This window comes from Populus nigra, chromosome 1 (genome assembly GCF_951802175.1).
Source record: "Populus nigra chromosome 1, ddPopNigr1.1, whole genome shotgun sequence".
NCBI lineage: Eukaryota > Viridiplantae > Streptophyta > Magnoliopsida > Malpighiales > Salicaceae > Populus > Populus nigra.
This window is the reverse complement of record NC_084852.1, coordinates 40,008,669-40,079,186: the sequence shown is the minus strand read 5'-3', so window position 1 is coordinate 40,079,186 and position 70,518 is coordinate 40,008,669. Positions and strand designations below refer to the sequence as shown.

Below are 70,518 nucleotides of genomic sequence, written 5' to 3'. Positions count from 1 at the left end.
CACTGCCATGGGGCATCCGAATTGCCGATCAGTGGGTGATTTGATGCGGATCAGTCACTGTTTTATTACTGGGAAAATATGTCGGCTTAGGTTGATAACTTTGATTTTATCTTCAATAAGGCTTCCTTGTTGTTAATTTTGTGGTAGAAGATTATTCTTAGATTCGTGAGATACAAAGAGAAACTTGAAAAAAGAAAGGCTCAAATAAGTTAATTGGAAGTCCGAGAAATGGAAAGAAGTAGATGCTGTCTGAGAAATTAATATGGATTGTTCAACATCTTCAGTGTTTTTAAAGTAGATAGGCTCGATTTCATATATCTGTTTTTCATTGTGTTATAGATTTTGTAATTAGCAATAACAACTATTGTTGTCATTGGAAGTAAAATATTTTTTTTTAAATTCATTTTCTTATTTTAATATTGGATTTATTAAAAATTTGACTTTGTTGTTTATTTCGGCTTTCATTATACAGAGTTATCATGATCTTAAAAAACTTTCTCGGCGATAAGTTGGTGCTCAGTTTTAAAATCGTTTATTTTTTTATCATATTATTAAATAAAAGATTATTCTATAAAAAAACATAATTACTGAGAATTAGACTTCATGATTTATTTCAATTTATTTTTATAGAGTTATTGTTATATCATAAAAATATTCCGGTATTAAATTGGTATTTGATTTTAAAAGTATCTATTTTTTTCATTATATAATTAAATAAAAATAGTTTTTTTAAAAAAATTATTAAACTCAATGGAATTCATAACCCAACCTAAGTTAACCTGAGTTGATCCATTGTATCGCTATCTTAATTATTTTTTTTTCTAAAAAAAGAATCTCTTGAAAATATTTTTAAAATAAATCTAAATTTTTACTAGATCTAAATTTTTTTAACTCATTAAGTCGACCGGATAACGCCAAAGCAATTTCTATACAATATAATTTGAAACTTAGGCTAGATAAAAAATATGACTCGAGTTGATCCATTATATTGCTATCTTAATGTTTTTTTTCTAAAAAAAATATCTCTTAAAAATAATTTTAAAATAAACCTATATTTTTACTAATCATCTAAATTTTTTTCATCCACCAGAGCAACTTCTATACAAACATATCAAGAGATTTTACATTCAACCCGCTGAGTTGAGTTAAATGACCGTCACCCACCATAGAATAGTGCGGGGAATTATGTAGCGTATTTGGATTTTTTAGCATTGATGAAAGCATGTATTTTATTTTTGGATTGTCTATTTTTTCGAAGAAGAAGAAGGAGAGAGAGAAAAAAGAAAAGGAAAGAACATGTATAGTGATGTGATAATTAGCATGTCAATATGCTAACTTGGTAGTGAACATTGCGGGGCAACATGTTGCTCATTGATCTCCTTATGTTTCAAAAAGTATACTATTTCCGACATTTCATTTCAGACAAATTTCTAACAGAGTTACATTCGAATACCAAGCATCATTTATTTGGGGGAAGGAGGGAAACACAAGGAGATTGAAGGAAAAATGCCCAAGACTATCCTTTTCATTTATTCCATGAAGCGGAGATCTTCTCAGATATGAACTAGAAAGCTTTATACATTTGGGGGAGGCCAAATCTTGGCAAATAACTCCTCAACTCGCTTTGCTTGATTAACATAACCATCCAATCCAGCAGCCAGAAGCCCCACAGATGCAGGCCCCATTGCTGATGCAAGGCTTAATTGATCCCATTTAATAAGCTGAGCAGAAAGGGAAGATGAGTAAGAAAATCATTTAGCAGTAACTGATATAGCGGGCTCACTAAGATGAAGAAAACTGCTATAATTCATTTAAATGTTTTTTTTTTTTTCCTCATCCAAGCTAAATGTCTGGGATACAACTGAGGGGGGCATTTGTTTCTGGAAAATAAATATTTTCCCGGTTGGAAAAGTTGATAAGCGGAAAATAACTTATAGTCAAACTCGAAACACCTTTTCGGAAATCAAAATCTGAGCGGGAGAAATTCCTTTTTGATGGCAACCTTGAGTACCTTTAAACTTTAGAAAATGACTTACGGTTCTCAAGAGAGGAAAACATTTTACATTGGATCCACATAAATAAACAAGTTAAAAAATACTGTACAACCATCACATGCTAACACTCAATTGGGATCCACATCAATAAATAAGTTATAAAACTCTATTTGGCAAAAAGTTTTCGGCTCTTCGCATAAATGATCTTCATTTAAAACACCCAAACATCGGAAAATAATTTATTTTCTATAATAATGTTGTCACCTGTAAAATATTTCCCTAAATGCAGATTGGTTTCTGCAAAACAAACACCCTCTAAATGAACAGATTTCTTTTGTGACCAAATCTTACTCCTTTGGTCATGGTTTTCTAAAACCCTACAGAAAACAAATGTTGATAAATAAACCAAAAAAAAATCTGTGACTCAATCTCAAACAGGATGCAGATAGTTGCAAGCATAGGTTTATGTACATAAAATGGAAAGCACGTGCGTCTATTGTGTTAATGGAGACAAGAATGGATACAAGAATAATGGTAGCAATGTGACTCATTGGTTGTTCTAGCATACTGGTGATGCATGATGATTATGACCTAGATATAACAGTAGCATATTAGAAGAATACTATTATATTGATAGGTTCAGTAAGCACTGCATGATCCAACAGCACTACGAGATGCAACATGCACGTGAAACCTAAAATCATAGCTTTGTTCCCTCTTTGACAATTCTTCATGTGGTTTTCAAGAAATGCATTTTGCTTCACTCTGCTATGCTGCCTTAATTTAACATTGGAATTTGTGCATCTACAAGGAAAGAAACGAGAAGATGGAAATAAAGCAGACCTCTTCTTCACTGAAACTGTAAGCAGCAGCAGAATGTGGTGATAACCTCCGAACAAAAGAGTACTTCTCATCAGGAGTGGTTATAGACTCTTTCAGAGATTGCATTACTTTCAATGGTGCAATGATATAGTCAACCCTGAAAAGGAGGCGGAACTCATAAAGATAAAATACTGATCTTGATGTCTAGCTGCCCAATCCAATTTTCCAGCTAAATATGATAGGAAAAAGTGAGGTGTGTTACCCCAAGAGACTGAATAAATCTTGTTTGTTGCGAACTGCAGCAGCCATCAACTTCGATTTATACCCATATTTGTGGATGTAATTGTAAGCCTTTGTCACCTAAAATGAGTAACTATAGTATGTAAAAAGTCTTTCTTTTTTTCTTCAAAGAATAACTTTAAATTCTCTAGCTACTAAGATCTTGGGGATGCAGTAAAAAGCAATGGTGGTGTTAATTTATAAGTTGATCATCATCATTCATATTTGTATTAAAGCATCAATAGACTAGGTACGTGAAAATCAATAAGCTAAAACTTTAGTGCAAATTAAGAAATCAGTAAATTAGAGATAACTATTGTTTGACTAACCAGTGCCAACCCAGGATCCTCTCCTCTTTTCAGAGCAGCTTCAATCTCAGGGTCACCAGAATGGTTCCGTGACCAATCCTAGAAGATATAAAAATGCACTTTCACAATAAACTAATGTTTCAGCAGAAAATATTGGCATCTCTCAGTAGAAAGGAATGCTTACCCTAAGGCGTCCCACAAAAATCTGAATAACAGAAGCACCAGCTTGAGCGGCAGCGGCGGCTTGAACAAAGCTGAGAAACATGAGAAAACATCAATGTTCAGGAAACTTAAAAATGTATTGTCATCCTATGAGATATTGAATATCAGGACTCTGACTACAGCATTCATCTAAATAAGTTACTTTTGCAAAAACATTACAGAAAGTGACTGAGAGACAAGATGTAATGAAAAAAAAAAATGAAAACATCCAATGCCAAAAATAAGCAGGTAATCCACAAAGCATTAAAAAAAAAAAAACCTACTCATACAATGAGAATGAAAATCTAGTAATTTAGCTGTGCATTCAAATTAAGTCAGACAATAAAATATCCAAATCTAAAACAACAGATCAAACTCTATTAGGAAATAAAATTGCAGCTTGAGCAAATCATTCAGCAAATTAACACATGTACAAAGTCTCATCTACTCCTTTGAAGTTCTCAAAGCACAAAGTACAAGATTTGTATGGGGAAAAAATGAGGAAATGAAATGCATCCTCAAATGTCATAACTTCCAGACAATGTCATCAAAATCCTAAAACATTGCTGGATTGAAACAGTATGCACACTCGCCTTGGTGCACATGTAAGTTTATCCCAATAGATAAAATAAATCACACTTGCTAATTTGACATCAATGACTTATCAGTATTTTGCTAGTTCAATATAATTTCATTGCGGATTTTTGCATAGATCTACTTGAGCGAACAACAAGTACCTGTAAACAAAAGTCAAATGCGTCTGTATGCCCTCAGACTCCAACAATCTCGAGGCTTCTATTCCCTGCGAGAAGACAAAGTAATAGGGGAAGAAAGGGATAAAAAGAGTCATCAAAGTTATTGTTTCAAATGTGAAAAATTCTTAAGATTGCTAGTAAATATATTATTCTCAGATACCCACTTGCCAAGTTGCTGGAATTTTGAATAACAATCGCTCAGGAGGAACATCAATTTCACCGTATGACTTCAACAAGTCATGCACCTACATATGATATGTATACAACCACTATCACATAACACATCATGTCATCCGTTACACAAAAGTTGATATTTCTCGAGCATGCTCATAATCCACAAGCTATGTAAAACCAAAACACACGATCAGAAATAGAAATAAGATTTTATAAGACAATTACTAAAACCAACAGCCGAATTGGTGTTTGATCATTTTCTATAAAAGTTAAAAGGTGTTACCTTTCTAATAATGCCATGGGTGTCATAAGCCAACCGCGCATCCACTTCAGTTGAAACTCGGCCGGGTACCAATTTAGATAAATCACCTCCAACATTCACCAAAGCCTATAACAACACCAGCAACCCACGTCATCAATCCAACAAACAAAGTTCACATTACATGTATTTCCTAACAAGCAATCATAAAAATCCAACAAAACAAACCTTGTTAGCGAAACAAGACAATCTCAGCACATCGTTTTCAAGAGAAGAACACCCTGAATCAGCCAATGCGGTGTCCACAGCACTCTACAATTAAACCAAATTTCTAAAATCTATTTCTCACACTAGCATCGATCAAAATGAAAACAAGAATCCAAAATTCGATACTAAATGTTTGCTTACTCTGAATATTGTATCGGGCAGGCTACAGATACCCAAAAGAAGTGAAGAGCTAACAGTAGCAGCAGTTGGAGGAAACCTGTATATACATAAAACAACCAACATTAGCGGGGGGTGTCAATAAAAGCAACCCAGTTAAAGAAAGGGAAAAAAAAACAACAAATATACTTCTGGAAATCATCGAAAACGACAGTATCAGGCACGATCTCACTCAAGCTAGACACAGCATCCAATTCAGTGCTAGCACCTATAAAAAAGGGGGGATCCAAAATCAGTAAAGAGTTGCAGTTTAATAAAACGGGATATGGAGCGAGAGAGACCAGCATCAAGAGAAGAAGCACGAATTTGAGGAAATGAAGGGTTATGGAGCTTGAAAAAAATAGCATTTGAAGATAGTGATCCACTGAGTAACCTCAGTCTCCCTCCTCCTCCTCCTCCTCCTCCTCCTTTCTGTTTTCAAAACAAAGATCAGATAAATGAATGATGAAGCTATAAATAAATGCATTAATTACACAATAGTGATTACCTGGAGGATGGAGGATTTGGAGGATAGAGCAGAAGAGAGCGGAGATTGCAAGGAGAGTGACATTTTCTTTTTGTTTTGTTTCTTTAATGTTCTGTTCGAGAATAGAGATTGTATATATAGTATTGTACTTCTTTCTTCCTTCTTTGTTCTCCTAAAACGTGGATGAGATAGAGATACTGTGTGACATGTTTAAAAAGGGTAAAAATTATAATTAAAAGTATATTTTTAGTTTTGAAATGTATTAAAATAATATTTTTTATTTTTTAAATTTATTTTTTTATTAGCATATTAAAATTATTTAAAAAATATTAAAATTTTAATTTTAAAAATTTTAGAAATAATAAAACAATGGTTTAGATGCAATGAAAAACAGGCATATGTTGATTTATAATAATGTTTCTAGATTTTTATAATTTATTTTTAATACCTTTATTTTTGTTAAAATCTGGTTTGGCTTAGACCCCAGTTCATCCATGTCATAGATTAAATCACCAAGTTGGTTGGGTTTTAAAACAGTGATTTTTTAGATAAAAAAAATGATGTCAACCAATATTAATTTTTCAAATTCATGACATGAATTATTAGACTAGAAGCACTTTATCTGGAAAAACCACAAATCTCAATTCTTAACCAGTTAAATGTTATATAATTAACATGGAAAAAAATATCAATTACATAAAAGAATCCCAAACAAAAAAAAAGACAATTAAAACAATAAGGATTAAAATTTAAATACAAAATAAAATTCATTTTTGAATGAAAGGTGAAATTAAAAAGAAAATTAATTGAACAAAAGGACCCAAAAAAAAAGAATTAGGATCAAAGTAAAAAAAATAAAAATAATTCTTTTATTAAAGGGTAAAATTAAAAAGAACAATCAATTTAACAAAAGACTTAAAAAGAAAAATAATCAAAAGAATAAGAAAAAAAGTGGTTAAAATAACATATCACAAATTGAGATTGAAGGATGTCATTAAAAACAATTCAAAATTTTACAAAAGGACCAAGAATAAAAATTAAAAATCAAAAGAATAATGATCGAAGTTGATATCCTCATAAATCAAAGGACAATTCTAAAACTTTCCATTGGTAACACGGTTTCTAAGGTGAGGAGAGAGAGAAGTGAGAGAAGAAGAAACAAAGGTCATCGACATCGATGTGTCAACCCAACGCCGCCATGTGCTACCTTAATAGGAAGAGGATGACGCGACGCTTTGAATAACATAGTGAAAGCTTATTTTTTGTCACCATGAAGTGTCGCATACGCCTCTTGAAGGGCACAAGTGCCTCCTAAATGCCAGCATTTACATCACACACGTTAGCTACTTTTATTTTTTAATATGTTTTATATTTACTCAAAGACCAAATTACCCCTTACCTAATTTGATTGCTATCAAAATCCTGTATGAAAAGACATAAGTGCCATTGGACTCTATCTTTAAATTTTTTGCATCCAATGGTATTTTAATTTATATCCAATTATATTTTAATCATTTCATTATACTTTTAAAATGTAACAACGCCAACTCACCCCCTAAACAACTAGATAATAACTAAATGGGATTTGTATTATGACCATCATGCACTATTAGTTCAAGGATTTTTTATGAGAAGAGAAAATCCACCATTATATTGTTTTAATGAACAGTGTGTATGAGTTTACATGAACAATAGTTTTTCAATCCTTATTAGCTTTATTAATAAGTTTAACAAAATTTCAGTATCATGATATCTTATCTATCAGAGCAAATAAAAAGGATCATTATCTCTTAAATTAAAAAGACTATGGTAAAACCCTAACTCTTTCATTTTTCACCTTAAAGTCAAATTACCATTCATTTCCTCTATCTTATTTTTTTTACTTTGGTTTCCTATCTTTCAATCTTACTCTCCCTTAATAAATTAATCAGAATTGGCCTACAATTCAGTCCAATAAAGGCTAAATAAAAAAAAACTAAAAAAAAGTGTGAACCATCCACGGTGTTTTGTAAGGGAATTCATAATGCATTTTGCATAGTAGATTTCCCTTATCTTTTAAATGTACTTACTAGTTTTGTACCCGCAATTCCTTATAGGTCAACATTTTATTCCAGTAAAAAAATAAACATGCAAGCTTTTCAATGTATTTTTGGATATAAAAAATTCTTAATTATAAATTAAAATGCTTATACACCTATCTAACTAATTAAATCGATGTTTGATTAAGAAATAACTAAAATTAAAATATTTGATCTCGCAACATAGGTCATGTACTAAGTTTTGTTCAATAACTATGTTTCTTATAATATATTTTTTATTTAATCAAACGATTTATTTGTGTGAATAAAAGGTAAAAAGAGTCTCAAACAAAAGTAAATTGAACCAAATTATGAAATTCAACTATAAAACAACTTAACGTTAAATGGTGAAACTAAAAAAATAATTAAAAAAATATGGGTTAACCCACTTTAACCCGATAACCCTGCTATGTTAAGCACATGATTGAGATAACTCAAGAGAAAGAAAAGTGAAAAAAAAGCACGAAGACCAACTCTTAAAAAAAATGTTGATGAATGAAATTGAAAAAAAAATTAAATTTCAAAAAGGACATAAAAAAGACCGTAGCCAACCAGTGTTAACCTTCGAAACTCATGAGCGAGGTCATGAGTCAGAGATTGACTGCGCAGAAGGTAAACACAAAAAAACAACAAAGCAAAATTCTCAATAAAAAAATATTGAGGCATGAAACTGTAAAAAAATTAATTAAAAATCAACAATAAAAACTCTAAATCAACCCAAGTTAACACATTAGCACCGTGACCATGGGCATGGAATGTGTATAATTCTATGGAAAGGAAAGCAAAAAAAAACATGAAAACAAATTCCATAAAAATCAAATATTGAACGACAAAATTGAAAGAAAAAAAACACTATAAAAGACTTTAATGAATACTAAAGTCAACCCATGTTAACTTTTAAAAATCATGGCTTAAAAAAAAATACAGAGGGATAAAATTGAAAAAATACCATAAAAAGATCCAAAACAAAATAATTATCTAAAAAAAATAGAGGTAAAATCCGATATAAAAAAAATTAAAATTAAATGATGAGGAATGAAATTGAAATAATATTTAATTAGTGAAAGAATTAAAAAAATATCAAAATAATGAGGATAACATTTGATATAAAAATCAAATACAATATAATGACTAGGGATGAAATTGAAGGAATAAAATAAAGATAAAAAAATAAAATAAATAGTAATAAAAAAATAAAATTGTATATGAAATATAAACTGTACCACACTCTTATACTTTACCCAACCACTTTTTATTTTTATTAATATTTTATATTTATAAAAAATCAAATTACCAATAAATACAAAGAAGAAAAACGCCTTGGAAGGGACCAATAAATACAAAATAATAATATTTTAGTTTATTGGTTAATTAAGTACTGTTTATAAAGAAAGTAAATAATGGTTTTGTCCCTAATCAATGTTGCAAATGAGTAATGTGTCCTTGTAAAAAATCAAATTACCTCTTAGTGGCTTTTTTGCATGGACAAAGTGGAGAAAGGACTGTTCATATCTACAGTACTTTCTCCGCAGGACTTAGATTCTGTTAATAATAATAATTAGCCATGACAGCGAGTCAATTGCAACAACACTATTAACAGGAAATTGGAGGCTCACAGATGCAGCCACCCCAAAAGTATCAAAGTAGCCAGCAGCCAAATACCCTGTTATCAGCTGTCAGCAAAAAGAGGTCATCATTCCCTAACAGCAAGCATCCCCAAGAACATTCATTGCAGCAGGAAATAATATCCAGTTTTCTTGATTAGTAGAGCACGAATAGGAATCGATTGTCAATGGCAGTGAGCTCCTGCGCTTGCTCCTGCTGTTGACTCAAGGTAAGAACTCATTTTACCTTCAGACAACAACAGTTTTCTGATACAGAGCAACCATTTTACCATAAAGTCAAGACCATAAATAGAAAACCAGTGGGAATAGGAGAGCGGCGATCGAAACAGATGGGGAGTTTGCATAGCATGCATGTAGACAAGTCCAAAACCACCAAAAATTGCAGTATAGTAACTGCTCACAGTGACCGCAGCTAAGATTCCAGTAGCAAGACTAATAAAGACTGTAATTCATAGCATCTTTCAGAAACAGCTGCTTTGAGCTCAACCTTAACATCTCTGATATTTTAAATAAAGAATCAACTGGATAAATAGACCTTTAAGCTTAAACTTAAAAGCAAAAATGGCTTTACAAGTTGAAACGAGGTAAGGGGGGTAAATTGACAGTAATTTAAAACCACAGCTCTAAATTACTGGTCCAAAATGCAAAATAATCAACACTAGCACCAGCAGCCTCTTTATTATGCAAAATATCTATAAAATATTCAAAATCATATTTCTAAATTATCTCTGCATGTCATCAGATGGTCCTCCTATTATTCAGGATGCATCCACCTTCTTCCACGTCACCAGGGAATTGAGAAATTTCATCACCTGAAGTATTGTCAAGTTTCCACCATAAGATTTGGCAAGAAAAGCGAAAGGAGATTGAGATAAAGATGGAAAATTTATGGAAGACAAATGATAAAAATTTGAACCTCCGATGGATCTCTGAGAGAGTAAACTGCATTTGTTTCTTTGGGTCTAGATGACACCAAAATTCCACAACCTCGATTCCCCTCCCGGAGCACCTGGTTTTAGACCAAATTATCACATAGAATTAAACACAAATCTTTCCCCCTGCATGAAAATTAAAATCTTGTCAAGATTAAATGATCTTTCAATACCTTGAATGCATCTTCATCTGTCAGATCATCACCAATATAAATTGGGAGTACATCATCTCTATTACTTAGACCTGCGCCTCAGTATATGAGGTACAAATGGTTAATAACCTAAGGAAAAACAAATCTATATCACCTAGGATGTTTAGAATCAGCAATCTCACCTAGAGATTCAAGCAAAAATTCAACTGCTTTTCCTTTATTCCAGTCAATCATTGGACGGACCTCTAAAACCTGAATACACAGCAAAGCGAGTGCAAAATCATATTTTCAAGAAAGCAGTATATAGATAAAATCATATCACCAAAATCAGTATCTAGCAAACAATCAGAATACCTTCCGTCCATGAGTTTTTCGCAAACGAGGATACTTATCTAAAATATCCTGAACACATTGTGCAATAGATTGCCAGTTCTGAAGTCAAGTAGAAGCAGGACACATCTTAGAACTTGGCCAAACGAAAAGTCATATAATGGTAGATGTCTCAATGACAAGGATATTTCATCCATAGAACAACAGTGTCTTACCTTCTCATCTACATTACGGAAATGTACAGAGACGCAAAATTTATGATTCTCAACTTTTGCACCTTTGATCCCCTTAGTATCCTCGACAAGGGTTCTAAATACCTGGGTGAAATTCAAGGTAGTCAGTTTACCCTCTGAAACAATGATGAGAATTTTATGTTTTATACATGAAACGCAACACTGTGCACCTCATCGATCATAGGTATAAATTCTCTAGCAGGCTGAAACAGATTCACCTCCTTGCCCTATGAAACTCGAACAGAAAGTACAACAATTTATTTAGTTTGTAAAAAGAAGGTTCAACAGAATATAAAACCCCTGGAGTCTAATTTTGCTGGAAACATGAGGAGAAATACATACACAAAGAGCCAGTAATCTGATACCTGTTGGTCAGTAGTTGATTCATTACAGTTTGGATGGTCATTGGACACCGCTTTTCGTACAGGGCCCAAGATGTCCATCCCATGACTACCAGCATAATACAATTCTGTTAGTCCTACAAGCTGATAAACCTGGAAAAATAGAATAGCTTAGCACAATGGCAACAAGTTACAATTTTACTAGAAAATAAATAGAACATGTGCATAATGGGGAATTCTCCTCCAACCTTGTCACGACTTCTTCCACTAATAATCGCCGTTGGGAAATATTTTGCGAAGTTTCTTACTGCAAAACGCATCTGAAAACAATTTTCAATTTAAAGATGCAAACACCAAATGGTAAAAGATAAAAAAGAAAGAACATGTTGAACATCCAGCAAATTATGAGCAATTCTTACATCATCAGACATAAGGGCATTATCCGGGTCATCTACTATTGGAGAGAGAGTACCATCGTAGTCTAGAAACATTGCTATCTTTTTGTTTTTGGCAAAATTTGCAATTTCCTCAAATGAGTTGAGTGCTGATGGATGCTTGAGCTACACAATCAGAAAACAAAGAAAAGAAATGACACACAAGCAGAACATAAACCACCCATCATACATACTTTGAAGAGCGCAACTGTGGCCTAGAAAAATTCTGATTTTTTAAGCATATTGCCAAACGAATTGGCCAACAATGAAGCAAGCATTACCATCCAGGTGCCGTAAGCTGTGTCAGCACCATCCTTAATGAGCTTCTTGCGAGGGGGTGATGAGGATTTCATGGCATCCAGACATGCGTTCGAGCAGACTTCATCAAGTTTCCCAGGCTTTTTTCTAGGAATGTTTCTATACTTGCTAGAGGATAGTGATCCTCCCGATGGTGCGTAAGACAACAAATTAGAATGGATGCCGAGCCTTGACTTGTTTATTGGAGCAGGATCAGTGAGAACAGGAGAAGAATGGTTTGACTCGATATCCATGGTAGCCAAATTACTTGGTAGTACTTGTGAAGAATGAATTATGTTACCAACAAACACTTGACCAAACAATAATTTGTGCACGTTATAAAAAATGCCTTTTACCCAACCCTTTTATCAATGAAAAACCACCTCTTCAATGTTTTCTTGTCGCTGCTACTAGGAAAGCTGTTCATCAAGCAAGCACTTCCTGAGAACTGGCCATCACAGCAAAGAATTAAATTTCAATGAAAATTTACATCAAAATATGAATGTATGCCTAAACAGAATCTAAATTCATACCTTGTCATCTCCAAAGCTACACAACATTTGATGGGTGGCAGAACATTATTAGCACTAGGATTTTCAAGAAATAAAAGAATGGTTCCAGCAAAATGCACCAGAAATATCTGTTCAAAAGATCAATGAAAGAGGCATGTTTAGTCTTGGGAACTTTGCTTGCTGCACAAACGCGTCTGGAATCTTTACACAGATTGAAACTGCCCGCATTCAAATAAAATGGACTCGATTTGTCTTCAAGAAATGCAAAACTTGACCGTACCAAAGTTCAGATATTGACCACCATTAATGGTAGAAGCTAAGAGAATAGCTTGTCCACATCGATATCAAAGTCAGCTATCCTGATACCGACATTGATATTAGAATTTTCGAGTCTTAAATGTACACAACATTTTATTTAAAAAAGATGTCAAGATCATAGGCCTAACACATCATATAATACCCTGACAAGTTCTTAAAGCTGAATTCCAATGGACATTATCTATTTTGCCCTGCAAAAAGGACAGGTATGTAAAGAAAATAAAATGAAAGAGACAGCAACCTATTACTTTAACATTTTATCATATATATCAGCTTAAATATATGAATTTTCTTGCTGGAGCAAATAATGCAAACGAAAAGCAACTACGCAACAAAACAAAACAAATATGAAACCAATTCCTATTAAGTAAAATCCCCATCACCTAAAAATCAAAACTTGAGTAAAACGTGATATACAGGCCAAAACACATCCAGTTTGCTTAGGTGGGGAAAATCAAGCTTCATTATTGCAACAACCAAAAACGTTAACCTTATTTTTACGTTCTTCACGACCTCTAAGTGACTAACATTGTTAACCAAAAAAAACATTACAGTAACGATGATACTCGACAGCACAATACTCGCTACAGACACGATAATAATTATAAAATCCCAGAACCAAGTATATAATTGATAATTTGCTAATATAATTTAAATTATCTCTAAAAATTCTCCACCTCTTCCACTTCGATGATTTGTTCATCTAGATTCACTCGAGCATCAAGAAGATAAAGATGACAAATAATTCTGGGATTTTCCAATTTGATGATGATACAATGATATCTGTGTGGCCAATGAGCATGTAGCTCGAGATCTCTCAATAAAAAAAATGGTCTTGTACGTATACGTGTATATGACACAAAGGCGAGACTACGTGGGCCATTCCACATGTAGATCTAATATACATCATTTTCAATGTCCATAGTTCTTCAATAAATCAAATCAATTAATGTACAGATTGCAAAACGAAAATTTCATTTTTCTGCAACGATCAACTACCAGAAGACCATACAATCCGACCCCACAGCGAAATACGTAGTAAAAACTTTCAGCTAATGTTTTCTTTTAATTTATTACCTTTCTCTCGTATTAGCCCCCTCCAAATCGACGTGTTCAATTTTGTTGTTTTTGGGTTTTCTTTTATGTGTGAAACACCGGTGGGAGACTTTATCAATCCCGAATATGTAATTAACAAAATCTGTCATTATCGCACAACTATTACCAGGCGAAAACAACTTCACAGCATCGAAAAGAAATCTAAACTGTGTAAACAGCATACAGAGCTTTCTTTTCCCATTACAGGGTCATTGTATCACATCAAGAAAAGCGATTAATTAGCACACGTTTTGAAACCTCAACGAACTAAGTTTCCTTAATCATAACAACCGACAAAAAAAGAAATTTATGGTAAAATGAAGAAACGAGCAGCTTGGCTTTCAAGATCACCTGCTATAGAGATCAATAAACTAATACAAAACACATATCCAAGAGATCCAATAGTAAGGAAACATTATTTCACCAAAAACCAACCATAGGCATTCAAAAGTCATACACTTATCTCCCAAGATTTAAGGTTTAAGAAAAATAAAAAAAGATTAAAAAGATCGCATCCTTAATAGATCATCGGGATTGCTTGTCTAACCAGAAAGAGATGACAGCCAAGCCAGATCTCACAAAAAGGATTCATACTTGTCAATATTGTTGACACAAAGTTAAAACAACAATGCACATGAAAACATGAAAATATCTTCAGATTCTACAATAAATATATATAAAAAACAACAGAAGTCGTACCTAATCCACGTGTTAACAAAAGTGCTTGCCTGTTTTTTTTTTCTGTTCTTTTATTTTTTTCTTATCAAACAACGACTGATCTCTATAATGCAGTTCTCAGATCAAAAACCGAAAACCTGAAGATCCCACAAAGAGAGGGGGGGAAAAGAGCTGAGAGAATTAAATAGGCAAAAATAAAATCATGTATGGGAGTGAAACCGAGAGAGAGAGAGAGAGCTGACTAGTATATATACATACATAAAATGGAAAGGGAAGAAAACAATCACCTCTCTGATAATTAAGAAAGTTGCAGAGGAGAGAGAGAAAGTAGAGGAAAGAAGGGAAGGGAAGAGAACGAAGGCGAAAAGAATGGGTATTTATAGAGTTTCATATGCCATAGAAGACGTGCTTAACAAGGTAAACCCTAAACAACCAGGTTGTTGAATCAGGAAACACCGCTCTAGTTTCCCCTTTTTAAACGTAAACCCTTAATGAAGAATCTGTTTAAATTGAATATTAATAAATTAATTAGTATAATAATAAAATAACTTCCCATTAATAAAACAACCTTCAATATATATATATATATATATATATATATATATATATATATATATATATATATATATGTCGTAATCCCTCACAAATTCACTGGTCCCTTCATAAATGTTGGGGCCATTTAATTAATTTTTTTTTATATGAAATACGAACTCATACTATATGGACCAAATTTGTAATATATTAATTTTGAGTAATATAGATTAATTGGTCAGGTTTTAAATTTATTTTTTAGAAGTCATTAGTTTACTATAAATTTTAATATCATTAGAAATTTATATAATTATTAATTTTAGAATTCGTAAAATTAATTAAGATACGTGTAAGCAGATTGAAATACTCATATTAATAAATAATAATAATAATAATTTGTTATATATAGTATTTATTACAGCATCTGTTAATGAATTATATATAAGTTACATGTACGCACAATTTTAGTTGGTATGAATAATAGGTTGATCTAATAAATAAAATTGCTAAACATTAAAAAAAACCTTCGAAATATTGGATGGAATAATGAATGAATTTTAATGATTTGTGTTTTTTTAATTTTTTTCTTGTTATATTTTTATATATAAAGTAAACTCGTCTTGGTTTGAGTAATGGAATTCACAATAAAATGAAAAGAAAAAAGAAAACTGCTAATTTTACTTAAATAACTTCATCTATGAAAAACAGGATCTGCGCGTAAATTAATTGTCGAGATCTTTAGGATTCTAAAGGTAATTCCGTAATAATAGCATTATTAATAAAAAAAATAAAAAATAAAAAGTACGAGAGGGTTAATTGGTTGATTAACAGGAGTAATTTAAAATAGGAAGCAGCGGTAGCAGTGGAAGAGGAGGGTTGATGTTTCTGGGCCTGTTTTTGCATTATTGTTGAATCGTAGTTTCAGTATTTTTTAAATTTATTTTTTTACTTTAAATTATTTATTTAATGTTTTTGTATAAAAAATAAATTTTTAAAAATAAAAAATATTATTTTAATATATTAAAAAAAACAGCAATATCTAAGACACTATTGAACATAATCTCATTTACACAGTTGCATTGCATAGAAAACAGTAATATCTGGAGGTTAGAGAAAGAGGGACAGGTCACAGGAGTATTAAAATGGTGGCATCTGAGAAAACAGGAGGAACGAAGAGGCCACATGTCAGTTTTTTGGGGGTCCATGTTGCAAAACACGGCCAGATTTAGCGCTCCCGTCTATTTCATGCACCGGTGGCATTTTTAGAGCCCTGTTTTTTTCACTTGCTAGCTAAATTCCACTTTCTCCATCTTTACGATCTCCTTGCTTCAATCCGATTTCAGGTGGAGGTTTAATGGCGGTCTTGGTCACTTGCGCTGTTTGAAAGGAGTTCATCAACTCCATTATCTTAGGATATATAGGGCTTAGACTACATGAATTTATTAATTAATTATCATATCAGAATTGACACGATTTAATCTTTTTTTAAGTAAGAACATTATAAAAAAATGAAATTATAAGTCATGTGAATTTCATGTAAAATATAAAATTGTATATGATATTTAATTTAAATGAATAAAATACCGAGCAAATCAATAAGATCTTGAGTGATGGATACTTCCATATTAATTAATTATATTTAAACATAAAAATAAAAATGTGTGGTAGAAAGCCCTTTCATCCTACTCATTTTGATTGCTTTTGGTGACATAAACAAAATAAATATAAACATGTTTAATTGAGTTGATATATATATATATATATATATATATATATATATATATATATATATATATATATATATATATATATAAACTATCCTCATTTCTTTTCCACAGTAACAAAATACTATCCAAAACTCATGCTAGAAAAATATGATTACATAAGAACTTCATAAAGAAAAGAATTTTAAAACATAATTATATATATAAAACACTATCATCATTGATATGTGCAATAAAAAAATTATTAAAAACTTGTCATTTTAATTAAAATGAAAGTAGACCCTACAATAAGCACTTAAAAATAGAGGGTACCCTGCTTTGTTTCAAAAGCAAAATAGTTTTAGAGTTAATAATTTGTTAAACATTATTATTCTTTAATAAAAATATTTTAACATGTAATATTAATTTATTTAAAAAAAATTATATAAATGAATGGGAAATCAATATTTGATGATTCTTAGTTGATATATGTTGTAAGCCATACGCCCAATCACTTGGTTTGGAAAGATATTATCACTCCTTAAATATCCTATCTAAGATAGGTTGCATTGCTAATTTAATCTTAAATTGTTAAGGGTTTGTTTTATTATGCTTTTGATGATCTTTCTATAATATTCCTGATTCTAGTGTCAATGAATATTCAACTACAAGTATTTTCAACTTTGGTGATGGTAAATATTACAAAAAGGGTATGTATTCCTGACTTTGATGTTAGTGAATATTGAGGTTCAGGATAATTTTTAATTTTTACCGTCAATAATTCTAACTTTGACGTTAGCGAACAACAAAGGTATTCCTAATTCTAACATTAGTGAATACGAATATTTCTGACTCTGGTGCCAGTGAATAAATAAGTAAAATTTTGAATTTAAAAGCAAAGCATATCTTTTTACTTTTTTTTTTAAAGAAAAAAAAAAGACAAATATGTATCATATACTAAATTCACATTTCACAGTATAATTCTATAACTCAATACTTAGTAAAGTCATCAAAACAAAATGTGAGGAACCCATAAATAAATCAAAAAAGGTTCTTGAGTTTTTTTCAGAATTTTATGATATCTAAAAATACTTGTTTAGCTAGATATATAAAAAAAAGTTAATTTATTCTATAAATAGCTTCTAAATAATATCACTCTAAGCATAATCAAAGAAATATTTTAATGATTTTCTCGTTCATATTTCTATTCGGTTTGAGTTGCGGGTTTGGCAACGTAGCTTGAGTTGATCTAAGTCAATTGAAAATATTGTTGTCTCGATTGATTTTTTTTTACTTAATATACATTAAATTTTGAGTTCTAAATTAAAATTTTACTTGGAAATAGAAAATATATTAACAATATTTGTATATATATTTTTTTACATTTTAAAAATTTATATATTTTGATGTGTAGCGAAGCAAGGACCAATTATATAGTTTTTCTATATATATAGCATGATTTGGGGGCTTTTAAAATCAATCATGCTATATTAGTAACCCAAAACTAGGATAGAAAAACTCTTCCAAAATGCGATCGTTCTTGTTAAGAATGTTGACTGACATAATGGTCAGGTTTGATTTTTTTTTTGTTTGTTTATAGAATTATATTTTTTTTAACAAAAGTGTGGAATATATATATATATATATATATATATATATATATATATATATATATATGAACACGACGAAAAGAAAGGTAGGAATATATATATATACCAATAACCATAGCCATTTCATGAAAAGGATAAGGTAGGGATAAGTTTAATTTCAAAATAAGTGAAAGATAAGTAAGTTTTATCGAATAATATCATCATGTTTTTAAACAAAATTATACAAAAAAGATATTAGAAATAAAATTTAAAAAACCTTAGAAAACCCGGCATAAATGCAAAAAATCCGAAGAGGCGATAAAAGCCGGTTTCCTTTCACAGCTAGAGAAGCACGAATCTCGTGGATACTCACGCGCCCCATCATCTATTCATTTCAGGCTTTCAGCTGGTTAAGTAACATTTCAGGAGTGATTTTACAGTGGTAAGAGTTATTTTTTAAAATATTTTTTTATTTAAAAAATATGTTTTTTTATTTTTAAAATTTATTTTTGATATTAGTATATTAATTAAAATAATTTAAAAATATCAAAAAATAATTTAAAGTAAAAACAATTCATAAATTAATAAAATGATGGTTTAACCATTGTGTCAAATGAGGCCTTAGTTACTGGACTCGGAAAATCTCTATAAAGTGTTACTTGATTATTTAAAGGCAATGTTTATATTTGCCTTTGAAATTATGTTTTGTTCCATATTAAAAGTGTGTTTTGAAAAAGTATTAAATTGATTTTTTAGTATTTTTTATGGTTTTAATGTGCAGATATTAAAAACTAAAAACAAATACGAGAAAACTTATTTTAATGCATTCTCAAGTAAGAAAACACATTTAAAAAATATCATGCACCACAATATCAAACATATACTCCATACATTTTGTCACCATATCGTATAGTGGAGTTTTTTTAACAACTAGCAAAATTATCAAAATAAAATTAATAAGATAAAATATTTTAAAAAATAATTATAAAAATAGCATAGATAGAGAGGTCGTGCTACTAGGAGTAGCGCAATCTTCACAATTTTCTCAAACAATTGTTGATGTACCAAAAAATATATTTGAGTTGTTTGGGCCTCGACCCAAACAACCCTAGTTACCCTATGTCTAGCTTGGGTTATACAACCCGTGTTAAATAGTTTAATTCTCAATCAAAAAATTATACAATAAGAGGAAATTTTTTATGACTAGGGATAAGTTCCTCCCCTATAGACATGCAATACGAGTAACATGCCCAATATATTCAAAAAACAATAAGTAATTAAATAATTTTAGAATTAATATATGTTAAATGATGTGTTTTATTTATAAATATTTTAATTTAACATTAATGTTTTATTAATATTAGCTTGACTTGTTGCTACAGGAGGGTTGATAAACTGTTTTTGTGCTTCTTAATATTGGAGAAGAACACGAAGGACACATATATGCATTTTGATGGTTCAATGTTTACCGCAATATGCTTGACAACTTTGGAGGGATGTTAGCTCTTGATGATGTCATGGTAGATAATGAAGACTGAGAGGCCGGAGCCTGAGCAAGATGCAATTATGTTATTGAAGAGTCCGAATCGTCTAATAGACGATATATTAATATATTTTTGGATTTTAATTAGTAAAATATTGTATTATTTAAGTATTTCATATATTTTTTATATGTGTATGTATGCATCCATGTTTATTTATTTTCCTTCGTCTCATGAAAACATTCTCATATAAATCTAAAGTTTATAAATATAATGATGAAAATAATTAAAATTTGTGTTTTGAATGGTAAGCACAAGACTACTTGTGATTATAAAATGTGAGAATTTATTGTATTTGATTATTGTAGTTATTTACATATATTTTTAAGGGGGGAATTTTAGGTAGACTTTCTAAATAGAGGAATTTTTGCTAACATATTATTAAGATTGGAAAATTTCATACTCTAAAATCATTAACTAAATTAAAATGTAAGATTAACAAACTAAATAATTATTGAAATTATAGTTGTTAATTTAATAATAAATCTCATAAAAATCCTTCTTGTTACATTTAGATGTAGAAAAAATTTGTTATGGGATTTTTATAGGATGATCTACGGTGACTACTAAACAGTGATATTTAATTATTGTCATGATCCATGAGCATAAACATCATATTCAATGGCGATTATATTTCACAATTAAAATATCAATTAAATTTTATATTTTATAACTGTGATATTTTAAAACTATGTTACTTCAGGTAAAAAAAATTCTGGCTGCTGTTTTAATTCACCAAATCATCTTCCATTGTATGCTAACAGCACAAAATGGCCATTGTGAAAGTGCACGCATCACTAAGAAAAAGAAAGAGTGTGAAATGACCATGTAGACCAAATAAAAGAGGCGGTTGACAAGCGACCTTTGATTGATTATAAATGAGAGAGTGCAGCCACGCAAGATACACGAGGCGAGACCTTGTCTTCAGCCTAAAAGACAACACGAAATATGGGCCCCGCATCCACAAAACATACACACGGCTGGCGGAGGGTCGTCGACGTTACGTGATGACGTGTCAACGTACTTTAGATGGGGACTCACAGAGGTTCCCCATTCCATGGCTCAATAATAATAATAATAATCACATACTCAGGAAGGGACCCACAATTTTCAAGCAAACATTATGAGAGAGAAAAATTGTCTGATGACGTGGAAATGACGTCATGAACTGGGACGTGACTTGTCGCTGACTCGGACCTTTTTCCCTTCTAACTAAATTTGGAGGGGGCAGAGCAAAAGGAGGGGGCTTGACTGACGGTGGCTTTGAGGGAGTGAGAATGGTCATTTTCAGATAAAAGAAAGGAAAGAAAGCGAAGAAGAAGAAGGACGAGTGACGTGGATTCACCAGGTATATTTAGAGACGCAGTCAAAACTGTATTTTTTCAAATTTTAATTTTATTTAAAATAATTTTTTATATATATTTTCAATCATTTTAATATATTGATATTAAAAATAATTTTTTAAAAATAAAATTTTTTATTTTAATATATTTTTAACCAAAAAATACTTTAAACTATCATTAAAACCTCGACTCATCTCATGTTAGATGAGTTAGGGTTTTTTTAATGTTTTTATGTTTTGTAAGCTTTTTTATTTTTGTTTTTTATTTTAAAAAAAAGTGTTTTTTTTATGGTGGGTGTAAGGCATTCTCATTTAAATTTTGTCAAATATATATATCAGTGAAAATATGAATATATAAAGAAAAAAACAATGTAAAAAAAGCTATGAAATAATACTTTTTTCTAATAGTGTTTTTTTTCCTCACTCTGGTACAATAACAAAACAAACATGGTTTGATAAGTCGCATGTCATCTTTATAACTCGTTAAAACATATCATCATGATAATTTTTCAATCTCTCAACTCTTGCAAAACAAAAACCAACTTGATAATTCAAAATTCATAAACACGTTTTATAATTCATTAAATTCACAATTTAAAATTAAACACAAATAAAGTTCACACACATTTGATTAAATTTAAACTAGATTCAATTTTTATAACATTATAGCATATACTCTAACTATATCTAAAAGTTACCCTAACAGATGAAAGAGCTTATACAACCATAACTCATCTAACTTGAGAACATACATGTAGCACCTTTATAATGACCAACACCAAAATCACCTAAGCTTATAGAAAGTCTTGAAATACTCTTAGATGGACTTACCTTTCTAAATATATGTCCTTGCTCATGATAAGTGATCTCATTTTTTGCTAAAGCTATTTTGAGACATTTAGCCTTCCTAACCTTCTAAAGTCCACTATGACATATTGAGTGTATTGTTGGCAACATAGTTTTCAAACCCGATCCAGTCCAAGGCTCGGGTTTCGATCGAGTCATCAGGTCGCCCGGGTCAATTATTATTTTTTAAATCAAAACGACGTTGTTTTAGGAAAAAAACAAAAATCAACGGGTTGCAACCAAGTTTTTAACCGGGTCTTGCCAGGTCAGTCGGGTTTCAAAACTATGGTTGGCAAGGGCACATTTCATCTCATCTAATCTTTAACATATGACAACTGATGTTCTTCAATCCTCCCATTATAAATAATGCACCTAATAAATACATTAAAAAAATAATAAGCACTCGTAATCTATAATAACATTAATAATATTTAATAAATGCTATGTAAATAAAAATATTGCATATCAATCAATTCTGTCTCAGATACCGGGGCTCATAATGCATCAAATTACTTAAACATTTCAGAAACACATGACCATGTTGGTGTAATAAATTGACATGTTATGAAAAATATATCATTTCATGTAGCTTTTTAAATCAATTGTCAGATACTACTCCATAAATATTTAATCTCTCTTATCAACCAAAAGATCTGGGTAAGCTGCATAAATCACTAGCTAATTTCTGGACCTGTACGACCTTAACTCATCCAACTTAAGGGTGGGTCTATAGCACCCTTATAGGGGTTAACACCAAAATCTTCCTAGCTTATAAACAGACTTCAAACACTCGTGGATAGACCTGCCTCCTTAACTATATATCCTTATTCATGATAAGTGATTTCATTTTTTTTATGGTCGCATCAAGACGCTTAGCCTCCCCTAACCTCTTAAAGTCCACCATGACACAAATTAAGCATATTGTTGGTCAAGGCCTATCCCATCCCATTAACTCCTTCACAGTTAGCGACTGCTACTTTTCAAGCCTCATGTTATAAGTAATACGCCAAATAAATACATTAAAGAATAATTAACAATTATCATATATAATAACATTAACAATATTTAATAAATACTATATAGATAAAAATATTGCATATCAAACGATTATGTCTCCAATATAAAAGCTTGTAATTGCATTGAATTACATTATCATCTCGGGAAACACAACTATATTGGTATAATAAATCAACATCTTATGGGAAAATGCCATACCATGTAGCTTTTTAGATTAATTATCAAATGTCACTCCATAAATATATGATCTCTCCTGGCATCCCAAAGACCCAGACAAGCTGCATGAATCACTAGTCAATTCTTTTCTCCTGGCATCTCGGGAAACACGACTATATTGGTATAATAAATCAACATCTTATGGGAAAATGCCATACCATGTAGCCTTTTAGATTAATTATCAAATGTCACTCCATAAATATATGATCTCTTATGGCATCCCAAAGACCCAGGTAAGCTGCATGAATCACTAGTCAATTCTTTTCTCGTTTACCTTGACGATTAATACCATACTACTCATCACATGTATCAACATAATATGGGATGTATTAAGACATGCCAAACTAATGCATCATTATTGACATTACATTGTAGTTAAAAATGGCTTAAAAGTTCTCAAGCAATGTTGGGAGGAATATTGACATTACATTGCCTACAACATTGTGGATTCAAGGCCCTCAATATAGTATAAATACTTGAGCATTCATAACCAATCGATCCTTCATATCTACAATTGAGTATAACTTGGCATCCAAGTAAACTCCATACTAGAAAACTTTTTTTATTTAGATATATTATTCAAGTAGAGCTCTAAAATATGCAACTCATTATTGGTAAACCCAAACATGTAATTCACACTTCCATCAATATAAATGGATACACCGATATAACAAGTTAGACTAACCTTATTTTGCATCCTCTAAGTAATTTCAGCTTTAATTTCAAACAGATTACAGTCAAGTCGGTCACATAACATTCTTGATAACTCAATAAAAAAAATATATATAATATAACAATTAGAAACTCATTACTTTCTCCATTGTAAATGATACAATTGTCGATATAAACAATGATACTATCATATAAACATATTATTTCAATACTATGAAATTTTTCAAAAACAACACAACAAAACTCAAGCCTAATTTATTAATATCATATGATTAATCAATGCACATAATTTTAATAAAAGTTTATTCAACAAAACTCTAACATAATATAAAAAACAAAAACCCATTCATTTAACACAAACCTACAATCCAACTCAGCCTAAACAGTCAAAGAAACAAAGATCGATTCCTCCAAAAACCTCAGCCAAATAGATATTGGGTAAGCAACCAAGGAAAAGAATGAATGCAGTTAGATTTCCATTGAGAGAAACACACAAAATCTACAATGTGAAACTTACACCATCCATTTTCAACACCAGAACCACCACAAAAAAACAATCCATTAAGAGAAAAAAAGAATCCAATAAGAGAAAAAAAAAAAAACTTATAAGACTATGTGTGTAAACCTTGGAAAACAGTGAGCTGGTCTGCTGAAGAGAGTCATGAATATTCAACCCAGCCAAGCATTCCCTCTAAAGCTAGGGATCCAAAACTTGAGAAAACCAACTGAAATCCCAAAAAAAAAAAGAAGAAGCAAAGCGTAAGCAGGCTTCCAAAGAATAGAAAATCCAACAACCCAAAATAAATAGGAGCTGGAATGAAAATTTCAGAAGAAAACTACAAAGAAAGCACAAAATTACGAAGTTGAAAAGCGCGAGGAGCAAAAACAGAGGTTTAGAGGATTGAACTATCTAGTAAGAGGAAAACCAAATGTAAAAAACCCTCTCACAGAGATGGCAACTCAATCCCAAGACAGAACAAAAAATAAAAACGCACAGTAGCCAAAGCTCTTCAACGTCCCAATCAATCCCACCCAAGAAACTGACGTGAAAAGCCCAGGAACCAGCAATTGCAATATGAAACTAAAAACAAACGAAATCAAAGAAAGAGACACTTATCTTGTAGCTTGCCAACGAAACTAGCACAGTGGCAAGAGAGAAAAGGCAGAACGAAGGTCACGCAGCTTGTCCGCAAGCAACCATGAATGAAATCCAATTATACCAATCCCCATTTTTCTAGTGGACAGGGGACAACCTAGTACATCACAAGTGGGGTGTTCAGTGTTTATAAACATGGCAGCGAAGTATTTTTTATTAAATTTACTTTTAACCTTGTAATTTAAATACATTAAAAAATATTAATTTAAAATAAAAACTTTTAAATAAAAAATTAAATAAATTAAAACTCAATTTCAAACACCTTTAATTCACAATGAGGGCACACCCCCATTCGATGAAGAGGAAGGCTCAAGCCATCCGAACCCAGCCCCGCCAAAAAAAATAAAATCAAACGCGACAACTTCAGGAACCCAAAGCTACCACCCCCTGAATAAAGTTCTTGGCACGCCTTAACACGAACCTAAACCAAACAAAGCCGCCGGAAAGACGTCAAGAAGCCTTGCGGGGCCGAGAAGCATGGCTGGAAACTCTCTCATTTGCGTGAAAAAACATGCGAGAATTAGACAGTGGTAACGAAAAACACTGCTTGAATCCACGGTAGAATATTCACTCATAGGTCACAGTGTTTCTTATAACTTTTTTTTTTTTGGACTTGAAGCTGGCGGCCACTTTGTTAATTAGTCTGCCACCGTATACTCTCATCATGTGACAAAAATGCTACTGTAAAATTATTAATGGAAGGATCTAACCAAATGGTTTCAAGCTCTCGTGAAACATGTTCTTAGCTTTCTTATTTAATAATAATTAGACTAGGAGTGACAGATATTACCGATTTTTTTAGAAAAGTTTAGGCATCACGACGGAGTCCCATTATACACTGTAGCTAGAGTCGAGGGCAAAAACTAACAAAGCAAGTCCTTGGCCCTTGGTGATAGTTAATGGATTGATTTGAAGACTTTCCTTGATCAGTTCTGGTTTGTGTTTGAAAAAAATATTTAACAATTTGTGAGGAACTCTGTCACACTGAGTCACACACACGTACCAAAGAAAGAAAAATCCTTTAGAGAGAGAGGAGATGAGAGGAAGCCATCCTGTAAGGACAACTAGAAGATCAGCTGTAAGCAATTTTATTTTGGTTGACAGAATAGAATATAAGCAATTTGGTTAAAGGATAAGTTATTAAAGAGAAGGAAGACAACATCTGAACTGTCTTAATTCCCTAAACAAATTCATTGCACAGTAGTAGTATCTATTTTGTGTGTGCGCGCGCGCGCGCGTGGGAGAGAGAGAGAGATGAAACAAGAAGAAAGCATGGTCAGTATGGATGAAGGATAACAAGTTAAAAGGAATGAGAGGACTACTTCTGAACCCTGTTGAGAACCCTGAGCAAAGCATGACTGTAACCCTTAACTGAGAAGTTGCTACTTCCTGTATGTATTGTTAAACACTTAACAACTGAATATTGGTTTTAAAAAGATCCATTTTATTTTCTTTATATAAAATCAAAGATTACTAACTATAGTTGAGGTTGCCCACTTGATGATGCTTCAACAGATTATTTTGTGATCAACTTGCTGTCTATGAACTGATTTCATAGACAGTAGCACATGTTGCTTTGCGAGCAGCCCTAAAGAACCTTTTAACTTGCTCCCCCAACTCGCCATAAGAGATAATCTCTAAAGATCGGACACGGATGCATGCAAGAATTTGGAACAAGAATGATAATTTTAAATAATCACTCACATGATTTTCAACTGCTGAAATCCATTAAGATGGACTCAGGCACGTTAATTATATATGCAACTTGGTCTTTAATCAAATCAAAGACAACATACTGTACATGGAGTATACATACATACACATATATAGAGAGAGAGTCACTGCAGATTAGTACGCGGCAGGGTACGCTCAATAAAGCTCCATTTGTTTTTCTTTTTCGGTGCATCACAGTTTTGCACGGATTCTGGAAACTCTGTTTTGAAATCATTGAAAGAGCTATAATTTGTAGCTTTTTTTAAAATAGTAACTGCAAAAACTAACACGGTTGCTGACTAACTAGCATCCAAACCAGGGTCGACCAGAATTCTGAATGGCTGTGTGTTCAGATAATCGGGGTTACCAATCTAGGCATTCGAAGTTGTTTATCGAAAGAAATGTTCTTGTGTTCACAAAATGACACTGCAGATACACAGCAAGGAATACAAGTACATGCTATTACTGTATTACGTACCTCTTTCGGATTTTGATAATGGAGAGAGAGAGTCAGAAATGACACAGGATTCCTGATTTGTACTTTCGGAACGGTTGTTTTAGATAGGGAGAGCTTCACTTACATGATTAAAATATTCTGTTCGAGTTAATCCTGTTTTAGCTCAGAACTTCTCTGGGACCTGAGATTATCTTCTCCCAGCCAGCAACAAATAAATTAATGCATAGTTGCAGTGTAGCAATATACATATCAAAGCAAGTGCCCAAAGCATTTTTATTAGTCACATGTAGCTTCACACAATATTCAGGTGATAACTTTAAATATTTTTCACTAATAAAGAACTACTCTTGAAACAATACCCCTACTAGTTTACATAAGAGCTCCCCTTTAAACACTCATTAGCAGTCTTATTAGGATTAGAAGAGATGAATTTCCTTTCAACTCATGCTAGGGAAAGATGCGGCAAAACTTCTGCAAATTTCTTTTGTTTTTTTTTTACTATCTTCGCTGTCAAGATTCATCAAAGTTATCAAAGAAATAATAATAATAATAAAAAAAAGAAAATCCGTCAAAATCTCCTTCTAGCCTTGGATTTTGGTGGCCTATCTCCTGCAATAACAGCCCTTTCCCCCTGTTTTCTTGAAAAGTGATTGCAATTTTCCTATCAATACAAAGCTGTTAAATTGTATTCCATGGACATAATCAATTCCCATCTTCTTAGCCATTGTCATAAAAGATTAGGATAATTGCTAGAGTGAACATGAACTGATGTCTTGCTTCCATTTTTTGCCATGGTTTAAATGCTAGTGATGCTTCTATAACTTAGAAGAGACCCAACAAAATCTATCACAAGTTCATTTCATACTGTTGATTAACTAGTAACTAGTTCACTAAACAAAGCAGAAAAAGAAACAGGAATGTTGACTATGTGGGCTAACAACTTGGAGGAACATCCAGATTAAGATTGAAAATCAATCGGGCTTTATTTGCTATAAGTTAGCCTATAGGACACCTTTGTGTAACCCTGTAAGGCCAGCATGTATATTGTAAAAGAGGGCGTAAGAAAACAGCCCAAAACCTGATTATGGCCATTATTTGAAACAAAGGAAATCTTAAATTAAACACAGAAAAAATATTGCAGTAGCAGAGAACGCTGATCACTTCAATTTCTCTAGCCTTAAGAAATGGCTAATACATTGAGGTTTATCTACTGGCAGCTAGTCCATCTTTTGTTTTCTAACTCTAAATCCCCTGTCAGGAAGGGGCTTGAAAAAAGGAAATTGCCTTCAAACTTTCTCATAGAGACAATCAGGTTTTGGGGCAACAGAGACATACACAAGAATTTCAAAACCTCAACACGCCACGCAGTAGAAACAGTGCTGAAATTTCTTCTGCATGCCATTCACAACTTCAATTCATAAAATAGTCCAAATATTACATGAACAGATTCAATTTTTAATTCCGTATAGAAATCATGATATTTGTTTTCATCATTCATCGAATGTCTATCTTCTTACATCACAAATGAATCACGATTCCAACAGTTTTTACCAAATTCAAGAGAAGAAAAATTGAATGAATCACTCACTAGAAATAGAATCTAACAGAAAAGTCATGCTCACTCCCGTTAAAGAATTACAACTGGTACTCAAGCTTCTCGGCAATGCCCTGCCAACAATATATATAGATTTTATCAGGAGCAATAACAACAGAAAAACAATACCCAACAAAGATTTAGTCTCAAATCCCAAGAATTTAAAAGAAATTGAACTGAACTAATAATCTTACCATGGAGTTCCAAAGAGGCAGAGTCTTTCAATACTCGCACACATTGCAGACCAGGAAAAGATTTTAAGATAAATTAGTCAGAGGCCAACTCTTTCACTGATAGGAGTCTTGCATCTTTCGAATTCACGGAGCAAATTCTTGTCCTGAAACCCAACAAGAAATTGGGCTAATCCTTCAAGAAACAAAGCCCCCTGATAAACATTCAGTGCAGCAACAATATCTGATATCACACTTCTTCTTAACCTATTAGCATGCAAAAACACAGTCACTAACTCCTCCATTTCAGCCTTCATTGCCTCACTAACATCCATTTTCTCCTTTCTCTCACAATTCACCCATTCTTCTGCAATCTTCCCTGCAAATCCTGACTGTGCTGTTTTCACTCTATCAAGAAGTGCAGGTACCATTAACCTTAGTCCACGCTCAATTTGCTCAATCTTGATCATCAAATGCTTTGAAGGGTCTTTCCATGCCCTCACCACATGACAAGGCCTATCAAAGCCTAAAACTTTACGGTCATTTTCGGTGTCTTCATCACTGTCTGCTTCATCAAGAAATGACCTGAGGAGGTTAGTGAATACGTAAGGGTGAAGATCACCAAGAAACAAGAAGGGTGTTTCAAGGGGGTTTCTCCAAGAAGGGTAAAGAAGGTAAGGAAGATTCTTGGTATTGGTGGTGGCAGCAAGGTCAAGAGACTCGTAGTAAGAGAGGAGGTGGTGGAGGATGAGGTGGAGGTGAGAGGAGAGGAGAGTGGGAGAGGAAGGAGAGCTGGAAAGGGAATGATGGAGGAGAGGGAGGAGTGTGTTCTTGAGAGTGTTGAACCAGTTTGTGTAGTAGTCTTTGAATGGGATAGGTGCTTGTTTGGTGTTGTTGCTGCGAGAAAATATAGAGAAGGGGCTTGGCATCTTGGAGAAGAAGATGAGAGTGAATCTTGATGAGCTTTCTTGGAGAGAATAATGGAATGGTTAGAAAGGTCCTCTTGGTGGGTAGTTATTTTTCAAGTGTGGCAGTGGAGGGAGATCAGGGATGACTACAGGTAGGTAGTTATGGAGATCAGCGATGCCTTTTAAAAGCTGATGAGGATGCAGGTTAATTAAAATATTAGATGGATATTAGTAAATTTTAATGAGTTGAAATTATAATTCTATTATAACTATAACTATAATCTCTTATCATAATTACAACTATAATTATAAGTAAAAAAAAATGTGTCCCTTTTGATTAATTATTTTTAAAAGCTGATGAGGATACAGATAGTTGTTAACTATAATTTCATATCATGATAAATTTTATTTAAAAAACCTCCCTTTTGATTAAAAGAACATATTTTTGTTAAAAAAAAAGGAATACATGAATAAGAAAAGAGAATTTTTCTTGAAAATATACATTTTTTACTTGAGAATTTAAACAATTAAATTTCTTATAAATTTTTATTTTAATTTCTATAAGACTAAATAAAAATAGGTTTCAAACATGGCTCCGCAACATCGAACGAGTAAAAATAATCAGCGATGTCTAAACTAGTTAGGGATTTTATAATTCTTTCATGGTCATCTTGACCAACAAAAATAGATGGTATTAGAAAATGCTAACTAATATTTTATAATACATGAAGAATATTTTTTATTTTGTCAAAACATAGACTAATTTAATTACCATTAAAGTTGGATAAAAGAAAATGATAAAGGAAGACAAAATATGAATGTGAAGCAAAGTGCTTATGCTGAAATTCCTAAAACATAAATGCGTTGCTCTCACATCTTCACCATAATCATCTCTTGTAACGAAAAATATGGACACAAAGAGAATCTACTGTTTTTCCTTTTTTAATATGGCGCAGAAAAAGAGGAGCACCTCACAGGGAAGTAATAGAAATCGCCGCCGCATATGGTGGGAGTTGGTGCTCACCACAGCAATCTTCCACCGACAAAATTGTTTAGTTAAAAAGTCAAACCCACTTGTAGTTTTGTTTTTTTATCGCGAGATGTTGGAACCTTTTTCCACCGACAAAATTGTGGAGTCAAACCCACTTGTAGTTTTTCTTGTTATCCGAGAGATTTCCGAAATCTATTATTAATATCAATTAAGTTATAATCCATTTACAAATCATATATATATATATATATATATATATATATATATATATATTCTTGAATTAGTAGTTTATTACTCTCTATTCTCGCAATTACAAATTTCATCATCTCCCTGTAAATTCTTATTAAAACAGTCTCTGTCTCACTCCAATTTTTAAGAGAAAACTATATTTTAGACCTCATATATTTAAGAATTCCACTTTACCCTCTTATAAGTTGATATTTGAGAACAAACAAAATTAATTTATATATATATATATATATATATAAATAATTTATTTATTTATTTATTTTCAAAGAAAGGTGCTAGATCTAATGAACTAGGTAGTGTTGGAAACATGATTTAAAAACAAATTAATTTATAATTTATAATTACAATCACACTTCAAATAACCCCGGAAATCATGAAGGCTATACCTTCATGAAAATTAATGAGAAGCTTATTGGATGTCTTGAGTCGTATTTTTAAAAATAAAAAATAAGATTTAAACCGTGATATACCATTATTAACCCACAAGCTCTTTAATAGTGAAGAGGCGCATATAGAGGCATTATTAAAACACAGTAAAAATGTAACACATTATTAAATAATAAATATGATTATGTTTCTCTCTCTACTCACTCTCCTCTTAACCAAAAGTTTTCTTCTTCTTTCTCTCTCCCTATCTCCATGGCCTGCAAAACCACTCCTTTCTTATGCTTCTGCCTCCTTCTCATCTCCATTGATTCAATCATTTCTCAGGACATAACAGACACAGAAAGAGGCTGCAGTAACCGTTGGATCCACGTCAGAAGTTTGCCGCCAAGGTTCAATCTTGATCTCCTTGCAAACTGTTCTGAATACCCACTTTTTAACAATTTCTGTCCTTACCTTGCAAACCATGGTTTAGGGCCCAGAACACACAACAAGTCTCAATCCTGGTATCGTACAAACCCTTTGTTGTTGGAACTTATATTCCACCATAGGATGCTTGAATACCCTTGTTTAACATCAGATCCCAATCAAGCCAATGCCATTTACTTACCTTACTATGCAGCAATTGATGCTTTGAGGTATCTGTATGGTCCTGAAGTGAATAGCAGCATGGAACATGGGCTTGAATTGTATGATTATTTACAAGACAATGAAGGTTGGATATGGTCAAGGAATCATGGGGCTGATCATTTCTTGATCATGTCAAGGCCTGCCTGGGATTTCTCTCAATCTGTAGATGTTGATCCTCCTATTTGGGGTACTTCATTTCTTGAATTGCCAGAGTTTTATAATGTTACTGTTTTGATTGTTGAAGGAAGGGCTTGGCCTTGGCAAGAACAGGCTGTGCCCTATTTGACATCATTTCACCCTCCAAATTTAGGATTTCTTGAGTCTTGGATTAAACGCGTTAAGGCGTCGAAAAGGACGACTTTGATGCTTTTTGCAGGTGGGGGTGGTGTTGGTTCCACTCCAAATATCAGGAGGAGTATCAGGAATGAATGCGAAAGCAGCAGCTTTAGCAGCAGTAGTGACATTTATGTCAATAATGTCGAAGGGTTCGATTACCCGAAGGTGAGGAAAGTTTGTGATATAGTGGATTGCTCCAACGGGATATGTGAGCATGATCCAATAAGGTATATGAGGCCGATGCTACAAGCAACATTTTGTTTGCAGCCTCCAGGGGACACACCAACTAGGAGGTCGACTTTTGATGGGATTATTGCTGGGTGTATACCAGTTTTCTTTGAAGAACAATCTGCGAAGTCACAATATGGTTGGCATTTGCCAGAGGAAATGTATAGAGACTTCGCTGTGTTTATACCAAAGGAGGATGTTGTGTTTAAAGGGTTGAGGATTTTGGATGTGTTGACAGGGATACCGAGAAATGAAGTCCGGAGGATGAGGGAGAGAGTTATAGAATTGATACCAAGAGTTTTGTACAGGAAGCATGGGAGTTCATCCGGTTTAAGAGCTAGAAAGGATGCCTTTGACATTGCAGTTGAAGGTGCTTTGCAGAGGATCAATTCTAGGTTGAAAGCAAGGGACTTTGATCAATGACCAGAAATCTGTTATTTTCTGGCTGTTGTAATTATTATTTATTCGTGTTTTTCTTTTCTTGTTCTTTTAATCACCTTTATTGCTTAGGTGGAGAGAACTTTAGATAATTTGTATTTGTAACAATTTAAGCTACTCAATTTTGAAGGAAATTATCCTATTTTACCTTTACACTTCATGTTTTGGGGCATGTTATGTAGAGATGCTCGTATCTGGTTGTCAACAGTCACTGGAAATTCAAGACAAAGAACAATGGTACAAAGGGGAATTTAATTGAAGAAAGAAAATTTATAGCATGTGCAAAAAATAAAAGCAACAAAAAGATGACAATCAAATTGCAAAATACACATGGAACTCGATGGGAGAACTGGGGAACTGCACGGTACAGGCAAGTCTCTATTCTCTTCTGTACGGTTATTGGTTGGAAGTGTAACATTTCACCCCCATCTGATGATTGCAGAACCCCAAGTTAAACCGGCTCCAAAGCCTGCAGTTGCAATAGTATGGCCTGATTTCACCTTCCCACTTCTGACGGCTTCATCCAATGCCAATGGAATGGAAGCAGCACTCGTGTTACCATAATTAGCCAGATTTGATATGATCCTTTCCGGCGGGACTTCTAAGCGTGTTGCCACTGCATCAATGATCCTTTGATTTGCCTGTAGAAATAATCTCTGTTACTTGTAAGCATTCCGTCATAAAACTTCAAAAGATTGCAGAAGCCTCTTGTAATTTGCACATGATTTCATTCGAAATTCTGTCTCTGTAAACTACCTCGTGCTTGACTTATCAACAGCAGCTTATTTACACCTTTCATATTGCAAATCAAATATCCAATTATTAATGAATTAATGGACATCGAGTCCATTCTCGATTGCTTTCAACACTTCCTAATGCCTACAGGCACAAATGGAAGTGAATCTGAAAATCATTGTCTATTCCATTCATGATCACCCTACCTGAAAGGTCCTGAACCATAAACACGTTTTCCGAACCATTCTCACAATGCAGATGAAATATGATATATCATGCTAAAATTGAATTTTAAATTCACCTCTTTGCAGAACAAATAATGAGGTCAGAATCATATACCAGATACAATAAGAAACAGCAGTGTTAACAAGCCCAGGTCTTAAAAAAGTCTCCTGGAGGTCGATAGCGTGGTTGTATTTAAGATTAAAATCAGAGTTCTACACCTAGTAAATGAATTATGTCATATCTCATACCTGGTGGAGCAGTAACCAGTCGATGCTCGAACCAGTGAGACCAGCCTTTTCAAGAGCAGACTCTATAGACTGGGGCACACATCTAACAGCAAAGCGGAAAACCTCTTTTCCATTCATGTGAATGCAGGAAAAGTTGGCATGGCGTTTAGGAGGAAAGTCTAAAACTGAGCCATTAGAACCCACTGCATGATCAACTTCATTATCTGTGATGGAGGCGTTTAAATGTCTGAACCAAAAATGGAGGAAACACATTGCATCACATACCAGAAGAAGTATGGGGTTTGTTCACTTGGGAAAATTAAAAAGCACTACCTTCCACCGTGGCCATCGCTGTTCACGTCAAAACTAAAAAGACCATCATCCTCAATATCACAGGCCTGCAGAATTATAGAGATGTCAAAATAATTGCACACACGTGTCTATTCCCATTTTCAAGCAGCTATCAAATTAAACAGTTTTTCATAGTGGGTGGATTTTGAGTTCATAAATACTTTCAGCAAAACAAAATCTGACATAAAAACTGATATAAGATTTTTCTCCAGCCTGAGTGCTGTTGAAGCTTGATAATTGAGGACATGCATTGAGCAGAAGACAAGGATTAGAATTCAATATAACAATCTTGTGGTTTGTCTGAGCATACTATGAATCTATCTTACATAAACCTGTTTAATTCAAGGGAAGATGGAATCTAGCCATCAGTTCCTTTAATAACAAGTCTGATACAGAGACAGTTGAACAGGAAGTGTTTGGTTCTCTTCCTATGTTTCTTTGAAACTAAAATGTCGATGCAACCTACAACCATACCAAAATCATGGAAGGAGCTTAACAACTCTTAGTTACTTTCAAGCATAGGTTAATATGACTAATTCTCAACGTAAGTTAGAATTGAAAGTCATGGACATACAACCCCACCCATAATTGTCAAGAAAATTACTCCAAAATAGCATGACTCAATACTTGAACTACTGTAATTACTCATCTAGAAGTACAGGCTAAAAAGTTGAGAAAAAAGAACATTACCTGTACGACTACAGCACCAGCAGCATCCCCAAAGAGAATACAAGTTCCTCTATCCGTCCAGTCAACATACCGAGAAAGAGTATCGGCACCAATAACCAATACATTCTTAAACCCACCTCCTGTAAGTGACATCAGCAAAATCATATCATTTAACCAGTGAAGCAATAGCCAAGACTCATAACAGAAAAGCAAACAAGTTTGTTACCCCTAATGTGACAAGCAGCGGAGACTAGGCCAAGCACAAATCCACTACATGCAGCTGTAATATCATAAGCCAAGGGATTTCTTTTGCAGCCCAGAGCTTTTTGGACCTGAGAATTCAAAAAAAAAAAGAGCATGGGAGAGTCTTAAATTGATCACAACAAGAAGCTAGTCAAATGAGGTCATAAACAAAGTATTTATGCCATGCAAAAATTTAAAGTTGCTCTTTCCCAATGTGATAGCCAGGAACGTGCAGCTCACAATCATCCATGGAAAATTATGTAACAAGGCTTTGAGACCTGAAACAGGATATATGTTCATTTATTTGAAACAATGCAGTTAACTGGTGCAGATTAAACTCTATGCTTGGAAGAAGGAAAATGCAAGAGGATTAATAATAGGAGAGAAAATGATGGAATAAAAACTAATTTTTCATTGTCTGGCAAAGAGGAAGCAAAGCAGGATGAAAATATTTAAGGTTATGTTTGGCATTTGAACCACATCTTTTGAGTGCAAAATGGAAGAGCTGCAGTTGAAGGTGTTAGATTTTACAAGTTTTACTTTTTCTGTAGCATTGTAAGAATTTCACATACAAAGACATGATGGCAAAATACTTAAACATGTGTTCTCTTTATCTGATAATTCATCCTTCCTATCAAGGATATGAGTTGAAAACCATTTTTCTATTTCTCTTAATTTCTCCATCTCTCAAATCAAACAAAGCTTACATTAAGCCCTCGCCCCACTGATAATAGATAGCATGACCCTCTTGAGATTTAATATTCATGTAAACCAAAATAGATGTCATCTAAAAAACCAAATATATCAAGATAAAGAATACAGATAAGGATAGAAAACAACAAACAAGTAAAAGAGCAAAGAAATCAATAGTCAGCAAATTTTAAGAGTTCCACAAGAAAATGTGTGACTGCACATTTGTTTGAGCATTTCCAAAAACCATCCTTAGATAGATGCATATGAATGCATGATGCAACTTTATTCTGAACATTGACCAACCATGAAGCCAAACCTCAAGTATGAAAATTAATAGTTTGATCTGTATACTTGTTACAGTCTGGATTATGCATCCTATTAATCCAATACCTGAGGAGCACTACCAAAAAGATCTTCTGGCGTAGAAGTGCACATCAAGACTAGGTCCAAATCATCAGGGTCAACCCCTGCCATCTGAAGAGCTTTACTTGCTGCCTCTGCTGATAGAGTAATCAAGCTATCTTTTCCTGTAACAGTGATGACAAGACCCAGCTGTTAAGATATTTGCAACAAAAGGGATACCTTGAGCCAAAAAAGTAAATGCACCTTCCACTTAGTAAAAAAATCATTGTATGGATGATATGAGCAATAATGCAAGGAAAGTCTAAGTATAAGTTGATCACTACCAACTGCAACAAAATGTTATGTGATCCAGCAACTATGATATGTAAACAATTTGCCCTGAAAAATAAAATACTGCAAGAGATGCCCGATTGATTGATGTATTCAAAAGATATCATCTTGCAGGAAATAAAAAATGGCATCACACAATCATACTTTGACCCAGAAGTGGTAAAATCTAGCAATCCCCTCAAAGACATCAAAAGATGATTGCCCTTTGTCTAGCCTCAAGTGCACCTTTTAAGAATTGTAATTAAGAGACCACAGTAAAGCAAGCTGAGACATCCAGAATGCTCCTAGCTATCCAATATATGACACTGAAATGCATGCAGTTGAAAACCAACCTGTAATAACTCGTCTATTACGAATGCCAGTGCGAACAGATATCCATTCATCAGAAGTATCAACTATTTTTGCAAGGTCATCGTTTGAAATCTGAAGACTTGGTAATGCTGAGCCACATCCAACTAATTTGCAGCCTTTACTGACAAGCCTGTGGAAATAGAATAACTAAGTAAGGTTATTTTTAACAATTAAATTAGATCATGTAAAACATCCAGCCTGAGGGTGCCTCTTGCCCAGGCAGGACTCATGGTTGAGAGTGACACTAATAGCCTGAGTAAAAAACCAGAGTGCCAAAAATTTGCAGATCACAAACAGTAGCAGACCAAAACGATAAATCTTTTAGAACTCAAGCATGACAGAGTTCATGGTAATTAAGCTTTGTTAACCAGAATATAATCCCCATATCATGAAGTGTAAGCTTCAACCAACTACTCACGCCTTTCCACAAAGAAATTAAGTAGACTATGTTGTTAATGAATATATCTATGATTTGCACCGAAAATCTGTGGTTCACAAATAAAAGCTTAGCTACTCTTCCAAACACTATTCATGATGACACCATTGAGTCTCTGTAAGCAATGAAAGACACATGCAGGAGTAAAAAATGAAGATCTAGCCGAAAGAACAACCTATGATCAACTTGGTTATTGAGCCAAAGATTGTTATATGTTTAATGAGTAAAGCATGATTGTGCAAAACTTTTAAAACAGTAAATTAAGTAACCGCATTCCATTGTTGGTTAAAGTTATGGAGAAAGAATTTAATTTTAGATATCACAAAAAATATCACCCTAAATAGTGCAGAATGGAGAAAAACTGAGTGATTAGATTTATCTGAAAATCAATCCAAAAGATTAACTCAATCCTACAGCCAATGCAGTAATCACTATAAACAGAGGATCTGAAATTTATCTGGCTGGCTACCAAACAAATGCACTCTGCGAATAAAATATCAATAAGAAGTCGCAAGGACAGAGAGGAAACAAAGCAGCATTTGGCTATTTTGATTCATATTTAGTTTAGAAAATTAATTTTCTTTAATGTATTTTTATTATTTTTCCTATTTAGTTTAGCAATTTTATTTTTTCTTATTCCGTTTAGGCCCAAGACTACTATAATAAGTAGGTTATTTACCTTGTATTTCAATAAACTACTCAGAAGAGAAAAATATTCAGTAATAAAATTTTGAATTAGGGTTTTTGAGTGGTGAATTGTGTGTTTCTTGTGCTTGCTGATTCTTTCCGTCTGTGTCATAACCTGTTCTGTTAAAGGAAACTCTAAGTTGCAATCCCTACTACTCTGGCATACAACCTACGCAGCTTTGACAGACGATAAATCCATTTTCACTAATTGAAGTGCCATTACATTAGCCTCCTATAAACCAGACTATTTGAACAAGATAGTTAGCATGCCAGAGAACTGATACACATTACGGCAGCTGATCAATTCAAATTAGTCATTGCTCGCTTGCAGAGTACGATGCTATGTAAACCTCAATGTTGTCGATTAAGTTAACTATTCACCATTTGCTATATCAATCAGAGATATCGTTCCAGTATTCAAGTTGCTTTGATATTTGATTCATCTGAAAAAGAACATGACATTAGAATGTCATGCACCACCATGTACAACCAATAATCAGTAAACTCCATTACTAATTCATTTTCTATGAACTCAATAGATAGTTTTTTCAGCTCTCTAACTTTCCACGACATGCTTAAACCAAAATCCTTCTTCACCGTCACTTCAAGATATCCTAGAAAAGCCATCCTCTAAAAAATCACCTTGCAATTGATATCCAGCTAATGATTCAACAAAACTTGCACACTATTACCATATTTAACCTCAAGCTTACGAAATTAACAAAGTCAACCCCACTTGGAATTGAAATTTCAATTACAAGGCTCATGCAACAGCAATTAAGCTGCGAACTCTACAAAGTTTTTCCACTTCATGCAAATATTCACCATCAAATAAACAGCCAAGACCATTGCTAATCAAAACCCACTTGCATTAAAGACCCATTTGCCAATTGAAGCCAAGAAAAGTATTCAATAACCAAAACACTGACCTTGGCAGTTGAGATTGAGAAGAAGAAATCTTCTCTGAGCCTTCAATGGTGCCGGAACACACCACTCTCTTTGAGATTCTTTGAGTGGACCAAATCCCAGATCCAATAACCCCTATTGAAGGCTTAATCTTCCCTCTGAGGCTTGGAACTGAAGGACTAAAGAACCCAGATGCATTTGCCATTAAAAAAAAAAACTCTCTTACCAAAAAATGAAAATTTTTATTTTTGAAGAGTGAAAAAACAAAGCAAGGATCTTGTATTGTTAAAGCTTTATATATGAGACAACAAAATGAGAAGACAGGTGTACATAGTGCTATAGCCCATGAGACTTCAACAAAATATATATATAAAAAAAAAAAATGGTGCTTATTAGATATGCAAGGGAAAAAATTCACGTTTCTTTTTTTGGGTTAGTCTTAGGAGAGTCCGAGGATGTAAGAGATAAACAAAACAGAGAGAGAGAGAGAGAGAGGGCGATGATGCCAAACCCAAATTGAGGAAACTCCAATATTTTTCCCCTCTTCCTAAGAGGAAACCAATGAGAGCAGAGCAATGCTGCTTCTCAATTCTAAAGATTTGATTTTGTTGTTGATACAATCGAAGTGGTTTGGTTGTTTGTTGGGTGAAAAAAAAAACTACAAGCGATTGACACATAAGCTAACGGAGGTTCCTACTTTAATCTTATTTGAGCTATTACCAAACACCAAGAATTTTAGGCTGTCTCCGTGGGCTAGTTAATACGCTCATACACTGTATCATTTTCTGCACTACTTGCGTGTTGAATTATTTTTTAATGTTAAAAAAATATTTATACGCAACTAAATAATTTGATAAATTCAAAAATAATTTAAAAAATCATTAAAAATATAGTTTGATAAAAAAAAATTATGACAACATTTTAAAAAAAATATTGAAATGAAAATATATTAAATTAATCTGATTCAACTCGGGTTAACCAACTAAATCTTCTACCTGAATTATGAGAATGAGATAACCCCATAAAAAGCAAATCAAAGTAAAAAAAAAATAAAACTCAATTCTCGGTTAAACCAATGTTGACAGATGATATTGAAAAACAATCAATTAAAAAAAGAGATCAAAAAACAAATAACTCGTGTTAACCTGTTAAAACTGCAACCAGAGTCATATGATTGAGATTAACTCCATATAAAACAAATCGAAACAAATTATAAAATTTAATTCTCAATCAATCAAATGTTAAATGATGAAATTGAAAAAAAAACATATCAATTAAAAAATGATAAAAAAAGACTCGAGTCAATACAGGTTAATCTGCCAAACTCGTGACCCGGGTAATGAGACCGAGATAATCTCATAGAAAGCAAAAAAAAATGAAACTTAATTCCAAATCAATCAAATGTTGAAGGATGAAATTCAAAAGAAAAAATCAATTAAAAAAAAACAAAAAATCCTGAGTTAACCCGCGACCCGAGAAAAGCAAACTCGATGTTTAAGGGTAAAATTAAAAAAGATTAAAAATAACCCAAGTCAACTCGAGTTAATTCGTCAAACGACTCAAGTAATGAGATCAGAATAACTTTATATAAAGCAAATCAAAAAAATTATGAAGCATAATTTTAAATCAACTAAATGTTAAAGGATGGAATTTAAAACAAATAACAAAATAATTTGACCTAAATTAACTTGCTAAACTCGTGATCCAATTCATGAGATCGGGATAAGATCATAAAAAATAAATAAATAAATGACAAGAGTCAACATGAGTTAACTTGCCAAATTATCGACCAAGATCATGAAATTATGATAACCCCATATAAAGTAAATCAAAATAAATTATAAAGTCTAATTTTCAATAAACATATTGTTAAATGTTAAAATTTTAAAAAATCAATATAAAAACAGGACACAACAAAGTAACTTGAGTCTATACGAGTTAACCCGTAAAACATGTGACCCAAGTTATAAGACTGGAAGAACCTTGTCAAAAACAAATCAAAATAAATCATAAAGCCTAATTTATAATCAACTCAATACTGAAAGATAAAATTGAAAAAATACCAAAAAAAAACTCGAGTCAACTGGGTCAACCCTTCAAATCCGCGACCCGAGTCACGAGATCGAGATAACCTCATAAAAATCAAACTAAAATAAATCATGAAGTCTAATTCCCAGTCAACCTAATATTGAAGGATGAAATTAAAAAAATATATATCAATTAGAAAAAGACAAGAAAAACTTGAGTCAACCAAGTTAACTTGCTGAAACCATGACATGGATTTTGAGATCGAGCTAACCACGTATAAAGCAAACTATAGAAGTTATACAACTCTATCTCCAATAAATTAAGTGTTAAAATATGAAATCAGAGAAAGAAATATAGATTTAGATAAAAATACAAATAAAAAAATATTATTAAAATAAATAGTATTTTATGATACCGGAAACATTAAAACCACCACATCTTTTAGCTTATGCTATAATAATAATAATATATGTTTGGAACCAGTTACACGTCAAATTAAAATTTATTTTTTGTTTTTTTATTCCTATCTCTATTATTTTTAATAATAATAATAATACATGAATGGGCAATTTTGGTAATATGGGCTTTATCAATATTTCTGTAGCAAATCGTAACTCTTGAGATCCGATTTGTAACAATAAACTTTTCAATAAATTGAATGCTGATTCTTTGTTAATTATAAATTTTAAGTTTCCTAAAATTTAATTCAGAGCTGTCAAGGCCAAAGGGTCTGTGTTGCATGGGTTTGGCAGATATTTAAAAAGTATTTACTAATTAGTTGTGGTTATTTTTTAAAGTATTTTTTATTTAGAAATATATGAAAATAATATTTTTTATTTTTAAAAATTATTTTTGATATCAACGTATTAAAATAATTTAAAAATGCTAAAAAAATATTAATTTAAAATATAAATAAAATATAAATATTTTTAAAATACAAAAACAAACCGTTTTAATCTTACACCATGTAAATTCAAAGTCTTCCTCCTCGTCTTGCACGCAGAGCACGAGTACGGTGATAGTTTGGGTTTCTTCCATGCCTTCCCCACTTGAATGTTTCTCCTTCGTAGTTGGAAGAGTTTGTTTAGCTAATAAGTTCATTTTTTGCATCATTGACTATCTCTCTCCTGATTATTTTTTTCTTTGTCTTTTCAAATATTTGTTTAATTTTCATTTGAGTAATGTCCAATGCTTAAGTACCATGTTAAGATCTAACAAAGTTATCTTTATTATTATTATGAAAAACAATCTAATTAAAGATGTTCTTAATTACCGCTCAAGAATTTCTACTAATTATCATATCAACCACTGATGATTCGGATGTTATTTTACTTTTTTCAATTGAAAGCTCAAAACATGTTTACTTTTTTTTTTAATCTCATTCCAATGTCATAAGGTGATGGAATAGAATTGATTTCAAACTTGATTGTATACTTTTAGTGATTACTAGTTAGGCGGTTCGTGTGCTAGTTAGACAGATCAAAATTTTTATGTGACTCGGGTTATAAATTTTAATGCTAAATGACAAAGATAAAAAAATAAAAATTAAAAATTAAAAACCCCAACCCAAACCAAGTTAGCATAATAAACTTGTGACTCCGGTAGTAAAAATAGGACATCTTCGTAGAAAACATATAGGAAAAAAACATAATATTTAATAAACTCAACGTCTAAGGTTAAAAGCAAAAAAGAAAACAGGTGTAAAGAAAAAATAATTAAAAAAACCATTGTCAACCTGAGTTAACATCTCATACTCGTAACCCGAATCGTGAGACAGAATGACAGCATAAAAAAATAACAAAGCACAATCCTTAACAATCCAATGCTGAAGGCTGAAAATAAAAAAAAAGTAGAATCAATTTTTAAAAAAGATAAAAAAAAAGGAATTAAAATAATTAGGAAATTTTTTTACATAAAAATAAAATGATATAAAATCCCGAGCTAATCTGAGCCAGCATGGAAAATGTGTGACCCGGACCGTAAGGTTGGGTTGTCATCATAGAAAGCAAAAATAAAATAAAATAAAATAAAGAAGCTTAATCTTCAATAAACTCAATTTTGAATGATGAAATTAAAAAATAAAATCGGTGAAAAAAAATACTGATATCAATCTAGGTTAAAATTTCATATTTGTGATCTGAGTCATGAGATTGAAATCATCACACCAAAAAACTTAATTAATCCCAATCTTAACCAAATCAAATATTAAAAAATAAAATTGAAAAAAAAAATTAAAAAAACAAGGGTCAAATTTGATATAAAAATTAAATTAAATTAAAAGAATGAGGATCAAGTTTGATATAGGTATCAAATAAGATAAAATACTAAGAAATAAAATTAAAAAAAAAACTAATAAAAAGGATTCAAAACAAACAAAGAATAATAAAAAGAATTAGGGTCCAATTAAAATAAAAAGAAAAAGGGGGAAAATAATTTCACTGTTCAAGCCCATAAGAAACTGCACAATGAATTCCTAGTCACTTTTATTTTTTGTGGGTAGATATGTCTTTATAATATTATGGTTGACGTTATTGAATATAAATGAAATTTAAGGATGCCGGCGGCTTGGTAGGTTGGTAGGCAAGAAAGATATGAAGGCGATTGTGAAATTTTAGTTAGATTACTGAAATCTAACAGTTGAAGCAAGAAAACTAGACAATCACTGTCAAATAGAGGACGATCTTCCAATCACTTCCACCAAAAAATGCGGTGTTTTCTTCCTTCTTTATTGCAATTTTAATGCAGAAGGTCTTCCTTTCACTGTCTGCCGAGTTCTAGACTTCAGAGCCCACCATGACCAGCTAAGAACCAAAAAGAATTCAGGTTTTCTTTTCCAGTTTCACCCGCGTTGATCTTCTTGTTTGTTCGAGTTAATATGCTGAAATTTAGAATTGTAATAATAATTGTTCTTTTAAAAGGTATTTTTTTGAAATATATTAAAATAATATTTTATTTATTTTTAAAAATATTTTTTTGATATTAACACATCAAAATAATCCGAAAATACTAAAAAATATTAATTTGAAGAAAAAAATAAAATAAGTTCAAATCTTTTCAAAAACACTCTTCAAACTAAAAACCAAACATACACGACTCATTCAAGATTGCCACCGCGCGAAGAAATCAAAATCTTGGATTTCATCCATATCAAAAGAGTGTTTGAGAGTGTGATAGCAGTTATTTTTTAAAATATTTTTCGCTCGGAAATAAATCAATTTTTTTAAAAAAAATATTTTTGATATTAGCATATTAAAATGATCTGAAAATATTAAAAATAAAAATTTAAAATAAAAATAATTATAAAAAAAAACACTTTTCTTTTTTAAAAAAATAACATCTAAGCTCCCTGCAAGATAAAACTCTCAGCTCAGAAAATACAAGATCTTTACTGCAATTGAAAATAGTCTCCCCTAGGTTGTGATGAAAACAAACAAAAAAAAAAGGAAAAAGGGAGAGGAATGTGCAGAGGGCAGAATTCCTATAGTTAAGGTATCCTATTCCTGCTTGAATCATTGCGTCTGTTCTATAAGTCAGGAGGAAGAGTTTTTCACAAGTAAAAATCTTATGAGTTATTTGGTACACCCATAAAGTCTCATCTAATAACTCAAACCATTCACCATTAGCCTCTTTTATCTTTTTCTTTAACCTATTTAACAATATCTTGTTGGTGAGTTCAGTTTGTCATTTTATCTGAGGATGAGAGACGAGGGAAAACCTACACTCAATCTTGAGCCTTTAACATTACTCTCTCATCTTTCTATTGTCAAATTGAGTGTCATTTTCAGTATTAAGCATGTGTGTAAGTCCAAATTTATATATGATGTTCTTCCATGAAAGAAAGATGACCTTGCTGGTAGTTATTTCTACTAGTGTCTTTACCTCCACCTACTTAGTGAAGTTTTTAACAGCTACCAAAATAAGTTGTCTTTTTTCAAAGGCTTTTAAGAATGGTCCCAATATATTCATTCCTTATTGTGAGAAAGGCCATAAAGAAGAAATGGTAGTTAACTTAGTAGAAGGCTAGCGGGGCAATGAAGAAAATTTCTAGCTCTTGTCAAACCTCTTCATCATTTCTACAACATCTTTTAAGAGTGTAGGCTAATAAAACCATGTTCTAGTTGTTCGGGTTACCAAGGCTCTCACCCCTATATGGAGTCCACATATATCTTTGTGGATGTCTTTGAACACATACTCATTTTCCTTATATGATATGCACTTCAATGATAGAGAGGTAGTAGAAATTCTATATAATTCACTATTCTAGAGGCAATACCTTTCAGCTCTTCTAATTAGCATGATGGTTTTGACCTTTTATGATGGTAGCTTTTCATTAATCAAGTATTGTTTGAGAGGGGTTCTCCAACTATCATGATAATTTTTTCTTTCACATTTGGTTTTTCAAACACCTCAATCTATACCTGATGTGGAAATTCCACTAAATTCCAACTATCATTATCTTGGCTATTATCTTCTTGTGAAATTTAGAGATATAAATCATCTTTCCTTCTTCTTTATTTGAATTGGTGTGTGAAAGCACCTTCTGTTGATACTTTATCATGAAAGGCTCTTTAGCCCTATATAGCTCCTAATATTATCCCACCACTAATTGAAAATCATTAAACATTATAAATGGTTAAGCATCTAAACTCTTTGCTAAACAAAGGCCTCCTGAGATAGCTTCATATTATGCTATATTGTTAAAGGACGGGAGTTCCAAACGGATTATATATTCAAAGGTTCCCCCCTAAAGCTATTCAAAATAAACCCAACTCCACTTTTATTCATGTTAAATGCTCTATCAACATGTAACACCCAAGGTCTAGTGGCGAGTTGGTCCTCCACTATATTGGTTTCAACCTCTAGAGGAGATGGCTTGGTGAAGGAGCATTCCACAATGAAATCGATTAAAGTTAGGCCTTTGATAATTGATCTAGGCTAATATTATAGTTCATACCCTTCCAGCTCGATAGTTTATTTGATCAAATGACTTGACAAGCCAGGTTTATGGAGGATTTGCCTAAAAAACATATCAATCAGCACAATCATTTAATATGCTTGAAAATATGGTTTCAATTTCCTTTTCAATCTTTATATACCTCATCTCAGCATCATGAAGAACCTTCTCCTTAAAATCTTCAACCTCTACTTCAATCTTCAACTCTTCTTTTGCTTGCTCAACCTTTTCCTCTAATGCTTTCTCATTCTTTTTTGATATAGAACTAATGGAAGGAGATTTTCGAGCTCTACTTTTCCTTAATTTTCCTGGATCACCCACAAAATTGCATAAAAGGGATGAGTATAAGAATAAAACAAATTGAAAAGACAATAAATAATTAATATTCATACCATATAAACTTTTTTTTCAAAGATAACCCTTTGGCTTGCCAAAAGATATGATATTTTGGTTACTTAGGAGTTTTTTAAATGCTTTTATCTTATATAAACTTAAAGGAGGAGCAATGTTATCTCTACTAGTCACATTCTAAATTGAGGAACATCCTCATACATTATCTAGGGAGGTTGTCAATCTTTCATAGCTAACCACAACGTACTTGTATCTCTATTTTTTTCACTAATTTACCTTTAAATATATCATTCAAAAGGTTTTGGTTCCTTCTCCTAACAAAAGTGTAAAACCAAGTCACTCATTTTCTACCTTTCAAAGAACCTGATAAAGTAAAACAATACCTAAATAGTCCTAAAGTAGGAACTTGATCTTTAAATTTTACATATTTATCAAAAGCTGCCAACAACATCTACCTATTAGGTTACAGCTAACTCACCCATAAGTAGTAATATTCAAACATCTTCTTTACAAAGCCATATAAAGGTAATGAATATCAAAATTTAAACATAAATAAAAGAGCAGTTATCTCCAATTCTATATTAGGAGCATCATGTTCTCTACTAATTCTCTCGCAAGAAAAAAGAATCCTAACCATATATCATATTGGCATTCTTAGTTTTATCTTAATAATGTCATTTATGGCAACTGTAGTAGCATACGAGTCATTAATTTAGAAGGTATGGGTTGTTTAAGATTTGGAAGATGAATGCGTTCCACCATCTCGAGAAGACCAACTCTTTTATTATGACCAGTAGTGTGGGAAGGATTAGATCCACCATTTTTGTTAGCCTGAGAATCCCCCTTGCTAAAATTATCATTAAGCCAACAAGTCCTCTTTTATGACATATTTAAAAATGAAAAGCAAGAAATAAGAGAAAAGGTTTTCCTCACTTGACTTTTCAAAGTAGTAATCTTATACTAAAACACTAAAACCAAAAAAGTTTATTTAGAAACTCTTGAAGATTATTAATAAACTATATGTTGTGAAGATAAGATAATGACAAGATATTTATATTGGTGTTTACCAATAAAACAGTGCATTCAAACTCACCAAAAGAAATGATCAAGTTTGGCATGACATCATTCATTCAACAGATCTACTTTTACAGATCACACGGTAATGTCTCATGTCCCCTACTTTTGTAGGTCACACGGTAATGTCTCATGTCCCCTACTTTTACAAACTCACATGTCAAGCATTATTTTGTTTAGGGTGGACCATGATTTAACATACATTACCCGCTATCAAAATTCATTACTCACACTATAGTTCAATATTTACAAGTCAAATTTTTAACAGAATGTTAAAAAAAAAATTAGAGGTAAATGATGATACGGGTTTCAAAGAAGAAGAAAAGATGTAGTACGAGTTTGTATTAAGCTCGTGAGTTGGGTTTAGTCCTTTCAAGTTTGGTTGACTTTAATCAAACTGAGCCCAACCGAGCTCTTATTTTTTTTTTTTTGCTCAAGTTGACTCTTTTAAGCTTGATTTTACCACGATCAAACTAAGTCCAACACAGGGTCCAGTTTGACCTGGTCAAACCAAACTCAACTGGGCCTATTTTGGGCATGGTTTTCCTTTTTTGGGATCGGTTTGACCATCAAACTGAGCTAAACCTAAGGTTATGTTTGATCTGGTCTAACCGAGCCCATCTCGGTTTGGCTCATTTTAGACCTCTTTTCAATCTTTTTTTTCTCTTTCTTCCAATTTTTTTCTCTCTCTAGTTTATTATTATTCATATCGACAACCCATATGTCGAGAAGAATGTCACGCTAATAAAACTATACCTTTATCTATGCTTCACCTACACTATTCAACTATTATAGTGTGACACATATGTTTGAAAAGCTATACTTGTCTTAACTATTTATAATTCATAATGAGCTACTTCTGATATTTTTGTTAAGGTAAGCTATATATAAAAAAAGTAAAATGAATAAGAGAGGGATCAATTTTCTCATTCAAAATTATATATATACAATTACTCTCTTTACATTTTCTTTTATATATAAACAACACCCTTCAAACACTACACTGACATAGTCATTGGAGTGTTATTTTAGAGGTAACACCCACATCTCCAACCTAGTATTATCCGTGAAGAGAGCTCACGTCCAAGAGAAGTTTTTTTGAGCTTCATCAGTCAAGCTTCTGATTCCTTGTGCATATAGCTGGGAATTGGCTGCAGCAATGAAATGATAGGGAGTTTTTCTACATCGAGTGTAGTAAAAACTGTCAGTGTCTTTCTCTGTTTTTGTTTTTCTGTTTTAGCAACAGTGAATAACAAATTGATCTTGAGACTTATCTGGTATTCAATTTGATCTTTAGGCACATTATGACCTCTTCTGTTTTCAATTTCTTATACAAGTTTGATATTTCCTTTTAAGTCAACACCTGAGCTTTCTGTTGATGTAATGATTTTATGTGTTGCATGTTGATTAGGTTCAGCCTCTCCGAGACGCTAAGTTCCTATCACGATATAAGGCTAGAAGGTATTGCCTTTTGTGTTAGTTATATTAGCTTTGAGCAGATGAAATTATTTTGTGCTTTGGGTGGAAGAAGTCGATGACGAAATTTCAGCATGAATTAATTGTTTGTGAAAGGTTATAGCATGTCATCTCCACCATGTAGCTTTGTTCTGCTTCTAGTATTTTCTGCTATAGTTTCACGCTTGCCATCTCTGTGATAACCAAAAAATAAGGCTACAATTGATGACAACCAGCAGGTTGGGTTTCCTACTGTTTCAAGTTGCGACTTAAAAAACTGAAAATTTGGGAACTTTTCGAAACAAAACTGGACTCTAGCTAATTGAAAGCTTGTTTAGACTTTTATATAATTCACAAATAGGGGATAACTTCACTGAGACTTTTATGTTCAAAGTATTAGTCACTGCTCAGATTCCAAAATTTCTCTTCGGCTATTGCAGTTCGTGTATTGTTATTTCTGAATTGAACAGGTTGATGGTCCGGTAGATGTGGCTGAGGCAGCCCTAGGGCATTACTTCAGCGCAGCCAACGCTGACAGTACTCTGAAGGGAGAGTGGGAATGTGAATGGCGTAGGCCCGGAAAGATGCACAAGGATAAAACCATGCAGATGCATGCCCAAATGTATTTTTCCTTTCTGGTATCCCACTCTGCCATACAGCTCTCTTTGGGCGTTTCTCTTGGAATCTTTGCTCTAAAGTTTGGTAATCAGTAACCTGAAAAAGAAAAGGAACTCTGCTAGTCTTTTATTAAATAGGCTAGTTCACAACTATATAGAGAAAATCATGAGCTCCCCTGTAACTCTCTTTGGTGTTTATTTCAGATGTATTTGCTGAAATCTTCACAGGCTTGCAAGACCAGGTTGTCATCTTCCCATTCATCACGAAATGTCTTTGGGTTGGCGTTCAATCTCTTGGCCGTTTCATAGAACATCTGTACTCTCCATTCTTCAAAGCAAGGACATTGACACAGAGAAGCAACCCAAGCATTGTAGTCAATCTGCAAAAATTATAACCCAAATAAAAAGGTATATCAGGTAATAAAAGCATGTGTGAAATGGTTGTTTAAGAAAATGTGCCATGCTTCTGGTTGCAAAACATGCACATAGTATGGACACCCTACAAAATAAATTCCAAGTGTGGTTAAGCCAAAAAACTTGAAGATTGGCAACAAACGCACCATAAAAAAATCACATTGTTATGAAAAACACAGAGGCAAGTTGTTCTGGCATCACTAGCAATGATATGCTCGATGCAACAAAGAGTTTTGACAAAGGCATTTGTATGAGTCCCTGTCTTATTTCCACTAAGCTCAGAACATAGGCTTTTGTTGAGTTTAGCCACTAAGTTTGGAACTTGGTCTTTTGTTCAGTTGATTTATGTGGCAGACTAAAATGCAAAAAACCTTTAGTTGGAAATGAAGGTTCCAAAACGGGTGGGGATTGCTGGAAAAAAATTGACAAAGTGAAGTATGATTCCACATTTGAGGCAGGGATAATTTATCCTCAAATGGAAAAAAAAGAAAAGATCTTTGTTAATTATCATTAACATATTGAGTGAAGACAACACGTGATGGCTAATGATTTTTATTAGTGCAAGGCCTTTAGGATGAGCCCTGTTCAGTTACATAATTTCTAGCAATGAAACAGGTGCCATACTAAAACTATGGTGAAAGAAGGATAAAATTTCTACAGGCACAAACACAAGGCTTACCATTGCGTCCCCCATGCTATGAGTGTGACGCTTAGGCACACCAGAATCTTCAAGTGACGAGTAGAAGGTGTTAATATCTTCCATCATGTCCTCTTGTGAAGGGAGCACAATTCGATCAGATAGAACACCAGAAATCCACTTGCTTTGAATTTCAAAGATTGGGAAAGGTAAACTCTAGCAAAATGGTATGCAAAGGATTAATTTCAGCAATAAAGGCTAGCATCCACTAAAAAGAAACGGACATGTATCACAGCAGAGCTCAACCCTGTAGGGTAGTCCGACAAAGGAAAGCTGCGGGGCAAAAACAGGTGGGAAAACATGCTTGTAGAGTGGTCCAACACGATTGTCATCCACAGTCACAATGCCATTGATTTTGAGGAATGGGAAGTAATACTTGTACCTTGATAAACATGAAAAAAATGCAAATTTAACATTCAGTCATTAACAGCATTGCCTAAATATGTCATTCAGAATGGATCTACATGAAAAGAGAGAGAGAGAGAGAGAGTTCCTAAACCATACCAAATCAAAGACAGTTAAAATTACCCTGTGCAATGCAGAATAATATCAGCGACAATACTGTTACCATCTCGGAAAGCCACAGAACCATCTTTATGTGCGCTTTTTATCTGCAAAATTTCCCGGGGTGGGGCGCAAGCACTTTAGATGCAAACTTTCTAATGATAGCCCTCCCGGATTCAATCTCAACATGGGTTACTCTTACCATAGAATGTAGCCATATATTATCACATTCAGCCCGCTTTTCATATGTATCATTGGCAACTGATCTAGATGCAATGTGCACCTCTTTGGCAATTCCACCAATCTCAAGGGATAAATCAATAGCACTTGCAGAACTGCCAATTAAAATTACAACCTGACATGAAAAAACATCAGCACAAAAGTAAAATGCATTGTAAAAGATAACGGAGTTAAGAGTATATGAGTGAAAATTAAAATGCACACACAAACAGACAGATATTGACATAAAAATTACAGAAAGCATCTTAAAATGTACAGAAGAAGAATGTCCCCTATGGCCTGGCTTGTGAGACAATTGTGGTTAAGTTTTGAAAGTCGAGGTACTCCCAGGTTCTGTCATCTAGGAAAACCGATCAATTTTATCCATTTAATTGCAATAACTCAAGAAATAAGTTTGGCTTCTAACCAATTCAAACAGGAGAATTACGCCGTAAAAAAAAATTAAGTTTAAAAAAACAACTTCAAGAGACATTCCGTAGAAGCACTCTATAAGGTAAAGCGAAATATAAAACTTCAGACATACTTTATCCTTGAAGAGTTCAGGAGTACGATAGTTATGGCTATGTATTTGCTTTCCGGGCCACAAGTTGATGCCTGAAAGGAATACAAACTAGAAGATTAAATACACAGTTAAAACACCATTACAAAACATTTTCGAGGATGCATCATGTATTATTGTAATATGTCATGCCAGTTTATAAAGACAGGAAGATGGATATTATATCCCCCAAAATAAAAACACGGGTATTGCCCGATATTTTAAACACATAATTCAATTTAATAGAAAATCACCAGGAAAAAAAAAAATAGCACAAGCTAAAAATACCAGGGATTTCAGCAATACGAGGGTGTGTGAAATGTCCATTACAAACAACAACAGCATCAAAAACCTCATCTAGCAGATCATCATCACCACCATCAGGTCTCATCCTTTTACACTTCACTTTCAATTTCTCATTATCAACCATCTCCACACTAACCACTTCACACTCAAACCTCACCATTTCTTCAATCCCAAACTCCCTAGCAAAATCTTGCAGATACTTCAACACTTCTGCATGACCCGGGAACCTTCTAGGGTCGCTCCCTTCACCCGCTCGGGTCACGAATGGATAATCCATAAAGCCCATCGACTCTCTCGGCAAGTTGGTCCGGAGGGACTTGTATAAACTGGTGTGGACGATATGTCGGGTCGGGTCTAGCCCAAGAGGGTCGGTTTCGACCTGTGGAGTGTACACCCATGTCCCACCAATTTGGCTATCTTTCTCAAAGACAACCACTTGGTGACCTTCACGCCGGAGCTCACGTGCCGCCACCAAACCGGCGGCGCCGGCACCGATGACAGCTACGTGGCGAGAGGTGAGCGAAGTAGCATTTGATGTTTGCATGTTTGACACGGTCCATATCAAGTGACAGCAGAAGATACTTATAAAGGTAAGGTACAAACATAAAACATTAGTAATTTACTAGTTTGTAATAATTAGTGTAAATTATACTTTTAAACCCGTTTGGGAATTTATTTATTTATTTATTTTACTAAAATATAATACAGTTTATATATTTTGAATTGTTTTGATGTGTTGATGTTAAAATTAATTTTTAAAAAATAAAAAAAATCATTTATATATATTTCAACACGAAAAGTTATTTAAAAAACAATCATTACCACCCTACCAAACATATTAAAGCTAAGTCTCTCCAAACTCTAAAATTCATCTAAAAGCAGCTAGTATTATTAGAGAGAACAACATTTAGATCATTCACTAGAAGCCATGTTGTTGTGATGCTACGGGTTTGTGGTATATTTGTATATTTTTATAAATTTATAAAAAAAATTAAAAAAATAAAAAAATATATATGAAAAAAAATTGTTCCAATCCATAATATTTTTAAGAAAAAAACTATAAAACTAAATTCTCAACCAGTTTAATATTAAAAAAAATCAACAAAGATAATTTTAAAAAAAATCATAATAAAAAAACAAAATGAAAACAAAACCATGCAGGGAAACACTGTAGCAATTTATAATGTTTCATGAGAAAATCTACAGTTGTATTCTCAACCAGCTCCATATTAAAAATAATAAAATTGATAGAGATAATTTATTAAAAAAAAATCATGTGGGAGGACACTGTAGTAATCTGAGGCGTTTTAAAGAAAAAACTATGAAGTTAAATTCTCAACCAGCTTAATATAAAAAAAATCAGCAAAGATAATTTTGGAAAAAAAACATGTGGGGAAACATTGTAGCAATTCATAGTGTTTTAAAGAAAAAAAACTACAAAGCTAAATTCTCAACCAGTTCAATATTAAAAAAAAAATTAACAAAATCAATTTTGAAAAAAAACACAAAAAAAGAAGACAATTTTGAAAAAAAAATGAGAAAAAAAACATATAGGGAAAGTAAAAGTTAAATTCTTAACTAGCTCAGTATTTTAAAAAATAATTCGACAAAGATTATTTTGGAAAAATTCATGTGGGGAAACATTGCAGTAATTCTCAACCAGCTCAATATTAAAAAAATAAAATTAACAAAATCAATTCTGAAAAAAAAACACAAAAAAAGAAGACAATTTTGAAAAAAAAAAATGAGAAAGAAAAACATATGGGGAAAGTAAAAGCTAAATTCTCAACCAGCCCGGTATTTTAAAAAATAATTCGACAAAGATAATTTTAGAAAAATCCATGTGGGGAAACATTGTAGCAATGCAAAGTGTTTTTTAGAAAAAACTTATGAAGCAAAATTTTCAACCAGCTCAATATGAAAAAAAAAATCGATAAAGACCATTTTGAAAGAAGAAAAGAAAAAATTCATAAAAAGAAAGAAAAAAATCATGTAAGGAAACATTGTAGCAATCCATAATGTTTTTTTAAAAAAACACAAAACTAAATTTTTAACCAGTTCAATATTAAAAAAAATCGACAAAGATAATTTAAAAAAACACAAAAACAAAAAAGAATAAAAAAACAACAAAAAAAGAAGAAGACAATCTTGGGGAAAAAAAAGGAAAAGAAAAAAACATGTAAAACCCAAAAAAACAAAAAAGAATATGAGGAAAATTAAAAAAAAAAAAGACAATCTTGTGGAAAAAAACATGTAAAGTCAAAAAAAAATTAAAAACATTTGGGGAAAATTACAGTAATTTCACCACACCTTTTAAAATATTATTTAATTTTGTAATTTCTTTTTGAGACATAATTTTTTAAAGCATAAATTATATCTTATAAAAATAAAAAATATTTTTTTATGTGAATTCTATAAATAAATAAAACCAATTACAATTTTAAACCAAACAACTTATTTGAAGTTCTAAACCAATAAAAACTCACACAACTCGAATCCTTTTAATCTGAAGTTCTAAACCGAAAAAAACCCACACAACTTGAATGTGTGGGTTTTTTTTTATATAATTACTATTATAATATATATATATATATATATATCCGTACTAAAATATATATTAAACCCAATAGATAATACGATTGCGAAAGGATTTATAGGGAAAGTGCACACAGGCACATCAGCACATGAAACACAAGAGGCCTCCAAATTGAATCACTGGCACAACATCAGCCGGTGGAGTAGCAAACAAATTACAAGTACAAAGGTACTTGGAATCTTCGTTGATTATCATTTCTTCCTAGGTGCCATGGATGAATTATTGTCTGGTTGACATGACAGCTATTATGTGTTAAACAAACGAGGCTGCGTGAGAAAGAGAAAGGCAAGAGCTTCATTTATTCATATATGGATATGGATATCTTCATTGATTCTTTATTCACGTAAAGAACTGCGAATCATGGAAATACAAGTCCAAATTAACAAAGATTATGATTGATCCCACAAATTCAGATGTTGACAATTAGGCCAGCCTAATAATTTATCGTCTTCCTTTCCTATCCTTCGAACACCTCCATTGAGAGATGCAGCTGTTGCTTCAACTTTTTCAAGTGTACTTTGTGAAGTCCCCGTAGGCTTCCAAGACCAGGTCATCATCATCCCATTCATCACGGTATATCTCTGGCCGGAGCCGCTTACTCTTGCTAGCTGCATCATACATTTGCCTTCTCCATTCTTCGATCCCTGGGCAACCGCACTGAGAAGCAAGCCAGTTGTCGTACTCAAACTGCAAAATGAGATCCAAAATCTATTAATGGAAGTAACTCTAAGACATCACGAGGAGATGACAGTGTCATAAAGGGAACATTCCTAATGGGTTATGAAACCTTTTTGGTTTAATACATCACCATGAATAATCAAAAGTTGCAGACGGAGGGATCTAGGTCACGTTACCAGGAAAAGTGAACACACAAAGCTATGCCATACTACAAATCACCACAAGTACAATCAGAAATGCAAGGATCTCGAAACTCAGAAGAAGAAAAAAGGAATATAAGGATCCATGAAAACACACACGCACACATAAATATATATAAATATATGCCTTGGAGGTCGTAAAAGTGGAGAGACAATTGAGATATGAATTATGCCATAAATAAAGAGGACCGGAAGAACTACGAACTTCAAAGAAAATATCTGCTTTTACCTATATTTCTATTTCCTAGACTATAATAGGATCAAAAGTCCGGAGTTGGTCTTCGTCAAAATCATTCCTGACTCCATTGATGAAATCCTATAAAAACTGTCCTTCATTTTCACAAAGGTCAAGATAAAAATTTTTACACGAGGTGTTTTTAGAAATAGATAAGCAATTTACCCTTTTTTCTCAATTGGGTGTGGTGTTTAAATACTATGTTCAATCATGTGTATTGAAGCTACGCATTAGATGTTAGATGGAAAATAAATCAGCACGAGTTAAGGCTCAACACGGTAGTAATGGCTGAAAAGTGCAGAAAGTATAGATCATATTCACAACAGACCAATTACAATTGCCATTGAGATTCTGTTATCATTGGTAAATTGACTAATAAAGTGAAGATTTGATGACTTCTCCATCCTTATCGTTCATCTAACAAACTCAAAGAGGATTATTTACATGTATGACCTTCAAACTATGAACCCTGATGACCATTGGACTTTACTGATGCATTCTGATGAACAAGCTAAAAAATTGATATGGAAAATGGAAAATGGAAAATGGGATACAAAGTACACCATACAGAAGGCATACCTGACAACCACCCAAATTATGAGTGTAGTGTTTGGGTTTGTTGGAAGATTCTAGTGTCTCATAGAAGGCTTTAACATCTTCCATCATCTCCTCAGGTGACGGAAGTGCAATATGACCTGATAAAACGCCAGCAATCCACTTGGTTTGAAGTTCAACCAAGGGAAAAGGGACAACCTAGCATCAACCATGGACAAATTATTTTAACATTGCAATTTAATGTTCAGTCAAAATAAAGGAATAAAACATTAACAGAGTTGAACCTTCCACGGTAACCCAACAAATGAAAGCCATGGGGCCAGAACTGGTGGAAAAACTTGCTTGTACAGGGGGGCCACACGATTTTCATCCACGGTCACAATGCCATTGGTGTCTAGAAAAGGGAAGTGATACTTGTACCTTACAGGCAAGAACAATTGTAACAAAACATTCAGCCATCATTTATTTTCTATGAGCAGCAGTATGCATAATTTAGCATTGAAATATTTGAGAAGTACCCAGTGCAATGTAGAATAATGTCAGCAACGACAACTCTCCCATTTCTGAAGATCACAGAACCATCATCATGCACACTTTCTATCTGCATCATTTTAATAAATACAAGCATCTTAGAAGAAGCCCTTCTCGCAGATCAGAGTCAAAGAACTTCCTCCACAAACTTCTCATGACAGTTGCCCAATCTAAATCTAGGTGAGTTCTTTTACCATAGAATGAAGCCACATATTATCATATCCAGGCTGCTCTTGATATGTTTCGTCCGCAACTGATCTTGAGGTAACATGGACCTCTTTAGCAACTCCAGCAATTTCTCTGGATATATCATCAGAACTAGCTGAACTTCCAATCAAAATTGCCACCTGTTCCAACAGAAGAAAAAAAACTGATCAGCCAGGAAGTATAAATAGATCTCTTATAAAAGGAGGTTCCTACGAGAAGCAGGATCAAGAATGATCACACACGACACAACAACCTAATAAACAAAGGAAATGATCACAAACCCAAGACAAAATTGAAGAGCTACAGATTTCACAGCAAACTATTAATAAAGGATTGTGCATCTTTCACAAAACTGATAATGTGCATTTGCACAGGAGTGGGGCAAGATCATGTTAACAATTTATCGTAATCCAATCTTCCCAAGCGCTTCAGGTTTCTTTACATCAGTTGTTGCACTCCTTTCATTCTTGTTTATCTCATATAGGTGGTGCCATGACATATAGTACTCATACTTTGTATCTAATCAAGATCATTTATACTTTTCATAAGAACAAAAAAAAAGAAAAAAAAAACTATCACCCAATTATGGTTCCAACAAGACAGTATCCTAAGAGGAAAATTCAGGAAGAAATCTTGCCATCAATATTTTTGCATGAAGCTATCCTCAAGACTCACTCAACCATCAACCCTTTTGGTGCAAGCTCAAGACCTTTATCATTACAATAGGACTTTCATTTCAAAAGAACGAATACAGTAGTTAGAAAATCTCGTACCTAACTAGTAACATTTCCTCCCTTGTGCTAATATTTGCATATCTCTACACACTTACATATATAAACTAAGCATTCAGATAGTTCTCGACCATGAAACTATAGATTCATGCACACAAGCCGAATGCTATTAGAAAATATGTGCAGTATAGAGTAACAGAAAACGAGTTCATGAAATGATACTAGAAACTTGAGACATACTTGATCTTGAAAGCCCTCAGGAGTACGATAATTGTGGCTATGCATCTGTTTTCCTGGCCATGAACTGATCCCTGAAAATAAGACAAGTAAAAAGATCACTCTATTACTTCGTTTCTAGAGTTCCACCTACACAAAGCATGAAACGTGACAGAGCATAGAATCCAAAACAAACACTCGCAGAAAGTGGTTTCAATCCAATCAAACCAGCTTAATCATCAAGAACAACCCATAATTCCACAGTAAAAACAAAACACCTGTCAACCCAAACATGAGCATTCTTCTTTGAATTATACTAACCTCAATCGACAAAACAACCAAAACCATAACCAATCCTAAATAATATAAATTTCAAGAGAAAAAATAAAAAAAACTACCTGGTATTTGAGCAATACGAGGTTCAGTGTAATGTCCATTACAGATAACAACAGCATCATAAATCTCCTCGTCAACATCAAATCCAAAACTAACCTCCCTATCATCATCACTTATTTTCCTTTTAGACCTCACAATCCACTTTCCAATATTATCCTCAACAGGCCCCACATGAACCACTTCAGTATCAAACCTCACCATTTCTTCAATCCCAAACTCACTTGCAAAATCCTGCAAATACAACAACACCTCTCGATGGCCCGGAAACCTTCTCTGGTCTCTCTTTTTATCATTTTTTGCTATAAAGGGATAATCTTTGAAACCCATTACTTCTCTTGGGAGGTTGGTCCGGAGAGAGCTATAGAGGCTCGAGTGAATTATGCGTCGATTCGGGTCGAGGCTTAACGGGTCGGGCTCGACTCGGGGATTGTACACCCATGTGCCACCTACTTGGTTGTCTCTTTCAAAGACTACAACATCATGACCCTCTCTCCGGAGCTCACGGGCACTAACAAGGCCGGCGGCTCCGGCACCGATCACCGCCACGTGGCGGGAGATTGGTGGAGGAAGTTGAGGTGGTGGCATTGATAAATGTTTGATCGGTGTTGTTGTGGTGACCTGTCGAAGAGAGTTCGGTTTTTTGGACACTTGAGAAATGCTAGCGTCAGCAGGGTCCCCGACCATCCGGACCCGCACGTGACCATCTGTTGTTACTATCTTTTCCCGTTCGATGTTGTGACCTGTGAGTGGTGACTGAACCAGTTCATGGGCCTGACATTATTGTCTAATTCAAACCGGGCTTCTAGTTGTCTGACTGTGTATTAAAAGTTGCGTCTCCACTGCCTTTGAGTTTTTATATATATATATATATATATATATATATATATATATATATATATATATATTAATTCAAGTTGTTATATATTTACCTCTTTATTTCTCATTTATCGTAAAAATCAACTAAATTTTAGTTTTGCACAAAAACATAACTTCTATAGCATAATGTTTTCTGAAAATTTTGAAAGTATAGTAAAGAAGATTTCCTAGAATACTTTCTCAATTGTTTTATGATGGAAAGTAGTTAATTGAGTGGATTTTTAGAAAATAAATTATTTTTTAATGTTTGATAATATCATTTAAAATAAATTAAAAAATATTTTTCAGTATTTAGCTATGTCATAGAAAATGAGCTGTAAAATAAATTTTTAATTTTTTTCATGTTTATTAAAAGAATGGATACAAAATCTAATATATAAAAAAGTTGAAAAAAATGAGATTGAAAAAAATTCAATTTCATAAATTATTTTAAATAAAAAATAATAATTAAAAGAATAAAGATCAAATCTAATAAATAAAAAAGTTGAAAATGGATGAAATTAAAAAAAATCCAATTTCATAAATTATTTCAAATAAAATAAATAACAATCAAAAGATAGATAAAAAAATCCAAATCTAATAGATAAAAAATCTCAATTAAAAAATAATAAGAGAAAAAAAAATAACAATAAGAGAATAAGGACCAAAATTGATATAAAAATCAAATTAAATCAGCTTCTAAGGGATGAAATTAAAAAAATATAAAAAAATTATTCAAAACAAAATATATAACAATCAAAATATTGAAGATCAGATTTGATGAAATCAACAAGATATTTTTGAATTTTTCACAATTTCTGAAAAGTTTTTTCCATCCAAAATAAAAAGAAAAATACTTTCCTGTAAACCAAACTAAATTTTCTTTTACTGAAAAGTATTTTTCATTGATCAAATTTCCTAAAAGTAAATAAACACAATAAAGTTTAGAAAATAATTTTCAGAAAACTACTTTTTATAAACACAAACGGGGCCTTAATTCTATTTCTAATGAAAATATAGTTTTATACATGTAAAAGAAAATATTTGATGAAAAAGAAAAGTGGTGGACATGTGCAATATATGTGTCAGCGTGTGAAGAAATTAATCATGCATATGCTCTAATGGTGGAATATTTTGCTTCTACAGTTACATTAGAAGTGGTGTGGCAAGCTCTTTTCAATAGTGCAACGCATGTCTACAAGGGCATGGTGGTAAGCCTCCAACGATCTTTTCTCTCTTCTCTCATTGAAATTCACATTGATCTTTCAAAATATTAACGATGTCCGATCATTTTGTTTTTGTTTCAAATCTCATATTTATTTTTTTTATTGTTATTTTTTACTTTAGATCCTTTTTAATTTATTTTTTTCAATTTTATCTTTCGACATTAGGTTGGTTAGAAGTGGGGCTATGTGATTTTTCTTATGGGGTGATATCGGTCTCATTACTTAAGTCATGAGTTTGAAAGGTTAACTCGGGTTAACATCGGTCTTTTATTTAGATCATTTTTCATATTGATTTTCTTTTTAATTTTATCATTTAACATTCATTTTGTTAAAAATTGAGCTTTGTGATTTTCTTTGTTTTTCTTTCTACGGGGTTATCCTAGTCTCATGATCTAGGTTGCATGTTTGACAGGTTAACCCGGGTTGACTAAGGTCTTTTTAGGATTTTTTAAGTTTAATATTTTCTTGTCTTGTATTTCAAAATTAGGTTAGTTTGAAAATCAAACTTCATAAATTTTCTCATTTTCCCTTCTATTAAGTTATCTTATTCAAATGATCCAGCTCACATGGTTTAGTGGACTTACCTAGTTTTGTTGTTTTGTTTGTTCCTTTTTGTTAATTGGCTTTTTTTATTTATTCATTTACTTTTGGGTATTGGAAATTGGGCATCATAGTTTTTTTTAATTTGCTTTATATGAGGTTATCCTGGCCTCACAACCTATATTATGTGTATAGCATGCTAACTCAAGTTGACTTAGATTGCTATTTTGGTCTCTTTTTTAAAAAATTCAAATTTTTCATTCATCATTGGATTATCTAGGAATTGAACTTCGTAAATTTTTTTCTTTTGAAAAACACTTTTTTATATATGTCATCATGCTCACTTTTAAAAAAAATCTAGTCAATTTATTGTCTTTTTTATTATATAATTAAATGAAACCAACTTATTGGACCTGGTTGGATTTATGACCTGTGTACCATGGATTTTTCTTACTTTTTTAAAAACACATTAACAACAATTAAATATCTTTCTTTTACGTTAAAATATTTTTGGTCCAACTCACGACTTAGTACAAGTCATCTATCTAGTTACAACACTACATATAGTTGTCAAATCTAGATGGTTTGAGATTAATAAGTTATCAAATCAATTTATCAGTTGAAGAATATGTACATTATATTTATTTTATTTTTGTTCAAGAACAAAGGAAATAATCATTTTTTATTATTGACTCAATTTAATTTTGACAAGTTCTATTGGATATTAGATTTTGAGAGAAATGAGGTTTCTCTTGCTTTTGATTTATCAATTAATTGAATGGTTGATTTAAACATTTGATCTGATCCAAATCATAGTAGATAACCCATTTGTGCTACACTGCGAGTCGAACCATAAAATTTTAAATGTAAAAAATGAATGCTCAGGTCGAAAGGAACTCTATGACAGTATCATTAAACTCGGCTTAACAGATCAACGTTGAAACCTCTCAAACCAACTGGGCATAGTCCGGGTTTTAAATTAAATCATGTAAAAGTTGCACCGATATGACCAAGTCGACTTGGCAGGTCCATAAACAACTTGGATGACCGACAAAAATATAATTTGGCTTTAAAAAATGCAAGATAACATATTTTTTTATAAATATAGAAATGACAATATATTAGAGTTATCTAGATTTCATGGTTTAACCCTAACAACTCGGGTCATGGACTTAACTGAGTTTGATAGTCATTTTTTTTAAAAAAATATTTTTTTATTTAATTAGATGATAATAAAAAATTGAGACTCGTAAAATCAAGCATTAACCCAATGCAAGGATGTTTGACCGAGACAACAAACCCATAAAAAATAAACCGAAACAAATTATGAAGTTGAATTTTCAATCAACTTAAGAAACTCCTTATATACCTTAATAAACCTGTTCATGACATCAAATTAGAAAAACAAATGGTTAAAAACAAAAAAAATAACCCAAATTTATAAAACTTCTTGATCCCTAAACTACTTTTTCATGTAAGATCAAGGCCTAAAATCATCTCAATAGAACTCTCTTTATCAAATAGAACTCGTTAACATTAAGATCAACTTTTTTTGTCATCAAAATGTGACAAACTGAAAACTTTATATGTTCTTCGTTGTTTTCTAACTACATTATCCTCTCTCAAACTTGTGTGAATAAGATAAAGTTAGACCAAAAAATAAAATGTTCAAAATAAAGGGACTGAAAATAAAGTTTGACAAATTCCAAAGGCTATTTTATTACAAAAGGTGTTGGAAACAATAAAAAAAAAGGAAAAAACCCATTTTATTTACTTCATGGTCAATTTTGATCCACCCATTTTTATTTTTTAAAAAACAATTAAAACATTTTTTTTTTCAAAATCATGCATCAACTTAATATCGAGACTTTTTTTGACATCATGATAACCTTGTATAAAGCAAATCAAAACAAATTACCAGGCTCAAACCCTAATCAACACAATGTGTAAGGATAAAATTAAAAAAAAAAACTTTAATGACAGGACCAAGAAAAAAACTTAAAGGATCAAAATAAAAAAAAATAAGACGAACATCGTAGAAATATCAATAGAAAAGGAAAAGCCCTTTTTTTTCCTTATTGTCAAACATATCTTCTTCTTCTTTTTGTAAAATTAAGTGCAAACATAATGTAAAGATGTTTTTTAACACCTTGATAATTAGATAAAAAAAACCAAAACAAATTATCAAGTTCGATCCCTATTTAACACAATATATATGGATAAATTTGAAAAAAAAAATTGATGACTGAAAAAATAAAAGATTAAAATGAAAACATTCTACATGTATTGGAATGCAATTGAATAACTCTAATCTAGTATGTGTAAAATGGTTTGAAGTCAAGAGTGTTAGAAAATAAAATCTAAATCAAGACTAGGAAAGAAATAGAAAGAGGGGGTGCTCCACTGCTATTCGGAACAAATGTTTTTGAGATTCGGATTATTAATTTGACCAAGTTTAATAAGATAAGCTAATTTACATAATACAAATTAAAAATATAACAATAATAAATAAATTGAAAAAAATACATTGTAAAAAAGGTAAAAGAAAATGACTCTGAGCCCATTTAGGTTAAAGTACGAAGCTCAATTCTAAAACAATCTAATGTTTAAAAGCAAAACAAAACAAGAAGAAGATTAATTAAGAAAAAAACAATGAAAAAAAAAGATGTGTCAACCCGGGTTAACACGCTAACCTTATGACTATGGGTATAAAATTGAGATAACCCTATAGAAAAGAAAGCAAAAAAAACATGAAGACCAACTCCTGACAAATTAAATGTTGAATGATGAAATCAGAAAAAAATCAATCTTAAAAAAGACCTAAAAAAACATCAAAGTCAATTGTGTTAGCCTTTGAAACTCGGGACCCTGTTCATAAACTCGGGACCAACTCCATAGAAGGCAAACTCTAAAAAATAACGAAGCAAAATTATAAATCAATAAAATATTAGGGGATGAAATTGAAAAATAAAACTTCAAAACGAAAGAAATAGCAATAAAAAAAATGTGGACTAAATTTGATACAAAAATAATTCAAAATTAAATATTAAGGGGTGAAATTGAAAATAAAATTCAATTAGAAAAGGGCTAAAAACTAAATGAAATCAAATGATGAGAATGAAATTGAAGAAGAAAAAAACAATTAAAAATATTAAAAACAAAATAAATAACAATCAAAAGAATGAAAATTAAATTAGATACAAAAAATAAATGAAATGACATATTCATTTTTGGCAAGGAGAATAAAAAGAAAACAGGGAGGAGAGAGAGAGAATTCATCGGAGCCTTATCACTTCTCTATTGATCACATGCCAAACGTCGTTGGAAAGAACACAATGAGCCACTTCCAATGTCGACTTAGAAAGGTGGTGTTTGGACATGAGACAACACCACATACTCGTTGCACGTGTTAGCAACTTTTTAATTAATATTAAAAATATTAGAAGATCAAGTTGCCCTCAATCCAACCTATTAATTACAAAAAAACAAATAACTTGAAAATACACAAATACCCCTGGTTGCAAGTTTTAATTTTTTTTTTTGCTTTTAAAGGTATGAAAGTCTCTATATTATTTTTTAAAAATATAAAAAACCAAATCAACCCCGATCACCCTGTTAATTAAAAAAACAACCTAAAAATATACAAATATCTCTAGTTGCAAGTTTCTTTTTTTTTTTTTGCTTTTAAGGGTGTGAAAGTCTTAACATTATTCCCAAAAAAATATAAAAATATCAAATTGACCATGATCAACCTTTAATTATGTTTTTTTTTATTTTTATAAGTAATATAGCTTTAATATTGTACTATTAAAAGACAAAAGGACCAAACCGGCACCAAAAAATTGCATGACTAGTATCTCCTATGAAAAAAAATCAAATTACCCCTTAAAGCAAGTTAACATGTTTTTTTGTTGGAGTGACAAAAAAGTAATTACACTTTTTGATGAATAGTGATATGTGTCAATGTGTGTCATAATCTAATTTTTGACCCTTTTATTTTAATTATTTTATTTACTGAAAAAATGATGAAAAAACAAGTAAAAATAAAATAATTGAAGAATGAATTAAATTTTAAGTTAAGGGCAACATGATTGGAAGTTGAAAGATTTAATTAAATTTTTGACTAGTTTAATTAATTCAATCAAGGGTTTAATTGAAGAATTGATAAGTTGTGAAACTTAATTAAGCTTGAAGTTAATTTAATTAATCCAATCAAGGGTTTAATTAGAGAATTGATAAGTTTTAGACTTAATTGGACTTGGATTTAACTAAATTGATGAAATCAAGGACTTAATTGAAGAAATAGCAAAGTTTAGGGTTAATTGGGGGCACAATTGCAATAGATTAAAGTCCAAGGACTAACTTGTAAAAGGCGAGAAAATAGAGGGGTCCAATTATAATTTACCCAGGGACTTGATTACATGATTTCAGAACTTCAGTGACCAGATTGAAAATGAATATTCCCACCACACAAACGGCGCCGTTTTAGAATTTGTCAATCGCCTTCTTCGTCTTCCTCCTCAGGAGCCGTTACTGGAGTAAAGGGAGGCCGTTTCAAATGGTTGGTATTATCTGGCTATAAAGCCAGAGAAGATGAGAGAGTGCGGGGGGGAAGAAAAAGCCATGAACGGCAGGGGGAAGAAAAACTGGGGGAATTGGACTGAAAAGGAGGGGGGAAATACCCAGAGGCTAAAAATCCCAGACGGAAAAAACCCAGTAGACAGGGGGGAAGCTAAGCCCGGACACGAAAAAGCCGAAAGGAGAGAAACAAAACCAGGAGAAAATTTTGGTCCATCAACCAGCAACACCTCGTGCTTTTACCACCATTGTCTTCGTCTTGAACAGAGAAGACTGGACAGAGAACTAGAAAAGGAAAGACCCAAGGGAGGGAAGAGAAAAAAAAGAGCCACGAACGGGGGGAGGAACCAGAGAACCGAGGGGACTAAGGGGAGAAGAAAAAGCCAAGAACGGGAGAAAAGGAAAAAACTGGGGAAAAAACTGGGGAAAAACGGGGAGAGTGAACCGGCAGGAGAGAGAGAGAAACAAACACCGACCAAAAAAAAGACTGAGAGAGAGGAGACTGGTGACCGAAAAAAAACAGCAGGGGAGGGACGAAAACCAGTTTTCATCCCCAAAAATTAAGCAAAAAAAGAAAAGGTTGGCCACTGTCTTAGCCATTTCCAACATAGGCGAAAAGAATATACAGAAGAGAGAGAAAGAGCAGGAGAGAAGAGGATCGGAAACAGAGGGTGAAGGGAACAAAATCGGAGGAAGAAGGCAACGACCCAAAATCCTTCATCGCGTCTCTGCGCACAGGTAAGTCAGCTTTCGTTTTTTTTCTTCTTTGCCTCATTTTGTGAGGAGGATTGCACTGCGCAAAGGTAAATGAATTACCTTCGCACAGTGCATGCACGCGTGGAGACCCCCACGCGTGCCTCTGTTTGGTTTGGCCCAGCCGGGTTACTGGCTTGGATCAATGACCGGGCTGGCTGGGTCCAGCCCAACCCCCACATGGGCTGAGCTGGGCCTAGCCCCCAAAAACATAAAAAATAAAAAAAATAAAAAAATATATGTATGTATAAATAAAAATAATATAAATTTATTGGTTTATTCACTGACGCCAAAATCAGGAATAAAAATACTGGTTTAAAATTATATTATTTTTATTCATTATATTTTATTTTATTTAGCTAGAAAAATAAAAAATATATGTGCATGCGTAACAATAAATTTATTTTATTTGTTTATTCACTAGCGTTAGAGTTAGAATAAAAATATTGATCTAAATTTATTTTATAGCTACGTAATATTTACCAACGCTAAAGTTGGAAGTGTCCGTAGTTGAATATTCACTGGCGTCAGAGTCAGGAATATTATAAGCAAATTATCATAGCATAAACTAATAAATATTTAGCAATTTAAGACAAAACCAGCAATGCAGTCTGCCTCAGGCAGAACGTTTAAAGAGTGATAATATCTTCCCTTTTACGTAACCAATCCCGAGCCATAGAATCTCTAACGACCAGTTAGGGTTCCTAGTGATCGTAATTGTAGGTGGCAACTCCTTAGACAAGACATTTTTTTTTCTAAAAGAGCAAGATGCCATAAATATGTTTTTTTTATAACCACCATAATTTTTAGGGCCGCCGCGATGTCAGGTGCGACAATATGCATTGTATTTTGTTTTTGGTAACCCGGGGTGTTCGGGTCAGCTTACGCGCATCACAACTAATCCCCGGACCCACTGAATACCTTGCAAGCCCAGTAGACAGATAAGACACCGCGGGAGTGACAAGTGTGCACACTGAGACTCGAACCCAGGAGACAGAGACAAGAAAACCTTGCCAATACCGCTGGACCACAAGCCTCGATGCAACGTGCATGGTATTTCATCAATGGCTTTTAGTTTATTTCCAATTTAATTGGTATTTTTATTGAATTTCCTTGATTGAAGCCATTATATACACCCTTTGTTTTCTTTAATTCTTTTAAAAAAAACTTCTTTTTTTTATTAATTTGATTAATTGAATACTTGTATGTTTGATTAATTGATTTTAGTCAATTAAATACAGTTTATCCAAAAAAAAAACTCAATAAAAAGGGTTAGATGGGTGATGTATTAGTAGAACTGTAACGAAAGTTGATAATAGTAAATCATGTAATGAAGAAAAGTAATTGATTAATTGAGATAAGTATTTAATTTTGAAAAATTATATTCGGTTGAATCAAATTGAAAATAAATATGCTTAACTGCCTGAGTTGATAACAAAAGGACTTTTTTAATGAATTGATAAAAATACAAAGTGCAAATAATGGATCTAGCCAAATTACTTTTCGGTACACAGGTATTTTTATTTAACACGTAGTTGAAATGTAACCTCAAGTCGGCACCTGCTTCAATGGTTTTCTCGTGCACGAAAAATGAAAAATAAAAGAGACATCTTGTGAGGTCTGGGAAAATGCTCTCATTTTCACTGTAGCAATTGTTTGGTGATATAATAATAGTTGTTTTTTAAAATGTTTTTTATTTAGAAATAAATTTAAATAATATTTTTTTAAATTAGCAAATTAAAAATATAAAAAATTAATTTTAAATAAAAAAATAATGTATCTTAAATAAGTGAGATGACAAGAGTGTTTGAGATTAAGTCTGGACCTGTTTTTGATTAAAAAATTAATTTTTTAATGTTTTTAAATTATTTTAATATATTAATGTAAATTTAAAACATCTTGAAATAGATGAATTTAATTCTATTATTAAAAAAAAAAATTAGTAAACACAGCACCTTGGTTAGCCTGTGCAATCTTTTGGAACGACCGGCTTGACTGGTGGTCTAAGACTCCGGCGAACAACATCCTATGACAAGTCATTGTCATAACCCCAGGCAAGGTGGCCCAGAACCTCTTTCTCTGGTAAGTGTCGGGCTTTTTGATAAAAAAAAAAAAAAAGATTCGTGTTTAGTAGGTTGGCATGGCCTAATATGCTCCATAATATGATCTTGATATTAATAATTGAAAAGAAGTCACTGCTTTCACTTAAAAAAAATAAACTACAAAGAAAAAGGATAGAGAAAGAAGAAGGTTGGTCAAGCTACTTGAAGTTTCTAATAAAACATTGGATACTAATTTTTATGATCATCTATGAACTCTAAATCGAAATAATTGACTTCGTAATTAATATATATGTTTAAATCTTATATTTTACCATAAAAAAATAAAATTCTCAAACGTTTGTTAGTTTCAACATGGAATGGGATTCAAACTAAGCACAAGTTAATTTAATTTTATATAAGAAAGTTCATCCATAATGTTATTTTACTATATATAAAAAAATTAATTAAATATAAAGCCAAAAAGTTTGGAGAAAACATTATTTCTCCACTCCCATTAACACTATGTATAACCATTATAATAATAATTCATAATGGTACTTTTTTTCTTTTACATTTTGATCATTTTTTTCATTTGATTATTGATTTTTTTTTAATTTAGTCATTAAATGATGTGTTCATGGGGATTTAGAGTTGATAATTTATTTTAATTTGTCTTTTATATGGTTATCACAATATAAAAAAAAAATACTACAGCATCGAGTTGATATCAGAAAAATATCTCAGCATTGTTGTATAGTCTATTTTTTTTAAACAAATTTAGTTAAATAGAAAATGATTAAAAAAAACTAGGTTATTAAACTTTGTGAAGTCAATGATCCGGTTTGCAAGTTTGACAAGATAACCCAGATTGCCCTGATTTGCGGGTTTAACGGGGTATTTTTTTTTTTGTAGTTGAACACAATTATGTAATTGTCTATTTTTCTTTTTATCATACAATTAAAAAAGTATTTTTGAAAAAAATACATGTTATTAAGTTTTAGAAAGTCCATGGGTCTGTTGACGGGAATGGCGAGTTTAACTTTTTTTAAAAAAAAAATTCATTTTTTTTATTTCATCATTCAATATTAGACTAATTGAAAATTGAGTTCCATAATTTAGTTCGTTTTGCTTTCTAGGAGGTTATCATAGTCTTAAAAAAATTTCAATATTGGTTTGACGCTCGATCTTGTAATCATCTATTTTTGTTATCATATGGTTAAATAAACAATAGTTTAGAAAAAAAAAAATAAGTTATTAATCCCTATGAAATCCATTATCCGATTTACAGTTTTGAAATGTTGACTCGGGTTACCTAATTCACGAGTTTAGCGGGTTTGCTCATCAAAT

General features: G+C 32.4%; 7 protein-coding genes across 15 annotated transcripts; 1 reads left to right on the top strand and 6 right to left on the bottom strand.

Moving 5' to 3' along the window:
- Positions 1–1,349: 1,349 nt before the first annotated feature.
- Positions 1,350–5,880, bottom strand: LOC133686324 (uncharacterized). Its single transcript, XM_062106963.1, has 13 exons — positions 5,724–5,880; positions 5,518–5,647; positions 5,366–5,444; positions 5,201–5,276; positions 5,021–5,104; positions 4,817–4,921; positions 4,524–4,604; positions 4,342–4,406; positions 3,588–3,657; positions 3,425–3,502; positions 3,079–3,176; positions 2,838–2,973; positions 1,350–1,721 (listed from the first exon to the last, which is right to left on the bottom strand). The coding sequence occupies exons 1-13, from the start codon at positions 5,784–5,786 to the stop codon at positions 1,575–1,577; spliced, it is 1,212 nt and encodes a 403-aa protein (XP_061962947.1). The 5' UTR covers positions 5,787–5,880; the 3' UTR covers positions 1,350–1,574.
- Positions 5,881–9,908: 4,028 nt separating this feature from the next.
- Positions 9,909–15,168, bottom strand: LOC133691778 (probable trehalose-phosphate phosphatase F). Of its 9 annotated transcripts, XM_062112404.1 has the most exons (16): positions 15,015–15,168; positions 14,749–14,864; positions 13,097–13,145; positions 12,917–12,995; positions 12,658–12,764; positions 12,109–12,572; positions 11,813–11,953; positions 11,642–11,713; positions 11,418–11,546; positions 11,223–11,279; positions 11,035–11,136; positions 10,844–10,921; positions 10,672–10,741; positions 10,511–10,581; positions 10,322–10,414; positions 9,909–10,217 (listed from the first exon to the last, which is right to left on the bottom strand). In XM_062112404.1, the coding sequence occupies exons 6-16, from the start codon at positions 12,376–12,378 to the stop codon at positions 10,164–10,166; spliced, it is 1,137 nt and encodes a 378-aa protein (XP_061968388.1). In that variant the 5' UTR covers positions 12,379–12,572; positions 12,658–12,764; positions 12,917–12,995; positions 13,097–13,145; positions 14,749–14,864; positions 15,015–15,168; the 3' UTR covers positions 9,909–10,163. The 9 variants fall into 9 exon arrangements, with proteins under 9 accessions (XP_061968388.1, XP_061968354.1, XP_061968359.1 ...); XM_062112370.1 differs by having other exon boundaries at positions 12,917–13,145; XM_062112375.1 differs by having other exon boundaries at positions 12,658–12,995.
- Positions 15,169–28,852: 13,684 nt separating this feature from the next.
- LOC133680805 (protein INAPERTURATE POLLEN1) lies at positions 28,853–30,324 on the bottom strand. Its single transcript, XM_062103799.1, has 2 exons — positions 29,299–30,324; positions 28,853–29,178 (listed from the first exon to the last, which is right to left on the bottom strand). The coding sequence occupies exon 1, from the start codon at positions 30,201–30,203 to the stop codon at positions 29,376–29,378; it is 828 nt and encodes a 275-aa protein (XP_061959783.1). The 5' UTR covers positions 30,204–30,324; the 3' UTR covers positions 28,853–29,178; positions 29,299–29,375.
- A 1,653-nt stretch (positions 30,325–31,977) lies between these two features.
- On the top strand, positions 31,978–33,591 carry LOC133676461 (probable xyloglucan galactosyltransferase GT19). Its single transcript, XM_062098113.1, has one exon. It carries the CDS (start codon positions 32,062–32,064, stop codon positions 33,421–33,423), a length of 1,362 nt encoding a protein of 453 aa, XP_061954097.1. The 5' UTR covers positions 31,978–32,061; the 3' UTR covers positions 33,424–33,591.
- Positions 33,592–33,673: 82 nt separating this feature from the next.
- On the bottom strand, positions 33,674–40,363 carry LOC133676463 (beta-ketoacyl-[acyl-carrier-protein] synthase III A, chloroplastic). The gene is made up of 8 exons (XM_062098128.1): positions 39,678–40,363; positions 37,607–37,755; positions 36,972–37,108; positions 35,872–35,977; positions 35,667–35,785; positions 34,959–35,023; positions 34,647–34,872; positions 33,674–34,079 (listed from the first exon to the last, which is right to left on the bottom strand). Exons 1-8 carry the CDS (start codon positions 39,857–39,859, stop codon positions 33,858–33,860), a joined length of 1,206 nt encoding a protein of 401 aa, XP_061954112.1. The 5' UTR covers positions 39,860–40,363; the 3' UTR covers positions 33,674–33,857.
- A 9,472-nt stretch (positions 40,364–49,835) lies between these two features.
- On the bottom strand, positions 49,836–53,402 carry LOC133693476 (flavin-containing monooxygenase FMO GS-OX-like 2). The gene is made up of 7 exons (XM_062114698.1): positions 52,815–53,402; positions 52,512–52,582; positions 51,951–52,103; positions 51,773–51,855; positions 51,491–51,626; positions 51,227–51,400; positions 49,836–50,513 (listed from the first exon to the last, which is right to left on the bottom strand). The coding sequence occupies exons 1-7, from the start codon at positions 53,374–53,376 to the stop codon at positions 50,334–50,336; spliced, it is 1,359 nt and encodes a 452-aa protein (XP_061970682.1). The 5' UTR covers positions 53,377–53,402; the 3' UTR covers positions 49,836–50,333.
- Positions 53,403–55,701: 2,299 nt separating this feature from the next.
- On the bottom strand, positions 55,702–59,887 carry LOC133683774 (flavin-containing monooxygenase FMO GS-OX-like 4). The gene is made up of 7 exons (XM_062106796.1): positions 59,180–59,887; positions 58,806–58,876; positions 57,822–57,974; positions 57,615–57,697; positions 57,381–57,516; positions 57,121–57,294; positions 55,702–56,115 (listed from the first exon to the last, which is right to left on the bottom strand). The coding sequence occupies exons 1-7, from the start codon at positions 59,859–59,861 to the stop codon at positions 55,936–55,938; spliced, it is 1,479 nt and encodes a 492-aa protein (XP_061962780.1). The 5' UTR covers positions 59,862–59,887; the 3' UTR covers positions 55,702–55,935.
- Positions 59,888–70,518: the final 10,631 nt, after the last annotated feature.

Bases quoted from the DNA above. Each gene is read 5' to 3' on its own strand.
- LOC133693476 (XM_062114698.1), bottom strand. From the start codon at position 53,376: ATGCAAACATCAAATGCTACTTCGCTCACCTCTCGCCACGTAGCTGTC. The intron at 52,104-52,511 runs GTATGTCTGAAG...TTTTCATGTCAG, and splicing joins CTGAACTCTTCAAGGATAAA to GTTGTAATTTTAATTGGCAG. The intron at 51,856-51,950 runs GTAAGAGTAACC...GAAATTTTGCAG, and splicing joins ATATATGGCTACATTCTATG to ATAAAAAGCGCACATAAAGA.
- LOC133683774 (XM_062106796.1), bottom strand. From the start codon at position 59,861: ATGGTCGGGGACCCTGCTGACGCTAGCATTTCTCAAGTGTCCAAAAAA. The intron at 57,698-57,821 runs GTAAAAGAACTC...AAAATGATGCAG, and splicing joins ATATGTGGCTTCATTCTATG to ATAGAAAGTGTGCATGATGA. The intron at 56,116-57,120 runs GTATGCCTTCTG...CTCATTTTGCAG, and splicing joins ATAATTTGGGTGGTTGTCAG to TTTGAGTACGACAACTGGCT.
- LOC133676463 (XM_062098128.1), bottom strand. From the start codon at position 39,859: ATGGCAAATGCATCTGGGTTCTTTAGTCCTTCAGTTCCAAGCCTCAGA. The intron at 35,978-36,971 runs GTATTGGATTAA...TTGAATTCTCAG, and splicing joins TTTTTGGTAGTGCTCCTCAG to GTCCAAAAAGCTCTGGGCTG. The intron at 35,786-35,871 runs GTAACAAACTTG...TGTCACTTACAG, and splicing joins CGCTGCTTGTCACATTAGGG to GAGGTGGGTTTAAGAATGTA.
- LOC133680805 (XM_062103799.1), bottom strand. From the start codon at position 30,203: ATGCCAAGCCCCTTCTCTATATTTTCTCGCAGCAACAACACCAAACAA.
- LOC133676461 (XM_062098113.1), top strand. From the start codon at position 32,062: ATGGCCTGCAAAACCACTCCTTTCTTATGCTTCTGCCTCCTTCTCATC.
- LOC133686324 (XM_062106963.1), bottom strand. From the start codon at position 5,786: ATGTCACTCTCCTTGCAATCTCCGCTCTCTTCTGCTCTATCCTCCAAA. The intron at 5,277-5,365 runs GTATATTTGTTG...ATGTATATACAG, and splicing joins GTTTTCGATGATTTCCAGAA to GTTTCCTCCAACTGCTGCTA. The intron at 4,922-5,020 runs GTTTGTTTTGTT...GTGTTGTTATAG, and splicing joins TGTCTTGTTTCGCTAACAAG to GCTTTGGTGAATGTTGGAGG.
- LOC133691778 (XM_062112370.1), bottom strand. From the start codon at position 12,378: ATGGATATCGAGTCAAACCATTCTTCTCCTGTTCTCACTGATCCTGCT. The intron at 11,280-11,417 runs GTATCAGATTAC...CGAGTTTCATAG, and splicing joins AATCAACTACTGACCAACAG to GGCAAGGAGGTGAATCTGTT. The intron at 10,218-10,321 runs GTTCAAATTTTT...ACAATACTTCAG, and splicing joins CTCTCAGAGATCCATCGGAG to GTGATGAAATTTCTCAATTC.